The 72,089-nt window shown below is 37.6% G+C and overlaps 2 protein-coding genes and 1 non-coding gene across 3 annotated transcripts in view; all 3 read left to right on the top strand.

The window, feature by feature from the left end:
* CEP126 (centrosomal protein 126) overlaps positions 1-446 on the top strand; it is a 124,271-nt gene extending 123,825 nt beyond the window's left edge. Inside the window, exon 10 of the mRNA XM_036861077.1 lies at positions 391-446. Coding sequence (XP_036716972.1) covers positions 391-392 — 2 coding nt within the window. The 3' untranslated portion in view covers positions 393-446. The remainder of the gene's footprint in view (positions 1-390) is intronic.
* Positions 447-4,053: 3,607 nt separating this feature from the next.
* LOC118900358 lies at positions 4,054-4,172 on the top strand. The gene has a single exon (XR_005021132.1). It is a non-coding gene; the product is annotated as a small nucleolar RNA SNORA57 (small nucleolar RNA).
* Positions 4,173-42,304: 38,132 nt separating this feature from the next.
* CFAP300 (cilia and flagella associated protein 300) lies at positions 42,305-69,010 on the top strand. Its single transcript, XM_036859317.1, has 7 exons — positions 42,305-42,417; positions 42,627-42,708; positions 53,006-53,081; positions 58,368-58,534; positions 61,716-61,888; positions 67,352-67,418; positions 68,320-69,010. Exons 1-7 carry the CDS (start codon positions 42,308-42,310, stop codon positions 68,446-68,448), a joined length of 804 nt encoding a protein of 267 aa, XP_036715212.1. The 5' UTR covers positions 42,305-42,307; the 3' UTR covers positions 68,449-69,010.
* Positions 69,011-72,089: the final 3,079 nt, after the last annotated feature.

The following is a 72,089-nucleotide window of genomic DNA, read 5'->3' as shown; positions in this document are numbered from 1 at the left end:
GTCTCTCTCCTACTATTCTTTAAGACTTGACTTCAGTGTCATCCCCTTTAGATGGGCTTATTCAGCCCAAACTTTGTCCTATCCAAAATTTAGAATTTCTTCTTTTTGGCAAACCATAGCAGCCTGATTTTCTTCTTTTTGTAAAAAAAGATGATTTTAAAAAGCACATCTTACCAAAGAGTAAAGATTATGAACTATTATGATTAGTATGATGCCTTATATAAAGTGGTAGTCACTATGTTGAGACTGATGTATATGTAGCATTTGAGAAATTGAATTATGAGTTTAGTCTTAAAGTCTGTAATCTGTAAGGAGAGCCACGTTACAGATTTTACCTTAAAAAAGTCTATGAATACTACAGTTAAAGAATATTCTGAAATTATGTTACAGAACAGCCAGCCAAGGACCAATCCATCCTGATGTTGGATCCGGATCACAGAGAAAACACTGATGATGTATAACAGTAACTATTAAAAGGAATCATTATTTTTGAGAATCTCCTGTAAATATATCATATATTTATGCATTTGTTAATTATTAAAACACTATAACCATAAGATAAAGGTAAATAATAACATGGGCAATGGAGATAAATTTACTAGTTTACATTTATGCTACAAATTATACTTTATTATGTTTTTGTTGATAAATACATTTTTAACAAATGAAAATACTTCATTGTTTTTAATGAGAATGCTACTGGAAATAAAGTCATTGTATTTAAATATAAAATAAGATATTTTATTATTCAAATTATGTATTAGCTATAGTACTGAAGCTTGTTTTTCTGAAATTCCTAATAAATTCTACAAAATTTTTGTACAGCGGTATAAAAAGTTTATTATTAATAATTCCTCTCATAAATAGTAATGTTATTTATCTAAGACTTTGAAGGATCTCAGTACTTTGGAGATGTTACCAAGGGGTCTTGTTCTGAATTCTGCAGGTTCAGAAATTAAAGTTATCACTTTATCCAGGGCTGATGGGTCTCTAAAAAACTGACTTTACTAGCAAAGCTCACAAGGTAAATGGTAAATATAAAAAATAAATTGCCATCGCAACTGGATTACTTGAATTGCCTGATCAGTAGGTTCTTTTCCCAATAAGAATGTCTGCTGGAGAAACCAGATATATATTAGAAGTTTGTTTTTTTCAGTATAGAAACAAAGCCAAAAGTTGTATGATCATAAAAAAATTTTTTCATAGAATTATGACAGTCTCATACATCCTTTTATTTTCCATCAACTATTTCTACTTCATGCTCTCATCACCTCTCATCTGGACTATTTCAAGATAAATTTCTTACCTCTGGCACCAATAAGGCTGCTAGAATGGCGTTTCTAAAGTGTGAGTGAAATAACCAGAATGAAAATTGTATCAATCCCATCTTAAATGTTTTTAGAGCTTCCTCTCTGGCTACTAGAGAAAATTTACACTCCTGAGCGTGGCATGTAAGGCTCTTCATATTCTGAGCCCTCCCTCCTTACCTACATCATCTTTAACACCTTTCTCACCACACCACTTATTCCAATATACTGAACTCTTTATAGACCCCCAAATACAACCTGCTATTTCATGCCTCTCTGCTTGTACATATACTACTATCTTGGAATGCCTTCCCTTTCACTCTACTTACATCTGCCTAATAAAATTTAATTCATTCTTTTAAATTCTGCTTAGGTTGAATTTTCTCCAGTTTTTCCTAATAATCATCTCTACTGCCTCCTGTACATAAATTATGTACTTTGTACCCTGAACTGTAATTATTTGTGTGTATAAATGTCTCTTCTTCTAAATCAAGAGCTCCTGGAAACTAAAGATTGTCATTCGTTTGTGCCCTTAGGGATTAAAATAGGGTACATAGTGGCAGATAAAAATAACAAATAAAGGAAAAAATATTCCATTGTTCAACTTATCGAGCCCCTACTCTGTGCTAGGTACTGCTCTGTGTGTTAGGGCTACAATAAAAGACAAAACTTATTATTTGCCATTATGGAACTTAAATTTTAGTGAGGATTACAGATTTTAAAACATAAAACTATAACATCAGATAGTTATACAGTATACCAAATGAAAACCAGAGCACGGTAAGGGACAGAGAATGATGGGAGTACTATTTTAGAGAGAGAGGTAGAGTGCTCAGAGAAGGGCTCTGAGAAGGTGACATTTGAGCAAATATCTGAGTGAGTAGGAGAGCTAACCTTGGTGGTAGTAGGAGAATAGAATTCTACATAGAGGGGACCTTCCACAGGAGTGTGCTTAACATGTTTAAGGAATAGAAAGGCTAGCATAGCTATTGAGCAGCGAGCAAGGCAGAACTACTGGGAAATAATGTAAGAGAGGTAGCCACAGGCAGGACCATGTAGGGCTTGTAGGCCATGGGATTTCAGTCTAGATTTATGTGAATGAATCCGTTGCAGCGTTTAGGGTAAGGGAGGAACATGATCCTTTTAAAGGATCACCCCGGTGTCTGGCACATATATTTTGGAGAGGGAAGAAGGTGGCAAGTATTTAAGGAGGGGACCAATTAAAGAACTTTTGCAATAGCCTAAGTGAGAGAAGTTTATGGCTTGGATCAGGTTAATAATGGTGGCAGTAATAAGTGGTCAGATAAAGAATATATTTTGAAATATTTTATGATGGAATGGATGTGAAATAAAGAAAAAAAGGAGAAATCAAGGATGATTCCAATGTTTTTGGGCCTGAGTACCTGTGTGAATGATGGAACCATTTCCTGAGATGAAGAATATAGAAGGAGAAGCAGGTTTTGGCTGAAAATCAGTTTTTAGGTTTAAGATGCTTATTATCTATCCAAGTGGTGATACTAAATAGGCAGTTAAATACACAAGTCTGGAATTTGGGTGTGTGGCCCTGAGTGAACATGTAACTTGGGAATTGCCAGTGTGCAGATGATATTTACAGCCGTGAAATTAGATGAAATCACCTGGAGAGAGGATGTAGCTAGAGAAGAGATCTGAGCAGCGAAGAAAGAAATTGTCTCAAGAAGGAGGGAGGAATCAACTGTGTCAAAGCTGGTAATAAGTTTGGGTTAAATTAAGACTGAAAAACTCCTGCTGGATTTGGTTACCTGGAGGTCACTGGTGGTTTTGACAAAAATGGTTCAGCAGAGTTTTGGGACAAAAATCTAATTGGAATGGGTTCAAGAGGGAGTAAAAAAAAAAAAAAAAAAGATAATAATAAGGTATTATCAGAAATTTTATAGTAATAAACTTAAAAGTTAGACAAAACGGAATTGGTTAGCAGAATTATGGTCCCCCAAGATGTCCACATCCTCCTCTTCAGGACTTGTGAAGATATGACCTTAGATGGCAAAAGGAACTTTGCAAATATGACTAAGTTAAGAATATTAAGATGGGGATGTTATCCTGGGTTATCTGGGTGGATTCAATGTAACCATAAGGGTCCAGATAAGTAAAAGAGGAAGGCAGGAGGGTCAGTGTCAAAGTCAGAGAGAGATATGCATATTATGCTAAACTGCAGGTTTTGAAGATGGAGGAGGGGACCACACCCTTAGGAATATAGGTCGCCTCTAAAAGCAAGAAAAGGTAAGGAAACAAATTCTGCCCTAGAGCCTACAGAAGTAACAGTCCTATCAACACCTTGATTCTAGGCCACAGAAACTCATTTTAGATTTCTGATCTTTATAACTACGTAACAAATTTATATTGTCTTAAGACACTAAGTTTGTGGTATTTTGTTACATCACAATAGGAAACTAACACACCATTTTACATAACATAGTCATGAGTTATGGGGATTAGAATGTGACTATTTTTGGTGAACCATTATTCTGTTACCATAATCCAGAGACAGTTAAAGCCACCCAAGGTCATGACCAACTGAAAGAAGAAGCATTTTGTACCATCTTATTTGGGGTGTATAAGAGCAGAATTTAGGAAGGCAAGGGAAAATTTAGAGCTCAGATTTTAAAAAATAGAAAGTTGCATGCCTCTACTAGTAAATATTTTGGGACATTTTTTTATGCCATCAATACAATTTTGTGAATTGTGATGTCATTTATTAAATGACATTCCTCTCAGTCCCGGTAATGTATGGAGGTTGAGGGAAAGGGCTCCGGCCTTCCCGGTGTCACATCTTCGGCACGGAAGGCTTCCAGTCCGTGGGTTCTAACCTCAAGTGCCCGGACACTGGGCTCCAAGGAGCAGGGCAAAACCAGGGTTCAGCAGGCTCCTTCCTGGGGTACTCACGCTTTCTTTGATTTCAGATCTGTGGAGCTGCCCTAGGAGCCAGAGTTGTGGTATCCCCTCCTCTTCCACATTGCATTGCAAACAATAAAGGCTGTTCTACAGTCAACAAACAAATAAATAAATAAAACAAAATGATATTCCAATGGGGTAAGCAGGCCAAATGGGTGTGCCATGATGTTTGTGAAGTATTCCAAACATCTCAAATGAAAATTTGTGGGTTTTTTTTTAAGACAAAGACTTGTATATATATGCTACTGTAGATGTATTCAACAGCATCCTACATGCCAAACCAACTCAACATTTAATAATCCCTAACTTTAATTCCTTTCATTTGTGCATCAAAGAATGCCTCTACAAACAAGGATAGTTAAAAATAGTTAAAATCCAAAGTCAGGCTAGGCCAAAACAGCCTCACTAGTAAGCTGGTAAAGCAGGATAAGATTTGTACTTTACTAATACATTATGACTTTGTCCTTTTATGAAACTGCAGTACAACTAGAATCACTGTGCAATACTGGCCATAACTCCCCCAAAAATAAATGTTAGAATTTTAGATCCAGAGTGGGTTCATTAGAAGTGAGAAGAGTAGAAGGACAAAGAGTAGAGGTTCCTTTTGAATTAAAGTGAAAGAGAATAACATTTTGCATGCTACAAAAGTGAAGACAGTGAGAATGTGATAGTATATATATTTTTAAATAATGTAAGAAAGAAAAATGCCTTATCACACTGAGTTTTAAGTTTTAGGGGAAAAGAATTCTCTTTCAAATTGAGAAAATAAATTTAGAAGAATCAAAGAAAGCATCACTGTCCTCAATGAATAAACTTATAAAACTCACTACAAGATATAGTAATCTCTTAGGCAAAGGATATCAAAAAATCAAAAGGGGACTTCCTTAGTGGTGCAGTGGTTAAGAATCCACCTGCCAGTGCAGGGGACACAGGTTTGATCCCTGGTCCAGGAAGATCCCACATTCCGTGGAGCAACTAAGCCCGTGCACCAAACTACTGAGCCTGCACTCTAAAGCCCACGAGCCACAACTACTGAGCCTGCATGCTGTAACTACTGAAGCCCGCATGTCTAGAGCCCATGCTCCACAGCAAGAGAAGCCACCACAATGAGAAGCCCACACACCGCAACGAAGAGTAGCCCCCACTCGCCACAAATAGAGAAAGCCTGCATGCAGCAAAGAAGATCCAATGCAGCCAAATAAATAAATAAATTTAAATAAATAAAGGGATTTGAAAAAATAATGAAAAGAAAATTTAGACACACTTGTAGGAGGCAGAGCTTCTAATAACTGATAAGGGAAATTTAGACAGGTTTATCTTTAAAATCACCATCAGAGAGGATCACTTGCTTACAAGAGCATGGAAACACATTTGGATATTTGAACTGTCCAAGCATGAGTCTGGAAATTTTCTAAGCAAATGTTTTAATTAAAATATAACACATATATAAAGGGGGAACAAATCATGTATATATCATATATATCTTGATAAAATTTTATGAAGTAACCACCACCTAGATTAAGATATGGGACATTATTAGCACCCCAGAAGTATTACACATTACACCCCAAACATAATTGCTATTCTGTCACCAGAGATTTAATTAGTCCATTTTGAGCATTTATATAAATAAAATCATACTGGGAAGTATATATATGTAATATTAAAATAATATTGGCATCAAAGAGGATTACCATAACCTCATTTTAAATCCATGTTGGCAAAGCACATTAAGAGATGCTCAACATCACTAATTATTAGAGAAATGCAAATCAAAACTACAATGAGGTATCACCTCACACTGGTCAGAATGGCCATATCAAAAAATCTACAAACAATAAATGCTGGAGAGGGTTTGGAGAAAAGGGAACCCTCCTACACTGTTGGTGAGAATGTAAATTGGTACAGCCATTATGGAGAACAGTATGGAGGTTCCTTAAAAAACTCAAAATACAACTACCAAATGATCCAGCAATCCCATTCCTGGAGAAAATCATAATCCAAAAAGATACATGCTTGACCACCTAGAGGGGTGGGGTAGGGAGGGTGGGAGGGAGACACAAGAGGGAGGAGATACGGGGATATATGTATATGTATAGCTGATTCACTTTGTTATAAAGCAGAAACTAACACACCATTGTAAAGCAATTATACTCCAATAAAGATGTTTTAAAAAAAAAAAAAGATACATTCACCCCAATGTTCATTTCAACACTACTTACAATAGCCAGGACATAAAAGCAAACTAAATGTCCATCAACAGAAGAATGGATAAAGAAGATGTGGTATATATGTGTGTATATATATATATATATATACACACACACACACACACACACACACACACACACACAATGGAATATTACTCAGCCATAAAAAAGAATGAAAATGCCATTTGCAGCAACATGGATGGACCTAGAGATTGTCATACTGAGCAAAGTTAAGTCAGACAGAGAAAGACAAATATCATATGATATCACTTATATGTGGAATCTAAAAAAAAATGGTACAAATGAACTTATTTACAAAACAGAAATAGTCACAGATGTAGAAGCAATCTTGTGGTTACCAGAGGGGAAAGGGGGGGAGGGATAAATTGGGAGATTGGGATTGACATATACATGCTATTATATATAAAATAGATAACTAATAAGGACCTACTGTGTAGCACAGGGAACTCTACTCAATACTCTGTGATGACCTATATGGGAAAAGAATCTAAAAAAGAATGATATATGTATATGTATAACTGCTTCGCTTTGCTGTACAGCAGAAACTAACACAACATTATAAATCAACTATACTCCAGTAAAAATTTTAAAAATAAATGAATCACCTTGGCAATAAAATGCACCAACACCACTCAATACAAGAAACATAGAGGTAAATTTTTGTTTCCAATAAGAACAAAATCTCATTAGTTTGAGTCAGAATGGCAATGCCTGTGTTCCTACAAATGTTGATGCTTTTAGAGAAAACAACATTGTATACATACATAAATACACACACACTTGCATATATTTTAATAGCTTGTAACATGTACCAGATTTTCTCAATTTCATGTAATTTTATCTCTTTCAATTAAAAAAATTCTTTAAATGTGTAACTAAATATGATTTAGTTTTTATATCTCTATAAACATTTTATATAAAAATTCCAAAAATGTTTATTATTTTATTTATTCAAAAATGTTTATTTCTTTCTTCTTTCTTTGGCATTAAGAAACCTGGCTCTCATTATCCACAATGAGTGCATTAATTTGTTTAACCCTGGTACACAATGAAAAGTAGTTTCATAACTGCTAACCCATATACCTATGAGAAACAAATTTACCAACTAAAGTACAGTGTTTATACCATTCTCTTTGTCTTTAGTCTTACTGATTCACTCAATATACTGTTTTCCAAAGTTATGTGGGTCAGCTCCTTTCTTCCCCATCAGTGTGGTTATGTCGTTAATTTTAATAGTTAGATCTATTCATCACGATCTGCATTCCATGTTGAGTTCTTCCAATGTTCTGGCTAAAGTTTTTTCTAATTTGCACACAGTAAAATTCACTCTTTGTGGTATACAATTCTATGAGTGTTGACAAATGCAAAGAGTTGTGCATCTATCACCACTGTACCATGAAGATTTGTCAAGCCAAAATTTCCCTTGTGCAGCCCTGAGCAACCACTGACCCATTTTTTTGTTCTTATAGTTTTGCCTTTTCCAGAAAAGGGGAAAGCTAGAATAAAACCTGTGGTGCTGGATGGGAGTCAGAGTCAGCATGAATTCATGCTGTTTTAAAATATATATACAGATAGATGGATACAAAAATATAGATATGTATATGTACATCGGTCAGCACACATATGCATATTTCCTTGCTCTGTCTGCTGAGAGAACCTGACACTCAGATCCTGGTTTCTAAAAACTATTCTCTAATAGAAGGAACCAGGGCTTTGGGGGAAGTAAGTGATTCTAGAACTGGTACAGGGAAAATACAAGATAGGCCTGGAGTAAATAAAAATGGAAATATTTTAAAAGGACACAGGAACTAACCTAAAAGTGTTTCCAATAGCCAAAACTGGAACAATTTGATGAAAAAAAATAAATAATGATAATATTGTATTATAACCCAAAGAATAAGACAAATATCCGTTAAGTCCATACTGACATAAGTGATTGAATAAATAGATGAGAGGGAAGAAACAACTCTTCTTTACAAAAGAATTCCAATTAATAAATGTAGGAGAAATGAGGGAAATAGAAAAATCACCGTTAGAAAATTGTTACAAGCACGATCCACAAATGAATGCTAAAATCAGATGGAAAGTTTAAGGAGAAGCAGAATATTTACATAGCCCCAAAGTATCTCACCCAAAGTATTTATTCATCTCAAAGGGAAAAAAGTAATCTTATAGGAAAGAGGACCCTGGCTGCTGTCACTTGAACCAAGTGATAAAGGTTAAAATTACTAGTAAGAGAATATGTCAATATGTTGTACCCCCTAATATATCACACTGAGAAGGGTACATTATTTCTGTGGCACCCTTCCCCAAAATCTATAAACTCAATAATCCGGAGAAACACATCACACAAACTTAGACAAATTGAGGACATTCTGGAAAATGCCTGACCAGTACTTTACAAAATTATCAAGGTCGTGAAAGGAAAGGAAAAAAACAAAGGAACTGTGACAGATTAGAAGAGACTAAAGGACAGAACAAAATGTAACATGATTATCTTGGGTTGGACCCTGAAACAGAATAAGGACTTTAACAGAAAAAACTGTTGAAATCCTAATAAAATCTGTGGTTTAGTTAATAGTATTGTACAAATGTTTGTTTCTAAGTTTTAACAACTCTACCATGGTGATATGAGATGTTAACATTAGGGAAAGCTGAGTAATGGGTATGTAGGAACTCTCTGTACTGTCATGACCTGTAAGCCTAAAATGATATCAAAATTAAAAGTTAAAATGTTTTAAATTCTTAAAATGTTTAAAAATTTTTGTTGTACCATACATCCCAATTTTTGGTTCAGAACAAATGTCACTCTAATTATATAAAACATTAAAACATATGTTTAATAGTTTGCTTAAAAACATATTAATCACTTATGTATGTATGCCATTTTGATATGGATTATACAGAGTAACATTCCTACCCATAGGAACTGATCATATAGATAATCTGCTTGAAAGCCATATTACAAGCCCAACATCAGTGACACTGTAGAAGAAAAATCTCACTCTTGCCAAAGTAGTATAAGACCCTCAAGGTGTTTAATAACAAGGCTGTATTCCCCACTGCATCTGCAGGGGCAGCAAAGGTAAGAACTCTTTGGATGGGAAATACTGTGAGAGACTTTTTGAGGCCCGTGGAGTCTGATCCCCACCAGCCCAGGCTATCGCATCCCACATCAGGGGCTTCACTTTACCTTCACCAAGGTCCTCGTGCTCTCAAGCCCCCATTTGCTTATGCCATATGTCTTATCAAAATGGCAAGAATAAACTTCTTACAGCCATAGTGGGGGAAAAAAATCCATTAAGCGCTGGTTATTTGAAAGAAAAAGAAAAGTCTACACACCAAGAAAAAAATGCTTTTATCTTTCAGTAAAGATCTTTATCTTGTAATAATAGCTAACATTTATTGAAAGCTCACAATATGCCAAATCTTGTGCAAAGCTCTTTACACGCAGGACCTCATCTAATCCTCCTAGCAACCCAGTGAGGGAAGTACTGTTGCTGTGTCCATATTTCAAACGAGGGAACTGAAGTGGTGAGGTTGAGTAATGTGCCCAAGGTCACAAAGCTAGAAAAACATACCCAGGACTCAAACCAAAGTCTATTTGATTTTAGACCTCACTTAACCCTTTTTAATGTACAACCAGGTCTCTTTACTGAGCAGAATTTCCTAGATGATTATGAGTATGAGCATATCTATAAGATTTAAAACAAGCTAAAAATATTTTTTAATCTTTTTGCAAGCATATCTAAAGTGAACATATAACAAAAACTTTTATAAAAAAATACATATACCACTTGGATGGAGAATTGTTTAATTTGCCACATGAGTACTTGGGGCATGTTGAAACTTGACTCTAATTCCTTTAGCTTTTGTACATCACAATGGAATGTACTAGGCACCCTTGTCTTCTTAATGCTAAAGGTGTCAAGGTTGTTAACTGCTAGCCAAATGACAAACATAACCACTTTGCCTACTTGGCTATTGTAAGATAGGGACAGAAGAACAAAGATTATTTAGTCTCAGCTGTGTATTGCTAAAGTGAAGATCATTCCCCAAGGTGTCATGGGGGAAATATCAGGGAAAACTAAATTATCCTCCAAAATTCATCTCCCTTTCCTTTTCTTATTTGGCAAAGCCTAACTCTACCTCACCATCAGTAAGTCAAAGCAGCCTGTCTTTCATTTGCTATGGAGACTGAATAGATGCTTTTTAGTGACATGTACAGAAGGAGAGCGTAGAAGGATCAATGGAGAGATTATGGAGGAAATTATCTCATTACAGCATCTATTCATAGCACTTTTATTTGCTCATTTATTAAATATGCATTTTAAGCACTGTCTATGTGATAGGCACAACCACAGCAAGAGAAACAAAAATGAACAACACATCCCTTGCCTTCCAGCAGCTCAGTTTCCTAGCGAAAAGAGACATAAGTCATCAACTCTAAGAGGACTAAACTTGGTTCCAAAGGAGTGGAATGGAGAAAGCACACGCTTGCACTTAACTTTGCCTGGGAAAGTCAGGATTTTGGAGCTTGAGGTGTAAATTGGGGTTCAACAGGCAGAGAGAAGCACAAACAATATTCCAGGAAGAGAGAACAGCGTGTGCGAGACAATTAGGAGTAGTCAGCATGACCGCAGCTCAGCTTGCAAGCTGGGGAGTGGCAGGATATGAGGCTGGAAAGGCAGACACAAGCCGAACCGAAGTGAATAACTAACTGCCTTGTGTTATCACGCTTGTCTTCTTACTAAATTATAGAACATGTCTTATTCATCAGTATATCCCTAACTCAATGTATGCCATGTGGTAGGTCCTCACATACCATTAAACTAACAGTCCAACATAAAATTACGTGTAATTTTATGTTTCTCATAATCAGTTGTAAAACTAGGTCGAGCTGTATTAAGTTGTATTGTCTGGGATTTTTTTTTTTAAACTAATGTAATATACTGCCCTCTAGTGGTTAGGAGACAATGGGCTTTCTATCACAGTGAATGCCAGTAGCTTTTACCCTTTAAAATCGGGTGTTGGTCGTTTCCATGTCTTGGCTATTGTAAATAATGCTGCAGTGAACATGCGGGTGCAGATATTCTTTTGAGATAGTGATTTCATTTCCTTCACATAAATACCCAGAAGTAGAATTGCCGGATTGTTTGGTAGTTCTACTTTTTATTTTTTGAGGAATTTAACAGTTGCTTGGAAGTTAACTAAATTTATTGTGGCAATCATTTTGCAATATATACATTATTTTGTATACTTAAAATGAATACAATGTTATATGTCAATTATATCTCAATTAAAAGAACAAAACAGTGCTGGTTACAACCAATAAAATATCTTCACTCACTGATATCTTGCAACCTAGTTTGAAGATCAGTGGTATCTGACAACACTTGTTTTATGTTAATATATTGTTTTATATAGAGAAAGAAAAAACAGGAAATCTATGCAACAGAATATTAACAGTGGTGGTTTCTCAGTAGTATATTTTTCACACTATATTTTTCACACTATCTACTTTGTACATTTATTTTTTTATCAGATAAGCCAAAAAATTAAGAGCAAATGAGAATGTCTTCTTTGATAAAAGTGTACACATGAGAGGCTAAAGAATGCCCCTTAAAGTCTGCCTTTCCAGAGTTCCGATGAAGCTGAATTATAGATCCTATAACAGTTTTTCCACATTGGAGACTAAGTTTGCTTGTCACAAAAGCAACTTCCAGGGCATTCTTTAAACAAATATTCCTGAAAGGGGCTCCTGTAGCTTCAGAATCAGAAGAGGAGTAACTAATCATAAACTTGCTTTATTTCTTCCTGTATATGAACATCAATGAAATAAACTCTCCAAGGACTTCCTTGAAAATGTTAGATTAGAATGACTTTTGTTCTGTGGTTGGTGCTTTTGAAAACAAAGTATAGTAAAGCACTATTAGTATTGTACTACAGAGTGGTAAACTATGTAAGCAAAAATACAATATTGAAGGGTTGCCTTAATGATTGTTATTGCTTATATTTCCTAAAAGTTGGGTTATGAGCCAAAAAATACTTATTAAACACTTAAAATATTTTTTAAATCTCTTCTCCATTTTTAATATTTTATCCTCATACTTTATTGTTTATGTAGTAGTTGTCATAATGCCTTTCTACTAGAGATTTTTATAATGCCTAGATACTAAAATTAGAAGTTTGAGTACTAAACATTTAAAGAACTTAAGAGAGAGAGAGAGAGAACTTTACACATCATCTACTCCTAACCCATATTAGTGATAAACTCAAGTACTTTTAAAATGGCATTGGTTAAGACATTAACATCTATGAGTCTAATGACCGTCGAAATGAAACTAGTATTGCCTTTTTGGTTTCTAGAGTCCAGCAAATAAAGAAATGAAAAAATATTTATCTACAGAAAAGTGAGAGCTTTGTAAGTTACTGCATTTATTGGAAATCAACTCAAAGCTGTGTGATTTATTTATGTATCAATATATATTCACTCAGTATAACTCTGTTGAATACCTCTTAAATCACCTCTGTGCTTGGGACTGGGGACTCCAATAGAGATCAAATACAATCCCCATCAATAAATGTGTAGTCTATGAGATGTTAAAGGCTGGTAAACAAGGATTTAGCACAAAGTGTGATCAATGTTACAATAAGAGGAACAAAGTTTATACTGCAATCACATAGAAGGAGTATCTAACCCAGACTTGGGCTGTGAAAGCAGGCGTCCTGGAGAATGTGACTACTACTTTGAGGCCTGAAGGGTGGGTTAGGCAAACAAAGATGGAGAAGAAAGAAGGGGTAATTCGGGCCATGAGAAACAGCCTATGTCAAACTCCGCCCACTTTACCTTTGTTTCATAAATCTCCAAATCCAGATACTGAGAGAGCTTCCAGGCAAGAACAATTGAACACACAATTTACCTCTGCTCCTTCCTGAACCCAACTTAAATGACAATTAAGGGATAAAAAAGAGAGAGACCAGGGGAGAAGACAGCATCAGACCTTTGAAGGTCAGAAAGCAGGTAGTCAAGTGGTAACTGACTTGGATGACCAAAGAAAGCTAAAACCTATGCTGCAGTGGGAGAAGCCTAAGAGCAAGCCAGTCTGTCCTGCAGAACCACAAGAAAAGCTCAGGTTACCCGGGGTAAAGGTGAGGCCGATGCAGGACGAGTTGAAAGTCTGTTTAAGAAACAGTCATATATGGAATCTAAGGGAAACAAAAAAAAAAAGGTCATGAAGAACCTAGTGGCAAGATGGGAATAAAGACACAGACCTACTAGAGAATGGACTTGAGGATATGGGGAGGGGGAAGGGTAAGCTGTGACAAAGTGAGAGAGTGGCATGGACATATATACACTACCAAACGTAAAATAGATAGCTAGTGGGAAGCAGTCACATAGCACAGGGAGATCAGCTCGGTGCTTTGTGACCACCTAGAGGGGTGGGATAGGGAGGGTGGGAGGGAGGGGATGCAAGAGGGAAGAGATATGGGAACATATGTATATGTATAACTGATTCACTTTGTTATAAAGCAGAAACTAAGACACCATTATAAAGCAATTATACTCCAATAAAGATGTTAAAGAAAAAAAAAAAAAAAGAAGCAGTCAGGCCCCACATCCAATTCCCCACTCCGTACAGGTAGGCACCTCCTCTCCTTTTGCCAAAGCAGGAGCTAAATGCTAAGAATAAAAGAGAACTAAATGCAAAATGTTTTTGCAGGAGCAAAACTAAGAATAAAAGAGAACTCTTCAATCTGTTAAAGGACATTTAATAGTTGCTCTGATATTCGGCTGAGACTCCCCCTTCAGGCCTAAGTAGTATTTCCCAGCTGGTGGGAATGTCGACAGCTGGCAGCTCTCATTTGAGTCATTCTCCAGACAATGGCCTCAGGCCAAGAGTCTCCTCGCATAGGGTCACACCCAGTCCCTGAGGGCAGCCCTTAGCCAGTAACTGGTAGATGTGGGATATAAAGGCCAGGCCTCTTAGCCTCAAAGTAGGACAATTCTGAAAGGCATGACGATACTCCAGCAAGAAACAGAAAATATAATTTTTTGAAGAAAAGATGCCATTTACAACAATGACAAAAATTTAAAGTACCAATGATGAATCTTTAAAAAGATATGCAAGCCTTTTCTGGAAAAATATATATATATAATATTGAAAGACATTTAAAAAGAAATAAACAGAAGGATATACCATGTCATTGGATTTGAAGACACACTACTATACAGATGTCAGTTCTTCCCAATGATCTTAAATATTCAATGCAATTCCAGTCAAAACACTAAAGGGCTGTTTCTGGAACTTGACAAGCTGATCGGAAAATTTATGTGAATGAGGAAAGAAACAAGAATAGTTCAGATACACCTGTATAAGTAGAAAAACATGGAGATACTTGCTTTACAAATAACAAGACTTAATAGAAAGTTCTTATAATTAAGACAATATGGTATTGGCACAGGGATACATATCAAATCAGTGTAACAGAATAGAGAACCCCAAAATAAACCCATGCAAACAAAAAGACCTGATTTATGACAAAGCAGGCATTGCAGATCAGTGGGGGAAGGATAGAAGTGACAGTCATGGGTGTGCACTGTTTAGATTTCCCTTTGTAAGTAAAAAGAACAAAGACTGTCACTCATCATCATACAAAGGGTTAAGATGCAACACAGCAACAGTGTACCCTGAGGGGAATTCAGGATGGGAAAATCAAGATGAAAGTTCTGTGTTTTGGATATTTGGACCCCTAGATAGTTAAGGTGCATATCTAAGGGAGAATTTCAACGACCCCAGATTCTTGCATCTTCCTACAGCAGAAAAGCACTAAAATCATTAACTTGAGATGTCTGTATTTGTGAATAGCAGTAATGTTTTATCAAGATGTATGCATGACTACATGTATTTTCCAGCCAAAAAATTCATGCGTATACTAACTGTCTCCTCCCCTACCTCTTTGGAGCAGTCCCCTCAGACCTACTGAGAGGCTGTTTCCCGGGCTATAGTTCTCAGTAAGATCCCTGAATAAAACTTAACTCACAACTTCGTTTTTCTTTAAGTCGACACCTTTGACTCAGGGAAGATATTGGCTGAAGCCTCTACCTGGGGTCCCTTCAGCATCCCCAGTGTTCAAACCAATGCCTCACTCCCCCAGGCTCTTCCCTGTGACTGAGTAGTGAGTGAACTAGAAGAGGACTGTTCTGGCCCAATGGGGACTCGTCCAGTGGGCAGTCTTTGCTGACAAGTGACTCATTAGCCTGGGCAAGACTTTCTTAAAGCTGCTTCTTCCTTCCTTCTTTTCACATCATAATATCAAAACTTTCCCAACTACCCCACATTAGCCTTCACAGGTGTTTCCTCCTAATAAATCTCATACGTCTCCAATTCCATCATGGTATCTGCTTCTCAGAGGAACTGAACTGAATAGTTGGTACTGGGAAATGGTCCAAGAAAGCAGCCTGTAGAGGGAAGGCCAGACCACTCACTGGCTGGCAAGGAAAACCCCAACTTGAGTGGAATGTTGACCGCAGATCGTCCCTGGCACAAGATGGTGGCTTAACTGCTGAATATTTCACAGATAATGGCCTGGGGAAACATACCCAGTGGAGAAAAACAGGCTTACCAGTGCAATAATTCAGGCCTTTAAAAGACACAGGAGGGACCTTACCTGCAAGGATGGTGACTAGTTTTTACTAAGTGAATGGAAGCCCTTCAGAGGGTTAATGAGAAACTGAGGGCAGCTGGCAAACAGTTAAAGGCTAAACGTGAGAACCAACGTGGGCTTGTTGTGGTACTTCTTACAAAGAGGTCCTTCTCTCCCTGCAGTGGAAGAGAACACAGCTAAGGAGCAATCACAGGACTTAATATGTAGAACGGGGAGCTGCAGAGGTGATTAAATGCGATGTTACACTACGGTATCAGAGCATTTAGTGAAACATGGGATGGGAGACATCTGGGTGGATATCCCCCAATATTGAAGCTCAACAGACCCCCAGCTCTGTGCCCATTCTCTTACCATCAGCCCCAGACTACAGAGGGGAACCAGCACTGAAGTTCTTAGTGATGCTGGTCCCTCTCTCACCAGACAGATTGATTCTTCTGGCAGATCCTTCAGGCCTAGCACTTCCCTAGCGATATTGTGCTGGGATTTCATACTAGTTATCTGTCTGGCAGACAGACGAGGAAGTGGGGACAACTCTGAGGCATACTCACTGCTTTGTGGTGGAGAGGCCTCAGTAGGGTCTTACAAGGGGTAAGCGCTAGCTCTTACAGAGGCAGGTGCTATCACTAAGAACTTCAGCACCAGTTCTCCTCTGTAGTCCAGGCCTAAATGTAGAAGAGGATGTCACAGAGCCGGGCTCATTAATAGTGATGGACATGATGAGTCCCCAAAGTAAGAGAAACCAGGTAGCAGCACTTAACTGCCAGAAGTCAGGGGACCACAGTTACCATAAAACCAGCAAGGTTAAAGAGGCAGCTGAGAGAACTTAACTGGCAGAGAGAGAATTAATAGAAATTTGGAGTTTCTAAGGACAAAATACCCAGACACCCTTCAAGGGTACTACTTAACATCTCCAATTAGTGGTAAGAATGGAGGAGCGGAAGGCTGAGGACAGTGGTCCCAATAAAAACTCACAATGCCTTGCTCAGTTCCCAGACCTGAGCCAATTTTCAGATCTGGAACCATTGAGTGAAAAGATGGCCAGGTCCCCAGGAAGAAGGACCCTGCAATACATCCAACAAATATACTGTAAAGATTCCCTTGGTCCTTGCCTAAAGGGACCATTTCAGTGAATACACACTGAGAAAAGGGGAATCAACCAAATATTAAGGAATATTGCACAGGATATGAGTGTACCATGATCTTAAGCTACTAGAGGATGTGATCTACTAAAACAAAGGAGTAAACTAAAGAAAAAAAGATATGAAATCTAAGAAACAGGTGGCTATGGTGGCCATGAGAATGTACCTGACAGCCCTCCAACTATAGGAGGATATTGACCAAGGGCCTTAGGTGCTGTGCTCGGAAATCCAGCCCAGCCCACACTTTCCATGCAGTGGCCCCAGTGAATGACTCCATTACTAAGGCAGGCTTATTCCTGGGAGACACAGGACTCTTCTGATGGGCCACTTGAAGGCTGGTTTAACCTTCCTTCCATCTAACCATCCTTCCCTGAGGGTCAGACTTGTCTTCTGTTTTGATGAATTCCCTCAGCCTCTCCCAGTTCCCTCTCTGTTTTTGCTCACAGGCATTTCATTAATAAATTATTGCTCATTTAACCCCATCTTGGCATTTAGTTCTTGGAAGACCCAGTGCCAATACAGGAAAAGTCTTAAAAAAAAATACCCTAGGATGATGGTAAAGGAAGATTCCAGCTGTGCACCAAGCATAGAAAGCAACCATTAAGACAAATGCAGAAGAGATGGCTACAAAAACATAAAAAGAATAGAAAATCTACTATGTTTGATGTTATTTATTACTCTGCACTCTGGCAGAGTTAGAATTAGCAATAAATTACATAAAAAACTGAACAGAAAGTCATGATTTTTTAATAACAACCCAAACAAAAAGTTGAATAAGGAATAAATATGTTCATCGTATGCTACATAACAACAGCAAAATATTATATTTACAGAGTAATTTATTAAATATTAATGTAACAAATTATAATATATTGGTAAGTACTTTACAGGCTGAAAGGAAAGGTGGTATAGGGAGAAGGGTAGAGAATGCTATAAGAACTACCGTAGGAGGTGAATATATCACATATAAAACTGAAATATCAAGAATGACAGTATAAGCATGTTGCTTAGAAATATTGAGGTAAATACTGAAAGAAAGAACTAAAAGAATTAAAAGTGATTATCACTGGGAAGAAAGAATGGAGATGGGTGCTGGTAATTATTTCATAATAACACTTGTAGATTTTTAAGCTATGTGTAGCTTTGGGAAAGTTTAAATTAAAAATAATTATTAAAAATCAACAATTTGACAATTATATGTGGAATATATAAAGAGTTATTAGAAATCAACAAAAGGCAAGCACCACAATGTGAATAAACAAGTGATTCATAAAAAAACTGAAAATGTGAATTAAATGTAAAAACATTTTATTTCAGAATTAATTTAATTAACTAAAATTTAACAAAGGTTATGAAATGACTTCTAGATTTATACCCAAGAGAATGTAAAGCATATGTCCACATAAAAACATGTACACAAATATTTGTATCAGCCTTATTCATAATAGCTAAAAAAAAAAGTTGATGGACCCAAATGTCCATCAGCTGATGGATAAATCATATGTGATATATCCATATAACAGACTATTATTTTGCAATTAAAAAAGAATGAAGTACTGACACAAGCTACAACACGGATTATGCTAAGTGAAAGAAGCCAGTCAAAAAAGGTCACATATCATATGATTCCATTTATATGAAATGTCCAAAATAGGCAAATCCACAGAAGCAGAAAATAGTTTAGTGGTTGCCAGAGACTAGTGGAGGGGGAAATAGGGATCTTCTGCTAATGGGTATGGAGTGTTTTTATGGGATTGCGAAAATATTCTAAAATTAGATAGTGGTGATGATTGCACAACTCTATTAAAAACCACTGAATTGTATACTTTATAAGGGAAAATGTTATGGTATGAGAATATATCTCAATAAAGCTGTTGTAAAATTAAAATCACAAACCCCCCCCGAAGAAAACAAAGAGAAATGCACAGCAGAAAATAGTAAGATTGAAAGAGAAAGAAACAGAAGAAAAGCTGAAAGCCACAATTCAAGCGAATGTGTTTCATGGTTAAATAGTGAGTGATAAATTATAGAGATCCTCACTCATGGAATCACACATGGAAATTTATGTCTCAAATTTAGACACAATAAATAATATTCTTTCGGATGTGTCATTTCTGTATACAAAATATTTTATTTTACATACTGATTACCACAAATAAATGTTCAAATAGCTCAAGATATTTTTTTAAACGTCTTGATGGGCTAAGGATTAGAATAAAAACCTATGACAGAATCTATTTCATCAACAAAGAGAAGTAAGAGTGTTTTCTCTTGGCCTGAGAAGAAAAACAAAGAATAAATGGATTTTTTAAATAAACTGTTAAAGCCACAGGTTTAGCAAGGAGATACCGCATTTCTAGGGGAATCTAGTTGAACTACCCCAATGCAAAATATTCCATTGTGTTTACTTATGTTGCTTTCCAAGTGTGCATGTTGCCTGAAGTGGGTAAGGTTTTCAAATGGCTTTTTGCCAAATGAATTGGGAAGGCAAAAATATCATCAAAGACCCAGAGATTCTATCAGAGTATTACAAGAAAAGACCTGGAAGGAGTGCCTGACCAGGAAGCCAAGAATTCATTCATCCAAATGAATCATAAGCCAAAAGCATCATTTTCAATGGGAAAGCTTCTTCCATAAAACCATCTCCTCACTTCCCAGTTTATTTTCATGACAAACAAGCTAGAAATACATGGGATTTAGTTGGCAAGGTTAGTTTTTTAATCGTTTGAGACATATTTATAAGTTTAATATAAACAAAAGGTAATCTCCTCCCAGAAACATCTGCTAGAGTATTTCTCATACACGGAGCTTCAGTGACACATATTCTCCACCAGTCAAATCAATTCTTAAATAATTCATGTAACTTAATCTTTCATCTTGGGTACCTAAATAAACATCAAATAAAACACAAACACTTTGGATTTTTTTAAAGAAAATATAACAAAAAAAGAATCATTTTAAGGAATACGGTATTCAAGCACAGCATTTCCTGCCTTTGGAAGGCAGGAGTGTATGTAAGCCTTCTGAATAAGCCTAGCTAATATATCTTTCAAGATCATGGGTCTATTTTTTATTCCTATGAATTAGAAATGCTATAGCAATATTAAAATCTATGCATTATGACCACACTACTATTAAAATCTTAAAATAATGTTAAATATTTATATTCAGGTATGCTATTTTGAGACTTCCTCATTTTCAAAAATACTGATTGTTTTCGTGTCCCACAATTTCCAGGATATATTTAATTTTAAGGTAAAATTCAAACTTTCTATTATTGAAATATTTTGATATGCCTTCTTTTAAGATTAAAGGAATCAAATAAAAATAATTCAAGTGCCAGTTGATTTAACATATATGACCCGACAATAGATTCATATACCCCATAAATGGAAAGGCAAGAAAGCTCCAAATAAATTTTCGGTCAGCTTTTATTGAGGACCCACTTTATGTCAAGCCCTCATAAACTAAGGTACTCCAGATAATTTTTCAGGCGTAAACAGTGGTGTGCAGTCATGGGCAGCTTTTGGATGAGTTACTGTAATGATAATTTATTGACATTTACAACTGATGTCAATTGATATTGCCAATGATAATTTAAGGACAATTTATCATGCACTTACAATGTGCCAGGCATTTTGCTAGACACAGTACATGATCATTTCATTTAATACTCTCAAAATCTTATAATGTAGCTGGGACAGTTTTACCCCTTTAAACAAATGGAACTGTGAAGCATAGAGAAGTTAAGAAACTTTCCCAAAGCCACACAGGATGTGTGACAAGCTGGAATTCTAAACCACGTGATCTGACCCCAGAACCTACACTCTTAGCTACTATACTATCTCTTGAAATTCAGAATGAATTTTCCCTTGGAACTATATTGAAACTGTAATTAGTTTCACAAGCTAGTCTATAAAAGCCTAGAAACATATCTAGACAACAGACTATACACACATAACTGGACTGTTCTGACTGATGGGCCAATTCAGATGGAGAAGGAATTGATAGCAAAAGGGGTGTTTTAGCTCTATTTTTAGCAATAGTCATTACCTTGAAAAAAAAAAAAAAGGATTTTGAACATTTTAAAGCCAAAGAATCCTCTTTGCAAATGAGATCTTACCCAGCACTTCAGTTTCTAAAACAGATCAAAGTAGGGCTGCTCTAACTGAAGCAGGAAAGGAAAAACCATACTCTCCTTCCTCCACCCCCCAAAATAAACTTCAAGCACTTTCCCAAAATTTCAGGGCTCCAAGGAATACAGCCTGAAAAACCACTGAAGGAGATGAGATTGCCACAGACCCAATGGATTTTATTTTCCAGAAATCACTGGAGAAAGTATCATGATATTCTCATAGACAAAACAGATAAATGTAAATTGTAAAATAGCTATGGTTATATTAACAGTAGATCTGCCCATCTAATGGAAGGTTTTTCTTTAGTGTCACGCCAGAGGATTTTGTATCTGGTCCTATTCCCGTTCAACATTTTTCGTCAATAACTTGGATGAAGTCACAAAAGGTATGCCTATGAAACAAAATAGAAAACAGTTGTAAATTATCACCAAACATAATCAAAGAGAGTGTAAGCTGCAAGCAGCTCAGGAATACACATTTTAAAACGCTGAATATTTTACACAGAATTCTTTTTACGAGAGACCTAGTGTAGGAGCAGACCCTTGAAGGAGTCAAGGCATTCAAGACTCCATCTTAAACCTAAACCCCAAGGTGAACTCACCTCCTTGCACAGTTAACTTTCCAGCTGTATGAATTCCTGCCCTCTTCCCCAGGCTACAGGAATGGATTGTTCACAAGAACACAGGCAATGCCAAAATCAAAGAACAGAAAACTAAACTTCAAGGAGACAGAGTGATGTATAAATTAATTGATCCAGAAACAGATTCTAAAACCAGTGTAAGGAGCCAAGAATACAAAAACCAGGGAGACAAGCAATAACTGATCCATGGATCACAAGGAGTGGTCTGGGTCAAACGTTTTCCTCTTTTTTGCTTACGTAAACTAGCCAGGGTGTGGAGCAGGGGCTGACAGCCAAGTTTAAAGGTCCAGAGTCGAAACAGACACAATTCTCTCCAAGGTAGGGTGGAAAAAGTATTTTCCTGGTTAACCCAATGGGAAGTTATGATAAGTTCCAGGTTATCCTTGAGGTGAATGCACATACACGTGACCTCTTGCAACCCCAAAGCACTCTTACAGATATACTAAGTAGTTGAACTGAGTTGGTCTCAAAAGTAATCTAATGCTTTTCCACTCTGTATTTAGTTCCCTGTCTCAGATAACAGAGTGTGGGGTAGAGGACAGCATTTCAGCTCGCCAGGTGAAGCAAGGAAGTGGTGGAAGATGGGGTAGATAACCATGGGACAGTGTAATGACTGTGGGAATATCATAGCATTAGTGAATTCCACAAAGATGAAAAGCCCAGTTTCTGGTCATTTGCTGTCTTTGTCACTGTTTTATAGGAAGGCAATGCATGTATGTTGGAAAGAGAGATAAACAGTGTCTCCCTTATTGCCCAGTAAAAATAGGTCTATGCTTTGTACTACTATAATACCCACATAACAGTGTTTCTGAGAGAATTAAAGGAAAACCCATAGAGAATGCTTAGAACAATGCCTGATAAAACAGTACATGCTTAAAAATATTAGCTATTCTTTTACTATTATATTACTCATCACTATGATTATCATCTTGGCATCTATCAGTCCTCTTCAACAGCCTATAAATCCCCCAGGTATTGACCAGCTGCTTCAGGTAGCGGTATAGAGACATCATGAAATTGGGAGTGTTTTAGCCCAAATCTGCGATAAGGGCAAGGCTAATTCTAGCCGTGTTTCAACAGCCTCCAGTGTATCTTCTGTTAATTGCCCTCTCTGGACCAGATGAGTGATGATGCTTCCTGTAGGCTAGGCTCTGGGAGTTTGCCTAGGTTGGAAATCAGAAAAAGTAAGAACAGATAATGATCTAGAGCACTCATTAAACTAGTGCTCAGTAATGGTGACGCAAAAAGAGCACTAAGGAGGTAGAGAGTCTGATGAAATCTCTACAAGTTGGCAACTACATAAGTGTGGAGAAAGTTTTGTTTTGGACTTGAATAGGGAATATACGACTTGGACCCCAGCCAAAAACTCTGTTTTGAGATGACATCAATTTAGGGGATCCCTTCCACTCCCAGGCAAAGTCTGAAAATAACCTCTGGGAGGTAACCTTTGATGAGGATGCAAGACCCATGTGGGACAGGAAGCTGGGATGGAGGGAGGTTTTGTATGGAAGGACTTTGTGGAGGTCATAGATAACGGTATGACAGAATTCAGAGGTAAAGGAAGTTGCAGAGTGTGGGTTTCCAGGCAAAAGAGACTGAGAGCTAGAGAGAGACACATGTAACACATGAGCAAAACTATCGGTCCTCAGAATCCAACCTCAGGTGTAATTCATGGGACAGTTTTACAGATCAGCATGACGCCTAGTAGAAAGTGTCCACCACAAAGTCTACCTCTTCCAGAGAAGATTTTGATTTGATGAGCAGTTGGACCAAGACTTGAAGTATATTCTAAGCTTTTTTTCCTATGTATGTATATGTTTTGTAAATAATGGGCTCATCATTACACAGCTTTTCTTAGCTGCTCTTTTTTGCCTAAAAATATAACAAGAAGCTCTTTTCAAATAATGTTTTATCAACTCTTTCATTCAGCAAACGTTTACTGAGCACATACTACGTGTCAGGTGCTGTCCTTGGCACCGAGGATACAGTGGTGACTATGACAGATTAAGTCCTCAGTCTCAGGAGATTTCAACCTGGTGGAGGAGAAAATAAATAAATGATAAACGGAGACTGAGAATGTCAGGGCTTGATAGGAACTACATAAAGAATTCAGCTGGGTGTTGTGACTGAGTGTCTGAGGCTACTTTCCATTGGATGGTTAGAGAAGGCCTCAGTGAAGAGGTCTTACACTGAGAATAACAAGAGCCAGCTATGCAAAATGAGGGTAAGGAATCACAGACAAATGGAAAGCTAATGCAAAGGCTTAAGGCATAAAGAAGCTCAGCCCATGTAAGAAACAGCGAGAAGGCCAGTGACTGAGTGTAGTGGGGAAGAGAGGCGAGGTTACAGCAGTTAGGAAGGCCTAGATCTCCCAACGGAAGTGAGAGCGGTTTGGAGTTCTATTCCAAATGTGAAGGGAAGCCATTGGAGGTTATTTTATATAAAATGTGTGTGTGTGTGTATCAGCTTTTCTGAGGTATAATTTACTTACAATAGAATTTCCCAAGTTTAAACCTACAACTTGACTACTTTTCGTAAACATATACAGTTGTATAATCAATACCACAATCTACTGGGTTGGCCAAAATTTCGTTTGGGTTTTCCCGTAACATATTACTGAAAAACCCGAATGAAATTTTTCGTCAACCCAATATGATATAAAACCTTTTCAACACTCCAAAATGTTTCTTCTGTCTCTTTGCAGTCAATCCCCTCTCTCCTAACAACCACTGATCTGCTGTCACCAGAATTTTAACTTCCCTAGAATCTCATATCAAAGGAATCATGCAGTGAATACAATTACATAATTTGCAGGGCCCTCATTAAAAAAATTATTAAGAATTTCAAGGCAGCAAAAACAGAGCATTAAACCAAGCACAGGACCCTTCTGAGCATGGAACCCATGTGACTACACAGGTCAAACACCCCTGAAGCCGGCCCTACATTCACTATGTAATTTTTTGTGTGCCTGGCTCCTTTCACTTAGCACTGAGATTAATTCATGTTGTTGCATGGGCCTGTGGTTTGTCCCTTTCTGTTGCTGAGTAGTATTCCATTGCTTGAGCATGCCACAATTTATTTATCTACCAATGAAAGAACATTTGTACTGTTTCCAGTTTAAAATGCTATAAACATTTAAATACAAGTATTTATGTGAAGTCTTTTGAAGAGAAATTTTTAATTTTAATGAAGTCCAAATTATGAACCTTTTTCTTTTATGATTCATACATTTTATCACCAATCTAAGAAGTATTTACCTAACCCAAGATAACAAAGATGCTCTCCCAACTTCTTTCAGAAGTTTCACAATTTTAGATTTTAAATTTAGGTCTATGCTCCATTTTGAGTTAGTTTTGTATGTGGTGCAAAGTATGATTCAGTCTTTTTTTTTTTAATTTAATTGATTTATTGGCTAACTATGAGAAAGGAACTAACAATTTGCAAATATCCTGGGAGTTCTAAATTTGGTTAGCTGTTTTTTCTTTTTTTTTTTCTTTTTTTTTTTCAATTTATTTAAACTAAAACAAAACAAAACAAAAACAGTTCACCCATTTATCCCACCCCTTTCATCCCCCACCTCTTGTCAACTGTCCTCTGCATCTATGAGCTTGGGTTTTTTTGTTGTTTTTTTTTTTAAGATTCCACATACATGAGATCATACAGCATTTGTCTTTCTCTGTCTAACTTATTTCACTTAGCATAATGCCCTTGCATTGTCATTTCTCATTTTTTGAGAAACATCTATACTGTTTTCCATAGTGACTGCAACAGTTTACACCCTCACCAACAGGGCACAAGTGTTTCCTTTTCTCCACATCCTTGCCAACACTTCTTCTTTCTTATCTTTTTTATACTCACCATTTTAACAGGTGTGAGGTGATAGCTCATTGCTGTTTTGATTTGCATTTTCCTGATGATTAGTGATGCTGAGCATCTTTTCATGTACCTGTTAGATATCTGCATGTCTTCTTTGGAAAAATCTCCATTCAGATCTATTGCCCATTTTTTAACAGGATTGTTTGTTTTTTGATATTGAGTTGTGTAAGTTATCTATATATTTTGCTGAAGGTTGAGGTGGCTGTAGCAATTTCTTAAAATAAGACAGAAATAAAGTTTGCCACATAGACTGATTCTTTCTTTCACAAATAATTTCTCTGTGAAATGCAATGCTGTTAGATAGCGTCTTACCCACAGTAAAACTTCTTTCAAGATTGGATTCAATCCTCTCAAACCCTGCCACTGCTTTAGCAACTAGGTGAGTGTAGTATTCTCAGTGCTTTGTTGTCATTTCAACAATCGTCATAGCATCTTCCCTAGGAGTAGATTCCATCTTAAGAAACCACTTTCTTTGCTCATCCATAAGAAGCAACTACTCACCCACTAAAGTTTTATCATGAGCTTGCAGCAATTCAGTTACATCTTCAGTCTCCACCTCTAATTCTAGTTCTTTTGCTATTTCCACCACGTCTGCAGTTACTTCCTCCACTGAAGTCCTGAACCCCTCAAAGTCATCCATGAGGGTTGGACTCAACTTCTTCCAAACTCCTGTTAATGTTGCTATTTTGACCTCTTCCCATGAATCATGAATGTTCTTAATGGTATCTAGAATGGTGAAGCCTTTCCAGATGGTTTTCAGTTTACCTTGCCCAGATGCATCAGAGAAATCACTGTCTGTGGTGGCTGTAGCCTGATGAAATGTATTTTTTAAATAACAAGACTTGAAATTCAAAATTACTTCTTGATCTATGAGCTGCAGAATGGATGTTGTGTTAGCAGGCATGAAAACAACATTCATCTCATTGTACAAGTCCACAAATCCATCAAAGCTCTTGGATGACCAAGTACATTGTCAATGAGCAGTAATTTTTTTTTTTTTTTTGAGCTGTAGGTCTCAACAGTGGGCTTAAAATATCCAGTAAACCATGTTGTAAATAGATGTTCTGACACCCAGGCTTTGTTGTTCCATTTCTAGAGCACAAGCAGAGTAGATTTAGCATAATTCTTAAGGACCCTAGGATTTTCAGAATGGTAAATGGGGATTGGTTTCAACTTTAAGTCACCAGCTGCACTAGACCCTAACAAGAGAGTCAGCCTGTCCTTCAAAGGTTTTGAAGCCAGGCATTGCCTTCTCCTCTCTAGCTATGAAAGTCCAAGATGGCATCTTCTTCCAATAGAAGGCTGTTATGTCTACATTGAAAATCTGTTGTTTAGTGGAACCACCTTCATTAATTATTTTAGCTAGATCTTCTCGATAACTTGCTGCAGCTTCTCTATCAGCACTTGCTGCTTCACCTTGCACTTTTAGGTTATAGAGATGGCTTCTTTCCTTAAAACTCATGAACCAACCTCTGGTAGCTTCAATCTTTTCTTCTGTAGCTTCCTCACCTCTCTCAGCCTTCAGAGAATTGAAGGGAGTTAGAACCTTGGTGTGGATTAGGCTTGCCTTAAAGGAATGTTGTGTTTGGTTTGATCTTTTATCCAGACCACTAAAACTTTTTCCATATCAGCAATAAGGCTATTTGGCTTTCTTATCATTCCTGTGTTCACTGGAGTAGCACTTTTAATTTCCTTCAGGAACTTTTCCTTTGTATTCACAACTTGGCTAGAGGCCTAGCTTTGGGCCTATCTCAGCTTTTGACATGCCTTCCTCACTAAGCTTAATCATTTCTAGCTTTTGATTTAAAGTGAGAGTTCCTATCACTTGAACTCTTGGACGTCGTTGTAGGGTTATTAATTGGCCTAATTTCAATATTGTTGTGTCTCAGGAAATAAGGAGGCCCAAGGAGAGGGAGAGAGATGGGGGAATGGCTGGTCCCTGGAGCAGTCAGAACACACACAACATTTATCAGTTAAGTTTGAAGTCTTATGTGGGTGTGGTTTATGGTTCTACAAAATAATTACAATAGTAACATCAAAGATCACTGATAACAGATCACCACAACAAATACAAGAATAATGAAAACGGCTGAAATATTGTAAGAATTACCAAAATGAGACACAGAGTCATGAAGTGAGCAAATGCTGTTGGAAAAATGGCACCGATAGACTTACTTGATGCAGGGCGACCACAAACCTTCAATTTGTAAAAAATGCAGTATCTGTGAAGTGCAATAAAATGAAGCGAAATAAAACAAGGTACACTTGTATAACGGAAGCAAAAGTGGAAGCAGAGAGATCAGCTGGAAGACTATTTATAGTACAAGTGAGAAATGATGGAAGCTGGGACTGGTTTTGAGCAGTGGAATGACAAGATCTCACTCTGGTTTTGGTTGTCATTTCCCTAATGGCTAATGATACTGAGCATTTTTCATGGGCTTATTTGCCATTTATTAATCATCTTTGGTGAAGTGTCCATTTAAACCATTTGCCATCTTGTTTTTGTTGTTGTTTTACATTTAGGTCCAATACTCACTACAGGGTTTTAAGCAGAGGAGTGACAAGATCTCATTGTAGTTTTAGTTGGCATTTCCCTAATATCTAATGATGTCGAGCATTTCTTTGCCATCCATTTAACATCTTTGGTGAAGTGCCCATTCAAATCTTTTGTCTATTTTGCTTTTACATTTAGTTCTATGATCCATTGGAGGATTTTATTTATTTATTTATTTTTAGTATTTATTTATTTTGGCTGTGCTGGGTCTTAGTTGTGGCACGTGGGATCTTCGTTGCAGAATGTGGGATCTTTTAGCTGCGGCATGCAGACTTCTTAGTCACAACATTGGAGGATTTTAAAGCAGAGGAGTGACAAGATCTTTTTACAAGATCATTTAGCTACTATGAGCATGGATTATAATGAAGCAAATGTAGAATCAGAAAGATCAATTAGGAAGCTATTGTCCAAGGGAGAAAAAATGGAGATTTGTACTGGCCTAGGAATAGGAGACAAGAAGAGAAATGGACAGATTTGGAAAGTTTTAGGAGTAGAATTGATAGAAATTGCTGGTACATTGGCTGTGGAAGATGGGAGAAAGACAGGAATTCTTATATTTGGGGTTTGAACTACAAAGAAGATGGAGAGGCTATTGACTAGGATGGAAAAAACTAGAAAGTGGTGGAAGAAGCAGGAGAGGGAGGGGGCCTGTTTTGGCCATGTTAAATGTAGGTGCTTTTAGATATCCATGCAAGATGTTAAGGAGGCATTTGGAGATAAAAGTCTGGAATTTCAGAGAGAGGTCAGAGTCAGGGAATTTTTTTTTTTAAGGGCCTCTAGATGGTATTTAAAGCTAAAATAACTCTTATGTACAAAATTGTGTGTCTCACTCCAAATTTCATAGGTTGAAGCCCTAACCCACAATGAGATTGTAATTGGAGATAGAGCCTTTAAGGAAGTAATTAAGGTTAAATGAGGTCATAAGTGTGGAACTCTAACCCACAGGACTGGTGTACTTATAAGGAAAGGAAGAGACACCAGGAATACACAGCTACTAAAAGATCAAGTAAAGAATAAAAAAGAAACAGTAAGATTTAGAAACACTGGCAGTCACTAATAACCTTGACAAGACAGTCTTAATGGATTAGTGCAGACCCAAGATTAACTAGAGCAGCTGGAGGAGAAAATGTGAAGTAAAACAGTGACTAAGACAAGTTTTCAAGATACTTTGCTGTGAAGGGGAGCTAAGAAATGGGGTGGTAGCCAGAAGGTCATATGGAGTCCAAAGAAGTTTTTATGGGTTTGTTTTTGTGTTGTTTTTAGGATGGGAGATAATGGTGTACATTTGTGTGGATGATCAAGTAGAGAATCAAGTAGAAAAAAAAAAAGAATCAAGTAGAATGAAAGAGCTAATGCAGGAGAGAAGGAAACAAATGCAGGAGGTAAGTCCTTGAGGAAGTCAAAGGGGTAGAATCCAAGTGAAGGGTTTGAAGTTTGAAATTTGATGGGGGACAAGGCTATGTTGCTTCTATTAGGTTGACAGAGTTGATGGTGTGAAAATGAAGAGATTCTCTCTGATTGCTTCTTTTTTTCTCATTCAAATACAAGGCAAGGTCACCAGCTCAGGTGGGAATGCAAATGTAGAATTTAGGGGCTATCAGAGAAGGTGTGGTATAATTGTCTTAGAAAGTGGGAAAGTGAACATACTGGAGAAATTTCATAGGAATGCTCAGCAATGTTGAAAGTCCAGGGAGGAGTTTTTCCTGGAAGTCTTCTAGCTGACTTACCCTTCTATTTCAACAGCCTAAATAGACCTCAGATTTACCCTTGAACTAGGGACTGGAAGTGCCTTAATTGAAAATGTTAAACCTCTACCCAATTTGAAAACATAGCTATGATTCTGTTAGCAAGTAAGAAGGCTGGGTGGTGACTTTGGGGTAAGCAACCAACAGTATCTGCCATACATTGCCAGGTTGATACGTGAAAAAAAAGGACATCATTGTTTTAATTTATACTTATTTCTTTGATTATTAGAATTTTTTTTAAATTTCGGTTGGTCATTTAATATTTTTTCTTTTGTGAATTAGTTGTTCATATAATTTACTCAATTTTTCTATATTTAAGTTGATTTTTATGAGCATTTTATGTATTTTTTAAAACATTTTTTTATGTGGACCATTTTTTTCAAGTCTTTATTGAATTTTTTATGATATTGCTTCATTTTATGCTTTGGTTTTTTGGCCACAAGGCATGTGGGATCTTAGCTCCCCGACCAGGGATCGAACCCGCACCCCCTGCGTTGGAAGGTGAAGTCTTAACCACTGGACCACCAGGGAAGTCCCATGAGCCTTTTATGTATTCAGGATAGTAATCCATAATCTATTTTATTTATTTCAAAATATATTTTCCAATTATCATTTGGCTTTCTTTCTTACATGTACAGACGTTTCTAATTTTTCATATAAATCTGTCAATCTTTTTCTTTCTTTCTTGAGTATCATACTTAAAAAGAAGGTCCCCACATTGGTTCAACATGGCAGAGTAGAAGGACGTGTGATAACTCCCTCTTGTGAGAGCACCAGAATCACAACTAACTGCTGAACAGTCATCGACAGGAAGACATTGGAAATCATCAAAAAAGATACCCCACATCCAAAGACAGAGGAGAAGCCACAGTGAGATGGGAGGAGGGGCGCAATCACAATAAAATCAAATCCCATAACCGCTGGGTGGATGACTCACGAACTAGAGAACAATTATATCACAGAAGTCCAACAACTGGAGTGAAGGTTCTGAGCCCCACATCAGGCTTCCCAACCTGGGTGTCTGGCAAGGGGAGGAGGAATTCCCAGAGAATCAGACTTTGAAGGCTAGCGGGATTTGACTGCAGGACTTTGACAGGTCTGGGAGAAACAGAGACTCCACTCTTGAAGGGCACACACAAAGTAGTGTGCACATCAGGACCTGGGGGAAGGAGCAGTGACCCCATAGGAGAGTGAACCAGACCTACGTGCTAGTGTTGGAGGGTTTCCTAAAGAGGTGGGAGGCAGCTGTGCCTCACCCCAGGGCCAAGGACACAGGCAGCAGAAGTTCCGGGAAGTACTCCTTGGTGTGGGCCATCACAGAGTCAACCATTAGCTCCACCAAATGGCCTGTAGGCTCCAGTGCTGTGTTGCCTCAGGCCAAACAACCAACAAGGAGGGAACTCAGCCCCACCCATCAGCAGACAAGTGGATTAAAGTTTTACTGAGCTCTGCCCACCAGATCAACACCCAGCTCTACCCACCACCAGCCCCTCCCATCAGGAAGCTTGCACAATCCTCTTAGATAGCCTCACCTACCAGAGGGCAGACAACAGAAGCAAGAAAAACTACAATCCTACATCCTGTGGAATGAAAACCACATTCACAGAAACATAGACAAGATGAAAAGGCAGAGGACTGTGTACCAGATAAAGGAACAAGATAAAACCCAAGAAAAACAACTAAAGGAAGTGGAGTTAGGCAACCATCCAGAAAAAGAATTCAGAATAATGATAGTGAAGATGATCCAGAACTTTGGAAAAAGAATGGAGGCAAAGATGGATAAGATGCAAGAAATGTTTAACAAAGACCTAGAAGAATTAAAGAACAAACAACACCTAGAAGAATTAAAGAACAAACAACAGAGATGAACAATACAATAACTGAAATGAAAAACACACTAGAAGGAATCAACAGCAGAATAACTGAGGCAGAAGAACGGATAAGTGACCTGGAAGACAGAATGGTGGAATTCACTGCCATGAAACAGAATAAAGAAAAAAGAATGAAAAGAAATTAAGACAGCCTAAGAGACCTCCGGGACAACATTAAACACACTAACATTCACATTGCAGGGATCCCAGAAGGAGAACAGAAAGAGAAAGGACCAGAGAAAATATTTGAAAAGATTATAGCCAAAAATTTCCCTAACATGGGAAAGGAAATAGCCACCCAAGTCCAGGAAGTGCAGAGAGTCCCAGGCAGGATGAACCCAAGGAGAAACACACCAAGACACATAGTAATCAAATTGACAAAAATTAAAGACAAAGAAAAATTATTAAAAACAACAAGGGAAAAATGATAAATAACATACAAGGGAACTCCCATAAGGTTAACAGCTGATTTCTCAGCAGAAACTCTACAAGCCAGAAGGGAGTGCCATGACATATTTACAGTGATGAAAGGGAAGAACCGACAACCAAGATTACTCTACCCTGCAAAGGTCTCATTCAGATTCGATGGAGAAATCAAAAGCTTTACAGACAAGCAAAAGCTAAGAGAATTCAGCACCACCAAACCAGCTCTACAACAAGTGCTAAAGGAACTTCTCTAAGTGGGAAACACAAGAGAAGAAAAGGACCTACAAAAACAAACCTAAAACAATTAAGAAAATGGTAATAGGAACATACATATTGATAATTACCTTAAATGTAAATGGATTAAATGCTCCAACCAAAAGTCAAAGGCTCTCTGAATGGATACAAAAACAGGACCCATATATATGCTGTCTACAAGAGACCCACTTCAGACCGAGGGACACATACAGACTGAAAGTGAGAGGATGGAAAAAGATATTCCATGCAAATGGAAATCAAAAGAAAGCTGGACAAGCAATACTCATATAAGATAAAATGGACTTTAAAATAAAGACTGTTGCAAGAGACAAGGAAGGACACTACATAATGATCAAGGAATCAATCCAAGAAGAAGATAGAACAATTATAAACATATATGCACCCAACATAGGAGCACCTCAGTACATAAGGCAAATGCTAACAGCTATAAGAGAGGAAATTGACGGTAACACAATAATAGTGGGGGACTTTAAAACCTCACTTACACCAAAGGACAGATCATCCAGACAGAAAATTAATAAGGAAACACAAGCTTTAAATGACACATTAAACCAGATGAAATTAATTGATATTTATAAGACATTCCATCCAAAAACAGCAGATTACACTTTCTCCTCAAGTACACACAGAACATTCTCCAGGATAGATCACATCTTGGGTCACAAGTCAAGCCTTGGTAAATTTAAGAAAGTTGAAATCATATCAAGCATCTTTTCCAACCATACGCTATGAGATTAAAAATAAATTACAGGGAAAAAATGTAAAAAAGACAAACACATGGAGGCTAAACAATATGTTACTAAATAACTAAGAGGATATAGAGAGGAGAGAAGATGGCGGAAGAGTAAGACGCGGAGATCACCTTCCCACAGATACAGTAGAAATACATCTACACGTGGAACTGCTCCTACAGAACACCCACTGAACGCTGGCAGAAAACGTCAGACCTCCCAAAAGGCAAGAAACTCCCCCCGTACTTGGGTAGGGCAAAAGAAAAAAGAAATAACAGAGACAAAAGAATAGGGACGGCACCTGCACCAGTGGGAGGGAGCTGTGAAGGAGGAAAGATTTCCACGCAGTAGGAAGCCCCTTCGCGGGCAGAGACTGCGGGTGGCAGAGGGGGGAAGCTTCGGAGCCACGGAGGAGAGCGCAGCCACAGGGGTGTGGAGGGCAAAGCGGAGAGATTCCTGCACTTCCCGCACGGAGGCTCGGCGCTGACCAGCACTCACCAGCCCGAGAGGCTTGTCTGCTCAGCCGCCGGGGCGGGCGGGGCTGGGAGCTGAGGCTTGGGCTTCGGTCGGATCGCAGGGAGAGGACTGGGGCTGGCGGCGTGAACACAGCCTGAAGGGGTTAGCGCACCACAGCTGGCTGGGAGGGAGACCGGGAAAAAGTCTGCAGCTGCCGAAGAGGCAAGAGACTTTTTCTTGCCTCTTTGTTTCGCGGCGCGCAAGGAGAGGGGATTCAGAGCGCCGCCTAAACGAACTCCAGAGACTGGTGCGAGCCGCGGCTATCAGCGCGGACCCCAGAGACGGGCGTGAGACGCTGGGGCTGCTGCTGCCGCCTCCAAAAAGCCTGTGTGTGAGCACAGGTCACTCTCCACACCGCCCCTCCCGGGAGCCCGTGCAGCCCGCCACTGCCAGCGTCCCGTGATCCAGGGACAACTTCCCCGGGAGAACGCACTGCGCACCTCAGGCTGGTGCAACGTCACGCCGGCCTCTGACGCCGCAGGCTCGCCCCGCCTCCTCCGTACCCCTCCCTCCCCGCGGCCTGGGTGAGCCAGAGCCCCCGAAGCAGCTGCTCCTTTAACCCCGTCCTGTCTGGGCGGGGAACAGACACCCTCAGGCGACCTACACGCATAGGCAGGTCCAAATCCAAAGCTGATCCCCAGGAGCTGTGCGAACAGAGACGAGGAGGGGAAATCTCTCCCAGCAGCCTCAGAAGCAGCGGATTAAAACTCCACAAACAACTTGATGTGCCTGCATCTGTTGAATACCTGAATAGACAACGAATCATCCCAAATTCAGGAGGTGGACTTTGGGAGCAGGATATATTAATTTTTCCCCTTTTCCTTTTTTTTTGTGAGTGTATATGTATATGCTTCTGGGGGAGATTTTGTCTGTATAGCTTTGCTTTATAATAGCTTTATTTTACTTCACTATATTATAGCCTCTTTCTTTCTTTCTTTCTTTCTATTTTTTCTCCCTTTTACTCTGAGCCGTGTGGATGAAAGGCTCTTGGTGCTTCAGCCAGGCATCAGGGCCGTACCTCAGAGGTGGGAGAGCCAACTTCAGGACACTGGTCCAAAAGAGACCTCCCAGCTCCACTTAATACCAAACGGCAAAAATCTCTCAGAGATCTCCATCTCAACATCAAGACCCAGCATCACTCAATGACCAGCAAGCTACAGTGCTGAACACCCTATGCCAAACAACTAGCAAGACAGGAACACAGCCCCATCCATTAGCAGAGAGGCTGCCTAAAATCATAATAAGGCCACAGACACCCCAAAATACACCACCAGACGTGGACGTGCCCACCAGAAAGACAAGATCCAGCCTCATCCACCAGAGCTCAGGCACTAGTTCCCTCCACCAGGAAGCCTACACAACCCACTGAACCAACCTTAGCCACTGGGGACAGATACCAAAAACAACGGGAACTACAAACCTGCAACCTGTGATAAGGAGACCCCAAACACAGTAAGATAAGCAAAATGAGACGACAGAAAAACACACAGCAGATGAAGGAGCTGGGTCAAAACACACTAGACTTAACAAATGAAGAGGAAATAGGTAGTCTACCTGAAAAAGAATTCAGAATAATGATAGTAAGGATGATCCAAAATCTTGGAAATAGAATAGACAAAATGCAAGAAACATTTAACAAGGACATAGAAGAACTAAAGAGGAACCAAGCAATGATGAAAAACACAATAAATGAAATTAAAAATACTCTAGATGGGATCAATAGCAGAATAACTGAGGCAGAAGAAAGGATAAGTGACCTGGAAGATAAAATGGTGGAAATAACTACTGCAGAGCAGGATAAAGAAAAAAGAATGAAAAGAACTGAGGACAGTCTCAGAGACCTCTGGGACAACATTAAACGTACCAACATTCGAATTATAGGGGTCCCAGAAGAAGAAGAGAAAAAGAAAGGGACTGAGAAAATATTTGAAGAGATTATAGTTGAAAACTTCCCTAATATGGGATAGGAAATAGTTAATCAAGTCCTGGAAGCACAGAGAGTCCCATACAGGATAAACCCAAGGAGAAACACGCCAAGACACATATTAATCAAACTGTCAAAAATTAAATACAAGGAAAACATATTAAAGGCAGCAAGGGAAAAAAAACAAATAACACACAAGGGAATCCCCATAAGGTTAACAGCTGATCTTTCAGCAGAAACTATGCAAGCCAGAAGGGAGTGGCAGGATATACTTAAAGTGATGAAGGAGAAAAACCTACAACCAAGATTACTCTACCCAGCAAGGATCTCATTCAGATGTGATGGAGAAATTAAAACCTTTACAGACAAGCAAAAGCTGAGAGAGTTCAGCACCACCAAACCAGCTTTACAACAAATGCTAAAGGAACTTCTCTAGGCAAGAAACACAAGAGAAGGAAAACACCTACAATAACAAACCCAAAACATTTAAGAAAATGGGAATAGGAACATACATATCGATAATTACCTTGAATGTAAATGGATTAAATGCTCCCACCAAAAGACACAGGCTGGCTGAATGGATACAAAAACAAGACCCATATATATGCTGTCTACAAGAGACCCACTTCAGACCTAGAGACACATACAGACTGAAAGTGAGGGGATGGAAAAAGATATTCCATGCAAATGGAAATCAAAAGAAAGCTGGAGTAGCAATTCTCATATCAGACAAAATAGACTTTAAAATAAAGACTATAACAAGAGACAAAGAAGGACACTATATAATGATCAAGGGATCGATCCAAGAGGAAGGTATAACAATTGTAAATATTTATGCACCCAACATAGGAGCACCTCAATACATAAGGCAAATACTAACAGCCATAAAAGGGGAAATCGACAGCAACACAATCATAGTAGGGGACTTTAACACCCCACTTTCACCAATGGACAGATCATCCAAAATGAAAATAAATAAGGAAACACAAGCTTTAAATGATACATTAAACAAGATGGACTTAATTGATATTTATAGGACATTCCACCCAAAAACAACAGAATACACATTTTTCTCAAGTGCTCATGGAACATTCTCCAGGATAGATCATATCTTGGGTCACAAATCAAGCCTTGGTAAATTTAAGAAAATTGAAATTGTATCAAGTATCTTTTCCGACCACAACGCTATGAGACTAGATATCAATTACAGGAAAAGATGTGTAAAAAATACAAACACATGGAGGCTACACAATACACTACTTAATAACGAAGTGATCACTGAAGAAATCAAAGGGGAAATCAAAAAATACCTAGAAACAAATGACAATGGAGATACGACGACCCAAAACCTATGGGATGCAGCAAAAGCAGTGCTAAGAGGGAAGTTTATAGCAATACAAGCCTACCTCAAGAAACAGGAAACATCTCGAATAAACAACCTAACCTTGCACCTAAAGAAATTAGAGAAAGAAGAACAAAAAAACCCCAAAGCTAGCAGAAGGAAAGAAATTATAAAGATCAGGTCAGAAATAAATGAAAAAGAAATGAAGGAAACAATAGCAAAAATCAATGAAACTAAAAGCTGGTTCTTTGAGAAGATAAACAAAATTGATAAACCATTAGCCAGACTCATCAAGAGAAAAAGGGAGAAGACTCAAATCAATAGAATTAGAAATGAAAAAGGAGAAGTAACCACTGACACTGCAGAAATACAAAAGATAATGAGAGATTACTACAAGCAACTCTATGCCAATAAAATGGACAACCTGGAAGAAATGGAGAGATTCTTAGAAATGCACAAACTGCCGAGACTGAACCAGGAAGAAATAGAAAATATGAACAGACCAATCACAAGCACTGAAATTGAAACTGTGATTAAAAACCTTCCAACAAACAAAAGCCCAGGACCAGATGGCTTCACAGGTGAATTCTATCAAACATTTAGAGAAGAGCTAACACCTATCCTTCTCAAACTCTTCCAAAATATTGCAGAGGGAGGAACACTCCCAAACTCATTCTACGAGGCCACCATCACCCCGATACCAAAACCAGACAAAGATGTCACAAAGAAAGAAGACTACAGGCCAATATCACTGATGAACATAGATGCAAAAATCCTCAACAAAATACTCGCAAACAGAATCCAACAGCACATTAAAAGGATCATACACCATGATCAAGTGGGGTTTATCCCAGGAATGCAAGGATTCTTCAATATACGCAAATCAATCAATGTGATACACCATATTAACAAATTGAAGGAGAAAAACCATATGATCATCTCAATAGATGCAGAGAAAGCTTTCGACAAAATTCAACACCCATTTATGATAAAAGCCCTGCAGAAAGTAGGCATAGAGGGAACTTTCCTCAACATAATAAAGGCCATATATGACAAACCCACAGCCAACATTGTCCTCAATGGTGAAAAACTGAAACCATTTCCACTAAGATCAGGAACAAGACAAGGTTGCCCACTCTCACCACTATTATTCAACATAGTTTTGGAAGTGTTAGCCACAGCAATCAGAGAAGACAAAGAAATAAAAGGAATCCAAATCGGAAAAGAAGAAGTAAAGCTGTCACTATTTGCAGATGACATGATACTATACATAGAGAATCCTAAAGATGCTACCAGAAAACTCCTAGAGCTAATCAGTGAATTTGGTAAAGTAGCAGGATACAAAATTAATGCACAGAAATCTCTTGCATTTCTATACACTAATGATGAAAAATCTGAAAGTGAAATTAAGAAAACACTCCCGTTTACCATTGCAACAAAAAGAATAAAATATCTAGGAATAAACCTACGTAAGGAGACAAAAGACCTGTATGCAGAAAATTATAAGACACTGATGAAAGAAATTAAAGATGATACAAATAGATGGAGAGATATACCATGTTCCTGGATTGGAAGAATCAACATTGTGAAAATGACTCTACTACCCAAAGCAATCTACAGATTCAATGCAATCCCTATCAAACTACCACTGGCATTTTTCACAGAACTAGAACAAAAAATTTCACAATTTGTATGGAAACACAAAAGACCCCGAATAGCCAAAGCAATCTTGAGAACGAAAAATGGAGCTGGGGGAATCAGGCTCCCTGACTTCAGACTATATTACAAAGCTTCAGTAATCAAGACAGTTTGGTACTGGCACAAAAACAGAAATATAGATCAATGGAACAGGATAGAAAGCCCAGAGATAAACCCACACACATATGGTCACCTTATCTTTGATAAAGGAGGCAAGCATATACAGTGGAGAAAAGACAGCCTCTTCAATAAGTGGTGCTGGGAAAATTGGACAGGTACATGTAAAAGTATGAAATTAGAACACTCCCTGACACCATGCACAAAAATAAACTCAAAATGGATTAAAGACCTAAGTGTAAGGGCAGACACTGTCAAACTCTTAGAGGAAAACATAGGCAGAACACTCTATGACATAAATCACAGCAAGATCCTTTTTGACCCAGCTCCCAGAGATATGGAAATAAGAACACAAATAAACAAATGGGACCTAATGAAACTTAAAAGCTTTTGCACAGCAAAGGAAACCATAAACAAGACCAAAAGACAACCATCAGAATGGCAGAAAATATTTGCAAATGAAGCAACTGACAAAGGATTAATCTCCAAGATTTACAAGCAGCTCATGCAGCTCAATAACAAAAAAACAAACAACCCAATCCAAAAATGGGCAGAAGACCTAAATAGACATTTCTCCAAAGAAGATATACAGATGGCCTACAGACACATGAAAGAATGCTCAACATCATTAATCATTAGAGAAATGCAAATCAAAACTACAATGAGATATCATCTCACACCGGTCAGAATGGCCATCATCAAAAAATCTAGAAACAATAAATGCTGGAGAGGGTGTGGAGGAAAGGGAACACTCTTGCACTGTTGGTGGGAATGTAAATTGATACAGCCACTATGGAGAACAGTATGGAGGTTCCTTAAAAAACTACAAATAGAACTACCATACGACCCAGCAATGCCACTACTGGGCATATACCCTGAGAAAACCATAGGTCAAAAAGAGTCATGTACCAAAATGTTCATTGCAGCTCTATTTACAATAGCCAGGACATGGAAGCAACCTAAATGTCCATCGACAGATGAATGGATAAAGAAGATGTGGCACATATATACAATGGAATATTACTCAGCCATAAAAAGAAATGAAATGGAGGTATTTGTAATGAGGTGGATGGAGTTAGAGTCTGTCATACAGAGTGAAGTAAGTCAGAAAGAGAAAAACAAATACAGTATGCTAACACATATATACGGAATCTAAGGATAAAAAAAGCCATGAAGAACCTAGTGGCAAGACGGGAATAAAGACACAGACCTACTAGAGAATGGACTTGAGGATATGGGGAGGGGGTGGGGTGAGATGTGACAGGGTGAGAGAGTGTCATGGACATATATACACTACCAAATGTAAAATAGATAGCTAGTGGGAAGCAGCCTCATAGCACAGGGAGATCAGCTCGGTGCTTTGTGACCACCTAGAGGGGTGGGATGGGGAGGGTGGGAGGGAGGGAGATGCAAGAGGGAAGAGAAATGGGAACATATTGTATATGTATAACTGATTAACTTTGTTATAAAGCAGAAGCTAACACACCATTGTAAGGCAATTATACTTCAATAAAGATGTTTAAAAAAAAAAAATTTTAAGCAGGAAGAGAAAAAAAAAAGACATATGACTGAACGGAGCAACACTAAAACTAATGTTTGACCTTTCAACAAAAATTTGGAATTCAGAAGACAACAGAATACATTTTTAAAGTGCTGGAAAAAAGTTGTCAACTTACAATTCTGTACAGTCTGTTGTAAGATATCATTTAAAAATGACGATAAGGACATTTTCAGACAACAAACTCTGAGAAACTTACTCATCAGAAGACCTGAATTACAGGAAATACCAACACAAGATGTTCAAACTCAATGAAAATAATCCCAGATTACAAATTCAGAACTGCTGGAAGGAATAAGAAAAATGTAAAGGGTAAATATACTAGTAAATATGAAATATTACTGGCTGTTTAAAATAACAGTAACAAAATAATGTATTTTGGACCTATGTAGAAGTAAAATATTAACCAAAAAAACCCAAAACGTGAAAAGTGAATAAATAGATTTTACCTGTTGTAAGGTTCTTGTTTGAAACATAGTGTAAGTGATGGGTTAAGGTGCTATGTAATAAATCAAGGAGTCATATTTTATCTTGAGTAACCATTAAAAATTATACTGAAATGTATAACTAAAAAGCTTAAAAGGAGAAAAATGGAATAATAAAAATACTCTATTATTCCTTCTTTCTTGCCTACTTTTGGATTAAAGGAAAAAAGAACAGAATTAGAAAACAACAAACGAGATGGTAAGCTTAAACCCAACCATATCCATAACATAAAAGGACTAATCTACTTAGAAGACAAAGGCTTGATGAAAAAATAAAATCAACAACGAAAACGAATATTCTGTGTGTGTGCGTTTCCCTCCCTCTCTCTCCTACTGCTGTTGGCTGAATATGGAATAATCAAGATCAGTTTTTGGAGGACTAGGGGAAAAGGAAAGGGAGTTAGCAAGGAGATGGAAAAGAACAACATTCCTCTCTCCCCCTTCTGAAGCTCAGATACACAGCTATTAGACAAAACAAAACGACAACAAAACTATAGATACGAAAGGTAATTTTCAATAGGAAATAAGAAATATGTGTTTCTATTAAACAGCACGTTGTCCTGTAGTGTATATGGAGAAATATTTTTAGCCTTCAGATGTAACTTTTAAAGAAAAAAAAAAAGCCGGATGGTAAAAGAATAGTTTCCCAAGTAGTCGTAATAGATAAACCTAATTAATTAACCTAATTAATTCAGAATAACTTTTTATTCAGAAATGTTTGAGTCACTAAACTTAGATAGCTATAAATCTAAGATTACAGCGTTTGAGACTAAGAAATTAACCCACGCGGCGTAATTATTATCGAGTTAATTTCAACAAGTATGTACTGGCAATTTTTCTCCGCCCCCGACCCCTAGTTTCCAGCACCGCTAAGACGGCGTGAAACAGCGAGAGTGACGGTACACGCGGGAGGAGCTGCGGTGGCGGCTCCCCGAAACCCCAAAGGGGATTCTTCCTCCGCCAGCTGCCGCCGGGCAGGGAGGCGGATCTTCTTGGCCTAGGTAGACCCGTGACCCCGCCCCACTCTGGCCCCACCCCCGCAGCGTCTGGCCCACCCAACGGCCGCCGCGTTGCTATGGAAACGGCCCCCGCGTTGCTATGGAAACGGCCCTCGCTCTGCGCAGCCAAGACAGAGATGGCGGCTGGGGAGCTGGGGCATTCGGGCGGCTACTACTTCAGATTCCTGCCTCAGAAAACCTTCCAGTCTCTGAGCACCCCGGAGATCACCAGCCGGCTCCGCCAGTGGTGAGAGGCCGAGGGGCAGGAAGAGAAGAGTCTTTCGGTCTTCGCGGCTGTGGAGACGCGGGTCGGGCGGCGAGGCGGCCCCTTCCTGAGTGAAACCGGGAGGCAGCAGTAACAGGGGCGAGGGGCGGACTCCGTGGGTGGGACGGGCTGAATGTGCTCCCCCAGAGGATGCTACCCCAAGTTGACTGTCTTTCTCTTCTCTGCCCCAGGTCCATGCTGGGTAGAATCAAGGCGCAGGCGTTCGGGTTTGACCAGACGTTTCAGGTTTATCGGAAGGATGATTTCGTTATGGTTGGTATGGGGGTTGGAGAGTTCCTTGGACCACTGCTGGTTTTACATTTTTTCCCACTTCGGCATAAATTCTTGTGAAGACGCCATTACTTAGTGACATCGTTTTCTTGGAGTTTGAGAATAATAAAAAGGTTCAAATGATCAGTTTTAAGAGGAACTTTTACATTTCATATCACCATAAATTAGCTCATCTTCAGTATCCTGCCATATAGAACTTTTCCATTTTGAAAAGTCAGTCTCTCGCTAGAAAATTGGTCTCTCTTTTAGTAGGTACACCTCATTTTTAAATATTATCCAGCTTTATCACCAGCTTTATTTACTAGGGTTAGCTTCAAATTACTTTTGGTTGTTTCTCGAAATCAAGTCTACCCTGTGAGTACAGGCTCTGTTAGCAGTTCCAGTGAAGAATTCAAGAAAAAGTCTTAAGCAGTGGCAGAGTTATTGGAATAAGTCTTTAGCTGGTAGAGGTAGCTGCTTTGAAAAGGGAAAAACTCATTTGAAGGTGCAAATTCTGGTGTGTTTGTTAAATTTCATTCACCTTATTTAAAATCCTGAAGTTTTTTAATCCTCAATTAAATGGAATATAGTGTTATGGTTTGTGATATTATCTTTGCCATTCATGCCCTTCAGGCATTGACTGTAGCATAGTTGGCATAGTTTATTTACTCATTCACAAACACTTCCCGAGAGATACCATGTACTAGGAATTCTGTCAAGTGGTGGGGTTGCTAGAAGGAACAAGACAGAAGGGAGTCTGGCTTTCAAGGATCTTACAGACCCATGGCAAGACTGCCAGCAAATAGAAAAATCAGATCATCTCATACAGAATGATAGTGCAGTGAAGAAAATATTAGCCTAATTAACAAACCAAAATATTTACTGTGAGGGAAATTAGTTTCCCAGGGCTGCTGTAGCAAAGTACCACAAACTGCGTGGCTTAAAACAACAGAAATGTATTGTCTTACAGTTTTGGAGTTTAGAAGTCCAAAATCAGGGTGTCAGCAGGGTTATGCTCTCTCTGAAATCTATAGGGGCAAATCCTTCCTTACCTCTTCCTAGCTTCTCGTGGTTGCCAGCAGTCCTTGGCACTGCTTGGCTTGCAGCTGCAGAACTTGAATCTCTACCTCTGTCAAAGTCACGTAGCTCTCTCTCATCATGTGTCCATCATGTGTCCATGTGTTCTTCTCTTCTTCTAACAACACCAGTCATATCGAATTAAGGGCCCACCCTACTCCAGTATAACCTCATTTTAACTAATTATATCTGCAACAACCCTGTTTCCAACTAAGGTCACTTTCTGAGGTTCCAAGAAGGACATGAATTTTGGGCAGAGGGTTGAGGGTGGAATACTCTTCAACCCTGAACAGAGGGTAAATTGGTTAAATGTCTATTTCCCTTTACCTAAGTTAGTGTTATAATGTTAATATAATATGCCACTGATGATGGCATTAATGACATTTCTTAAATATTCATGGTTAAATTTGTATAGTTTTTAATATTTTTCATTTATGCCAGTACTGGCTCTCAAATTAATATTTTTTTAAAAGGGGATGATCAGGATTTTAATTTGCTGAATTTTAGAGTGCTGTAAAATTTTTAATATAAGTCATTTACTCAATAAATATTTGTTGGATACTTACTGTATCCCTGCTGGGAGGTATTAAAAAGATGAAGAGACCTGATCCCAGCTTGTAAGTGATGTGTACAGTTTTGGAAGCTAGAAATGTAAAGAATTCTCTACAAGACAAAATAATTGCTATACTGGAGGATATATAAGGTACCCTAGGCACAAGGGAAAAAAAAGATCACTCAATTGGAGGGTCATTGGTATCAGAAAAATTTCATAGAGAAGGGTGTAGAATTAATTTGGGTTGTTCAATAGACACAGAGTTCTTCAACAAAAACAAAATTCATCCATAAAGCACAACAAACTTCCATAATAGCAGGCAATTTTTTTCAAACTAATTTTCAATATCTTCATGTTTATTTATCCTAATTTTTTCCTGTGAGGTAGACAGTATTATTCCCATATTTCAATTTAAAGAACTGTATTCATACAATCATTATTTTTACTCATGTAACTAATTTGGAGGAAATAAAGCACTGTGGCTAAGAGCATGGCCCAGAAGGAGATTTACCTTGAAGCTAATGAATCTTTAGGGCCCCTCACTAGCTAAAGCTCCTCACTTAGAGAATCCCCTTCCAAGGAACTCTGAGATACTCCAGCAGTATGTTCACATGTTTTTGGAGTTTTTCAAAAGTAGATGTTTTGTATTCTTAGAGTCCCTAAAATCATTTATGCTTAGAGCCCTACACAACCTGGATCCCCCGCTCATTTGGCCTCAAGTTAGCTGTCTCTGTTCAAATTCCAACTCTTGCCACTTACTGGCTCTATGACATTGGGCAAGTTACTTAACCTTCTTCAGCCTCTGTTTACTTTTCTGCAAAATGGTCACAGTGCTTGTCTTTTTCAAAATGAAAATAATGCTGAATATCTGATAGGATTAATATGAAGATTAAATGAATTATATAAAATATTTAGCAAAATGCTTGTCTCATAATAAGTGCTGTTATTGTTATTAACATTTGTATACTACTTTACAAAGTGTTTTCCCAAAGCAGTAGTGACTCCTGTGTGGCAGATTTAGCTTTCAGCACTTTTTATCCATCTATCACTAATATTTACAACAATCTGGTAAATTTGATGTTTTGACCCCCGTTTTACAGCTGAGGAAACTGAAGCTCAGAATGGTTAAATTTGTGCAAGTTTGCCCAGCAAATGGCAAAACCCAGGCCTTTGACTCCAACTTCCATGTCATTTCTACTACAAAAACTATAACTGAACAAAGGGTACTGCTTAAACTAGGATTCCAGATTATGAATTTTCCCTTTCAATTTAAAAACAAATTATGTTCCAAAAGTGTATTTGTGAGGTAGTAAGTGGATGGAAGGAAGGAAGGAAATATTCATCCAACAAATATTTCTTTAGTTCCTAAGTCTGTACAGATGAACAATACACAGTTAAAGAGAAGGAAACAGACCAAAAATTGCATTGCAGAATGAGAGGTGATATAAAACATAACATGCACAAGGTACTGTAGTGGCACAAAAGAGAAAGTGGTCATTTTTGACTGAGGTGGTTAAAGGAGGGTTTCCAAAAGACGGGGCACTTGAGCTAGGGCCTGAAAGATGAGTAGGAGTTTGTCAGGTAGACAAAGTGGGATTATTTTAGACAGATAGGTGGGACGATATTGTATAAGACTTTATGTGCCATGCAAAGGAGTTTAGACTTTATCTAGCTGCTGAGGAGTTGCTGAAAGGTTTTCAGCAAGACAGTAAAATTTAAAGTACTGAGATCACCTGGCAGAAGTATGGAAGGTAGATTGTTAGGACTGAGTCTGGAAGCAGTGAGAACAAATTGGAAACTGTTATCCTCCAGACAGTATATGGTGATACCCTGAATTAAGACAGGGGCACCGGGATGGCCTGGAGAGACGTTTATGAGAAACGTAGTACTCAAGGACTGGTAAGATAATTGAGAGTTAGGCAAAGGGCAACATGTAGGATGACCAAGTTTTTGATTTGGTTGATTAGAGTGGCAGATTTAAATACACAGAAAGTGGAAAAGAATATATAGTGAAAATGAGTTCAGTTTCAGGCATGCTAAATTTGAGGTGCATACAAATGGCAATATCGTAGATAGTTCAATATATTATCTCACTTTGAGTCTCAAGAGAGAGCTCTGGGCTTAGTATATAGTGTTGGCATCCTCATCATGGACTAGGGATAATGACAGGAATCTTCCATATGTCCTGCAAGGGAGCTCCTTAATTTACAGAGTTTTCTGAAGTTCCGCACAACTCATTATATCTCATGACCAGACTCTGCTTACATCTCAGGACCACATACGACAGAGACTGCTAGGAACTGCAAACGTTTAGCTGAGCACATTGCTGTCCCAAATAAAATTGGGATTCCTTAAGGAAGAAGGAGAGATTTGATATTGGATCAGAAATCAGCAGTCTGCCAGATAGATGATAAAGTCAAACATCTACTTATATTTCATATGTGTGACATATAATAAACATACATTTAAACTGTGTTATATAAAATATTAATTTAGAAATATGTTTCTACTCTCACATTTTATGAAACAAGTTTATGCAAATCTTCACATGCATTTGACATCAGTATCTTTGTTATCACTGGAACTAGTTTGTGAATCAAATATTTTTCCAAAGGATATCAGCTTTCCTAAAGCTATCTGAGATTCAGAGAATCCCTTCTAATGTCTCACTGGAAATTCTATAACCCAAAATACAATTTGTACACATTAGGGCAGGGTTTTTTGTTTTCTTTTAAAAAATTCATTCTTCAGGTACATAATTGTGATTTCAATAGAACAACTGTTGCTTTGAGGAGCCCTTATGAAGACTTATTTGCATTGGCTCCAGGCCAATTCACTGCAGGCCACTTAACCTACTTCCTTTCATTATGACATTTAAAATGTAATTGTAAGTGGATACCCCCCAGGGATGATTACTAAATCTGAATTAAATTCCCCCTTTTGCCGATTCTTCAGAAGACCTCTAAAAAGCATTCAAAACGAGTATTAATTGGGGTTAATTCCAGCATATGTGTATCTTTTCAAGATGTGTATTATATGAATTAAAATAATTGCACAAACACTATTTGACTTTTTAAAGTTATAAGGCAACTTCCCTTTTTTCTGAAGAATAATTTTGGGGAAGACTTTTGTAATTGGGCATATATACCTGTAAATTGTTTACCTTTAACCTCCACCATTAGAATGTAAACAACATGAGAACAGAGACTTTGTCTTGCTTGGCATAATGTAAACATTCACAAATACTTGTTGAATGTACTAATTTTCACCCACATACCTGGTCCGCTCCACATTTGCCTCTCATTAAACGACATTCATTCTGCCTTATTATTCATGCAAAAATTCTAAGAGTCATCTTTGATTCCTCCTTCTCCCTTTGTCCCTTTCTTCTAAATATTCATTGAATCTATCCACTTCTCTCCCTCCCACTTGCTATCATTTTGACATGATAGCATTCTCATGTGAACATCAGACCTTTCTGGATTACAGTAGCACCATCCCTCCTATTCAGTCTCTTTACAGCCCCTCAATTCATCTCCACACTGCAGCAGGAATGAGCTTTTAAAAATATGACTCTAATCACATCTTTCCTCTGTTTACATCTCTTCAGGGTCTTCCAACTGCCCTTAAGCTCAAAATACTGATCAATCTAGATCAATATTAGATTAAGATAAAAATTTTTGACTTGACCTACAAGGTCCTATTTAACTCCCCAACCTCATCAGACCATCGGCCCATCAACTCTGGTCACACTGAACCTCATTACTTTTCTTCAATGGGAAGTCCCCTCCGTTCTCACCTTGCAGACTTGACATTGTCTCCATCTTGAAAAATAGTCTTTCCAGTGTCATGCTGGAACCAGCTCAGGACAGCCTAACTGCTAAATTTTCAGGAAGCTTTGCTCGTTGTTAAGCTTTTGGCAACTTGAAATCCACCCTGGAAATCAGCAAATGCTACAAATCAGGGCTTTTGGCAGGGAGGAAGTGGTATCTATTGTTAAGAATTTACCAGTATACCTTTTGCCCAGCTGACTCCTACTCACCTTTTAGATCTAAATCTAAATGTTCTTTCTGCATTAACCTTTCTTCCCAAAACCATTAGAGTAGATCTGCCTATTACGTACTTGCATTATAGCACCCTGCATTTCTTCATAACACTCATGGCGTGTTACTTAATATCTTCCCTTTTAGTCTGTAAACTCTATGAGAGCAGGGACTGCGTCCATTTTATTTTTGGAATTGTGATGTCGAGTGTACTTTCAGTTGAGTGATGGCAGCAGGAGCCAGATACAGAAGAATAACTGGTAGACAAAAAAGTGAAACAAGATAGACTCCTCTTTCAGGAAGCTATTTAGGAAAAGAGAGTGATAGCTTAAAGGGAGTGTCAGAATAAGATAAATATTTACTGCAACAATCTAAACAAAGAACAAAGAGTCAACAATCTTTCTGTATCAAATCCAACCCTCTCAACCCCTCTCTTCCCACAAGCCTACACAACCACCACTTCTTAGGTGACTTGTTAATGTTTGGTATATATTCTTCCATACTTTTGTTTATGTTCATATAAATAGAGGTTTTATTTTGTTTTGTTTTTTCGAACATATTACTTTTAAACTACTCTTTTTACTCAAAATACTTATGGCTTTCCTTCAAATTCAATACGGTAAATGTTTATTGAATAACTGCTAAATGCCAGGCCCTGGGGATATAGCAGTGAATAAGAAAAAAAGCATATGGAGCTTACATTCTATTCTAATACTTTCTTTTCAATAACTGCATACCATCTAGTATAGATATACTGTGTTCAACCTCTTTTATTATTATTCAGCCATTTTATTCAATCATTCTACTGATGGGCAGTGAAGTTTCCAGGTTTTGACACCACAAACAATACTATTAAAAACATTCCTTGCACATAAATCTTAACTATTGGTGATTTCATTTTTATATGACACATACCTAAAAGTGGAATTTCTTGGCTCATAAGCTATACATGTTTTTAAAGTTCAAGATAGTATCCAATACTTCCCCAAAGGTGGTAAAAATTCACATTCCACCAGCAGTATGTAAGAGTGCGTATTTTCTGGTACTCTGACCAAAAGTCTTTTTATTTTTTTTTATCTTTCTGGCCGTACTGTGCAGCATGTGGGATCTTAGTTCCCCAACCAGGGATCAAACCCGTGTCCCCTGCAGTGGAAGCACGGAGTCTTAACCACTGGACCACCAGGGAAGTCTGTTACTAGTCTTTTAAAATCTTGCCAATATAATGAGAAAAATGATATCTTCTGGATTTTATTTTCATTTCTCTCACTGCTCTTGAAGTTGAGCATCTTTTCATAAGTTTATTGGCTATTTGTAATTTTTACATGACTTTTTGTATCCTTTGGCTATGTTTAAATCAGGCTGTCAGTTTTTCTTATAAGTATTGGGTTTTTTTTTTTTTTATAGGTTTTTTTTTTTTAAGACAATCAGATGGGTTTTTTTATTTATTTATTTATTTTATTTATGTATTTATTTATGGCTGTGTTGGGTCTTCGTTTCTGTTCGAGGGCTTTCTCTAGTTGTGGCAAGTGGGGGCCACTCTTCATCGCGGTGCGCGGGCCTCTCACTATCGCGGCCTCTGTTGTTGCGGAGCACAGGCTCCAGACGCGCAGGCTCAGTAATTGTGGCTCAGGGGCCCAGTTGCTCCATGGCATGTGGGATCTTCCCAGACCAGGGCTCGAACCCATGTCCCCTGCATTGGCAGGCAGATTCTCAACCACTGCACCACCAGGGAAGCCCAAGTATTGGGCTTTTTATAAGCCATTGATATCATCCTCCCCCACCTTTTTTTTTTTTAATTAATTTATTTATTTTTGGCTGCGTTGGGTCTTCGTTGCTGCGTGGGCTTTCTCTAGTTGTGGCAAGTGGGGGCTGCTCTTTGTTGTGGTGCGCGGGCTTCTCATTGCGGTGGTTTCTCTTGTTGCAGAGCATGGGCTCTAGGCACGCGGGCTTCAGTAGTTGTGGCACGTAGGCTCAGTAGTTGTGGCTCGCAGGCTCTAGAGCGCAGGCTCAGTAGTTGCGGCGTACGGGCTGAGTTGCTTCACGGCATGTGGGATCTTCCCGGACCAGGGATCGAACCCGTGTCCCCTGCATTGGCAGGCGGATTCTTAACCACTGCACCACCAGGGAAGCCCCCTCCCTCACCTTTTAAATCATATTTGTTGCAAATATTTCCTCCCAGTCTATTGTTTTTTTTTTTCTTTACTGCTCATCATGGACATCATTATGTTTTCTGACTGCCCAACACTTCTTGAACATACATGTGATTTGGAGTGATTTCCACCTTTCATATTTTAGGAAGTCCAAAGTGGAATCCAAAACACTTGCCTGTTTTTAGATATAATTGACATTATATTGTATTAGTTTCAGGTGTACAGCATAATGATTTGATATTAGTATGTACTGCGAAGTGATCACCACAGTAAGTCTAGTTATCATCTGTCACCATACAGAGTTACAAAATTTCTTGTGATGAGAACTTTTAAATTTTATTCTCTTAGCAACTTTCAAATATGCAGTGTAGTATTATTAATTATAGTCACTGTGCTGTCCATTACATACCTATAACTTATTTATTTTTTAACTGGAAGTTTGTACCTCTTCAACCCCTTCACCCGTTTCATTCACCTCCCAGCCCTTTTCTCTGGCAACAACCAGTGTGCTTTCTGTATCTATTTGTTTGGTTTGGTTTGTTCTGTTTTTTTAGATTCCACATATTAAGTGAAACGATAGAATATTTGTCTTTCTCTGTCTGACATTTCATTTAACATAATACCCTCAAGGTCCACCTATGTTGTTACAAATAGCAAGATTTCATTCTTTTTTATGACTGAGTAGTATTCCAGTGTGTGTGTGTGTGTGTGTGTGTGTGTGTGTGTGTGTGTGTGTACAACACAACTTCTTTATCCATTCATTCATCTATGGACATTTAGGTCATTTAGGTTGTTTCCATATCTTGGCTATTGTAAATAATGCTGCAATGAAATAGGGATGCATATAGCTTTTTTGATGTGGACCATTTTTAAAGTCTTTATTGAACTTGTTACTGTATTGCTTCTGTTTTATGTTTTGGTTTTTTGGCCCCGAGGCATGTGGTATCTTAGTTCCCTGACCAGGGATGGAACCCACACCCCCTGCATTGGAAGGTGAAGTCTTAACCACTAGACCGCCAGGGCAGTCCCTATAGCTTTTTGAATTAGAGTTTTTGTATTCTTTGGATAAATATTCAGAAGTGGAGTTGCTGGATAATATGGTAACTCTATTTTTTTTATTTTTTGAGGAACCTCCATACTGTTTTCCATAGTAGCTGCACAAATTCACGTTCCCACCAACAGTGCACGAGGGTTCCCTTTTCTTCACATCCTTGCCAACACTTGTTATTTCTTGTCTTTTTGTTGATAGCTATTCTAACAAGTGTGAAGTGATACCTCATTGTGGTTTTGATTTGCATTTCCCTGATGATTAGTGTTGAGCATCTTTTCATGTGCCTGCTCACCATCTGTTTGTCTTCTTTGGAAAAATGTCCACTCAGATTCTCTGCCCATTTTTTAAACAGATTTTTAGGGGTTTTGTTGTTGTTGTTATTGAGCTGTATGAGTTCCTTATGTACTTTGGATATTAACCCCTTATCAGATATATGCTTTGCAAATATTTTCCCTGTTCAGTAGGTTGCCTTTTCATTTTGTTGATGGTTTCCTTCACTGTGTAATACTTGCCTCTTTTGCACTCAGAGCACAAACCTGGGATCTAGGGCTACCAACCAGATTTATCAGTGCAAAACCAGTTTTTGAAAAGTGAGCAACTTAAGGAAAGAGGTACACACAGAATCCTGAATTTTTATGGCAAAGGTGGTGGCAAAGGCATCCAGCTTTCAGTTAGGGCAATCCTGGCACAGCAGTAGCCTTGGTAAGGAAAGGATCATGGTATCTCTTTTTAGTGCTTGATGGGGCTATAGCAAGGATGACTGTTTCCTCATCAGGGCAGTTCTACATATGATTTTGTGTTATTCTGAGGGCCCAGCACTTAGCCTGATTCTCTACATCTCCTGATAATTATGTAGACTACCTAAGATACTTTTAATACGTTTCTCTTCAGATCTTTTCAGCCAGAGTCAACTGCTGGTGCCTGGAAATAAAACTCTTGGCTACTTTTCTTTCTTTCGCCATACAGAAAGTTTTCATTTTTTAAGAAGTGAAATTTATCACTTTTCTATGTGCCCCTTGGATAGAATTAAATTGACAATTACATTTAGATTTAGATTTAGTTGGGGAGAGTGGAAGCAGTGATTACTTACATCAGTTAATTGGGAGAACAAGGTTGAAAGAAAACAAAATTTTCAAACATTATATAACCTCTTACTTTTCACTGTAAATCATTACTTTCTATTTATTAAATTAGTCCCAAAGGTATCTACTTGGACATAACAGTATTGTTCATACTGTTCCAACTTGAAGGTAACAGAACTTCATTTCTTTATGAAACATTTATTGCTTAAGACATTTTAGCAATTTAAAATTATCCTTCCCCAATTTAAATTAAATGAGATTTTACTATAGTTATTTAAGAAGTTAATTCTTATTACTGTTTATAATAATATATCTAACTTGTTCCCCTCAAATTTGTATTTTAGGCTTTTTTTAAAGATCCAAATGTTATTCCCAATTTGAAGTTACTTTCAGATTCTTCTGGACAGTGGATTACCTTAGGTAAACAAAATTTATTTTCATCTCTTCAGATTACTATTTTACTATTATAACAAAATTTTACCTCAGGAATTTTCATTATTAAAATATAAATTGTGAATAATGACTCATTTGCTTGACAACATCAAAGTCAAATATTATCAACTGTGCCAGGCCTGCCCTGCATCTTTCTCCTGGTAGTCCACTGCTGCTATCCTGGCTTAACACCTAAGAGCAATTTTTCACTCTTTACATTTGTTTGGAAAGTATTTATTGTGCACCTTTCATGGACTCTGACAGACGCAGGTAACATAAAGGTGAGTAAGAGAAAACGTGTACTCAAGGAACTCACTGATATATTTTAAAATATGTGCAATAATGTATCACAGGTGCTAACATAGCAATGGGAGCAAAAGGAGGGGAGTGGTCAATTCTACCCAGTGGGAAAGGGTCAGGTAAGATTCCACGGATGTGCGGATGTGTGGGCAAAATCTCAGTTGGGTCAGGGGAATGGATTTCTGGCAGCCACCATGGAACAGTCTTTAAAAATAATGTATTAAATCACAGAGGAGAGAGAGTCTTAAATTCTCAAAAGGAGAACTTCATATAGATAATGTTTTCATAGTACGTTGAAACACAGCTAGAAATCTTTAAAGAAAATTGCCCAAACATTTAAACACTTAATAACACTCAAATCTCTTAAATAACTCTCAGGTCAAGAAAGAAATTAGAGAGTTAACAGAAGACTATTTTGAAAACAGAAACGTGAACACTGTATTTGAAAATTTAGGTTGAGCCCTCTTAACAATAGAATAAATTATCATTCCAATTAGAAGGAGAATCTGGTTGGTAACGTGAATATGTGCTCCAGAAAATGTAAGTTGATTTTAAATTAGATGGGGTTGTTTTGGTAAATTCTTACAACATATTTTCATGGAACTCTAGTGGCCTTACACAAAAATAACTTTTCATAAAGTATTAGTCAAGCACAAGTTTACAAACAGTTCATGATGTTGGACTTAGTAGGTCAAATTTTATTGCTTTTGGCTAAAGACCACCGCAAAATTTATAGAACAAAAAGTTAGTACAGTGTGATCTTCAGACTACTTACAAAGTTAAGCTGAGTATCTAAGAAAATATATTTACCATTTCCAAATCTTCAAAAGGAAATTATCAGAGTCACGTATCATGGTGTTTACAAACCATGTTTACGGTAACTTCAGTAAACTCATTTACAAAAGATAACGTTCATTGAAATAGGCATTCTACCTTCCCCCGTTTTGGTACGTACTTCACAAAACAGCACTGACTTTTTTCTAATTTTTGTAAAAGGCATTGCAAAAAGAAAGGTTCTAAAATTCCACATGTACTTGACAGAATCAATTAGAAGTACTTTGAAAAATAGAAGAAGAGATAGCACTCCATTTCAGAAACAGAAGTTTCTAGTGGATTGCTTGTACTCTTCCATTAATTTGTTTTTATCTCCTCCTATTTGCTTTTCTTCTTCTTTTTCTCATATATCGGCCATCTTCTCTCTAATTTTACTCTGAGGGCCTTTATAAGCATAAGAAATAGCTTTTGTTTAATGAGAGAAGAGACATTTTTCAAGCAAGTGAACCAGGTTTAAAGAGAGTGATGATGGAATCTCCTTCACTACTGGCTACACTGCCTACGTTGCCAATTGTTGGTGCTGATTTATCCTCTCAGCCAACTGCCACGGCCCCCTTCTTTTAGACATACTTTGCCCTTCTTTGGCTGACGTGTAATGGGTGCTTCCTATGTGCTCAGCTAAGGGCATTATGCACATTTACCTCCTTTAATTCTCAAAACAACTCTCAGAGAGGTATTACTGTATATCCCTATTTCAGAAATGAGGGGTCAGAGGCATGAGCTAAGTAACTTGTGCAGTTCTACATAGCTGGCCAGGTGGAGTTGAGATTCAAATCCAGGCTCTAGAACTGATCTTGCCTCTGTCACTTCCACATTAATGGGGTTTCCAGAAAAGCACCAACTTGGACACTAAATAAAAAGGAGCTATCCAGTGTATTGTAATGCTAGTATTGAGGGGGGAAAAAACAATACATGCTTAACTTTCTGTGTGATCTTAGTGATGCATGTAAAACTTATAAATGCTGGAGACATAATTTAACCAAATTTCTACATAACAGAGAGTGTGTGCTATGCACTGGATTGTGTCCCCTCCCAAATTCTTATATTGAAGCCTTAACTCCTGATGTGACAGCATTTAGAGGTGAGGTCTTCGGGAGATTTTAGGTTTAGATAAGGTCTTGAGAGGCCCTCATGATGGGATTAGTGTTCTTATAAGAGTCTGTCACATGTGGACACAGCTAGAAGACAGCCGTTTGCAAGCCAGGAAGAGAGTCCTCACCAGGAACTAAATCAGCTGACATCTTGATTTTAGACTTCCCACCCTATAGAACTGTGGAAAAATAAATGTCTGTTGTTTAACTACCCAGTCTACAGTATTTTGTGATAGCAGCCCAAGCAGACTAATACAGATTTTGGTACCAAGTGGAGTGCTTCTGTAAAAATACCTAAAAATGTGGAAGTAGCATTGAAATTGTGTAATGGTTATAGTCTGTAAGAGTCTTGAGGTGCATGCTAGAATATGGATGTTAAGGTTGATTCTGGTGAGGTCTCAGACAGAAATGAGGAACATGGCATTAGAAACTGGAAGGAAGGCAGTCCTTGTTATAAAATGGCAGAGAACTTGGCTGAACTGTGTTCTAGTGTTTTTGTGGAAAATAGAACTTGTAAGTGATAAAATTAATATTTGCTGAGGAGATTTCTAAGCAAAGTATTGATGGAGTGGCTTGTTTCCTCCTGAATGGTTATAGTAAAATATGGAAGGAGAGAGATGAATTGAAGAAGGAATTGTTAAGCGAAACGGAACCAGAACTTGAAGATTTGGAAAATTCTCAGCATATCCATATTGCAGAAAATGAGAAAGCTTGTTCTGAAGAGCACACTAAGTGTGTCCTTGAGCAACCATTTGATAAAGAGATCATGGGTGCAACTCATGGGCTTAATCAGCCATTTCAGCAGAAGCCAGAAATAGAGATGGGATTGTACCAGCAAAGACACTGCCAGCTTGAACTAAAGGGGACAGAAAAAAATGAGACGAAATGAAGGCTTTTTAGATCCTACAGGGCCAGACCATGGAGCCACTCAGCTGTAAGCATGTGCTATTCTTCAAGAAAAGAGAAGAAGGACTGAGAAGGCAATTCAGAGATCGTCAGGGTCACCCCCTCAGTTTCAACAACACACTTCCTTGGAGGAAGAACCGCCCCAGTAGGTATGGAAAGCAGAACATTGAACCAAAGAGGATTATTCTTGAGGCTTAAAGTCGAATGGAATTTGCCTTGCCAAGTTCTAGGCTTGCTTGGGACCATCACTCCTTTCTTCTTTCCTATTTCTCCCTTTTGGAATGTAAATGTCTATCCTATGCCTATCTCACCACTGTATTTTGGAAGCATGTAACTTGTCTTGTTTTGCAGGTTCTTAGCTGGAGAGGAATTTTGCCTCAGGATGAATTGTACCTCAAGTCTCACCCATATCTGATTTAGATGATATTTAGATAAGACTTTGGACTTTAGACTTTAGGGTTGATGCTGGAATGAGTTAAGACTTTTGGGGCTGTTGGGATAGAATCAATGTATTTTTCATGTGAGAAGGACATGAATTTGGGGGGCCAGGGGCAGAAGGCTATGGACTGGATTGTGTCCCTTCAAAATTCATATGTTGAGGTCCTCCTGACCCCACCCATGACCTCATCTAACCCTAATTACTTCCCCAAAGACTCCATCTCAAAATACAATCACTTTGGGGGTTAGGGCTTTAACATATGAATTTTGGAGGGACACAATTCAGTCCATAGCAAGTTCTGTTTCTATGTTTCAGATTAAGTGGTTTAAATTCAATTACCTTCTCTCACCATCCACACCCTCCTGCCACTCCCCAAATCAGACATAGGGTAGATTTATTAAAATGGCATGTTGCCCAATGTCAGTCCCTCACCCTATGACCACCAACCCATCTTTGAAAATTGTCTGGCTTTATACTGCTCTTGTTCTTTGGTCTTCCAATATTACTCAGACCTACTCTGTCGTTTTCTACGGTCTTCTTTTTACTTTAATCCCCCGAAGGATTTTGCTTCTAGAACAAAAGGAGCTTTTCTTAGCAGCATATCTTTTGAAATAACTGAGGCATGCACAGTTCTTGGCTCCAGGCATTCTTCTTGCCTCCACACTAGCCCAGCTTAGGATCAGAATGAGAGCAACAGGTCCTAGCAAGACTCTGGGTGGGCAGCCAGAGGGAGGAAGTGCAAATAATCACCATTATTCTTCTCAAGCTCAAATTGCTTCTCAGGTCAGAGATCCAGCAAATATATTGGGGAGAGGACACACCATATCTAAGTCTGCAATCGTCCTAGAACTTTGAACAAGGAGAGCTCCACCCCTTTATATCTGAATGAGTGCGTGTGCGTATGTAGGTGCATAAAAGAGAGAAACCGATTGAGTGACTCACTGAGGCAATAATAAAAGTATTCACCTTAATCTTTATGTCTTTTTGCAATTTAATAGAACCTCTAGTAACAGAAAATCCATTCCTGAAAGACACATTCAGGAAATAAATGGGGGGGGGGGGTGTTGGTGTGGAAATGGGAAGAACTAGAGCTACAAGAGAAAAATAGACAGAACACCATGATTTCAAATTTCTCTAACACTTGTAATAACTTGATTAGGGCCTGGTTTGAAATTTACCTTGATTTGGAAAACCATTTTTTTGTAATAAACACTGTAAGTGAGATCACAAGGGAGAAATTTTTAAATGGAGAGAAACATTTTCAAAATACCCTCAGTGACTTTAGAAATATCCTTACTTAAGTTAATTAAAATTTTTGTAATATGAATTATAAAGCATTAAGCATAATACAAATCCAAAATCATATGAAGCAATTTCTGTGTTTTATAGGCAATTCTGATATATACATTAAAACTGATCTAAGAACCTCCTACTACACAATAAATATTTCATTTTCAAGTATTTTCTAATTTACATATCCTTCATCTAGGCCTGAAATGGTGAAATTTTGTTATAAACTTTTAATAATTAATAAAAATAAACAACCTGCAAAATAAGAATTTAATAAAATCCCTAAACTAATGTGTCTTTTAAATATATCAAAACATATGTTGTATTTGGTTACTTCTTAGAATCTCTGCAGAGTGATATTTGTTTTGGAAATAATTGAGAGTACTAAATTAATTTTTATATCTTTTTATTCAGGAACTGAAGTGAAAAAAATTGAAGCTATAAACGTTCCTTGCACACAGCTTTCAATGTCATTTTTTAATCCATTATATGATGAAGATATTGTACGAGAGAATGGACATATTGTTAAATGTTTAGATTCTTTTTGTGATCCCTTCCTTATTTCTGATGAATTACGAAAAGTAAGTACAGAATTTTAAATTTCCACAATAGAATTTCATTTCAGGAAATGCTTAATGTCAAAAACTTTTGCCTGCCTAAAACCCGTAAAATACCTCTTATCAATGAATAATGATCAGTAATAATCATTATCCGGGTAGGTTTCTTCTTGGATGGCACTTTTCTTATAAGCTTGATTATGTGTGTATTTCATTAGTTCTCAGTGGGCTTCTACTGACATCTAATGGGTAGAGGCCAGGGGTGGTGCTAAACATCATGCAATGCACAGGACAGTCCCTACAACAAAGTTATCTGGCCCAAAATGTCAGTAGTGCTGAGGTCAAGAAACTCTGGCCTATTTAATTGATGATTATTTTTCTTCAATATTTTCTCTTAACATATCAAATGAATATTTAAAAACATCCCTGGAGGGAAATAATCTTTTAATCTCATTGCTGAGATCAAAAAGGCATTTGATTAACTAAGTTAATTTTTGTTTTAATGAGAGGCATACTGAACTTGGCATCAGAAGACATGGATTATTTTCCTAATTCCTGATTTATTATTTACAAGATAATAATAACCTTAGGCAAGTCATTCAATATCTTGAGCCTCAAGATCTTACCTGTACAATATGGAAATTAAAATGCCCGTTCTACCTTCTTCCTAAAATTGTTGAGAAAGCATTTTATGAAATGCTGTTAAAATGAAATATCATCATCATTATTATTTTAATTGATGAGAAAGAGTATTTACAAAGCGGTCAAAAATTAGGGCTATCAAATAGACGTAGGTTCAAATCTAGGCTCTGTCACTTTAATAACTGTCATCCTTAACCTCTCTAAGCTTCAGTTTCTTCATATATGAGATAGGAATAATGTAAGAATTATGTGACATAATGCATTTAAAGTGCTTTACACAATGCTCAGCACTTAGTAAGATTTCAATAATATTAACTACTGCTAATTACTATTATTATTATTATACATTAAGAGAGAAGGAAGATGTACAAGTCTAATGTATTACAAATGCAGATAGAAATGAAATAGGGAGACTACTGATATATCGTTCTGGACACAGGAATCTTGTCCGTAGGAGACGAGGGACCATCCAGCCAGTCCACACATTGATCTTCGCTAGAACAATACCTAAAAGGACTCACTCCTACACCATCACTTCTACAGAGAGAGCCTCAGCAATGACTTTTTAAAAGGAGGATTTGTGGGACTTCCCTGGCTGTCCAGTGGTTGAGACTCCGTGCTTCCAATGCAGGGGGCACGGCTTCGATTCCTGGCTGGGGAACTAGGATGCAGCGCGGCCAAAAAATAAAAAATAAAAGGAGGGTTTGCTCTTCAACAGAATACCCTGCAAAACTGCCTCCTGCTTATTTATCGCCATGAGTAGCACCTCTATTCAGGAAGTGCTGGGGCTCGGTGTTTTTTGCCGATTGCCTGTATGTTTTGCTCTTGTGTTCTTTGCCACTCTGTGACAACGGAGCGGGCTTTAACTTGGTTGCTTTCTGGCTGAAAAAAATCTAAATAACTTTTAGCTTTAGCCTGAACTAGAAAGGGCCCTCCCATTGTGTAGCAACACAGATTCTGTTGGCACACTGTGTAATTAAATTCTGATAATAGCCTCCTTCCTGACCACGGCTCAGAAGTTGGACTCATTAACCATTCATTGCATATCTCCTCTCGGAGGGCTACACAACTAGACAGATCTGTATGTGAATAGAGAGGGAGATCAGACATAAAATGTTATTGTTTTAACATTCACTCCAAAAATGTTTTTAATTATAATTTTTTAATTGCACAGCCTAATCAATTCAATATATGAGTCCTTGTGTAAGGAAAGTGTAAACTATTCATCCCTAAGGGCTTTTGTCACGCTTGTATTAAGCCAAATCTTTAGGTGGCTGCAAACTTGAGTTTTAATATTACATTATTTCCTTGTAGAGAGAGAGGGAGGGAGGGAGAGGAGATGTACAGGTGTTATATGTGGCACACAGAGAGCAGTAAACTGGGGACCACTTCCTCTTACCTTTTACTACATACAACTTCAGCTTTCATCAAGTCATTATAAGTAAACTACATATAGACTACACCAGAGAGTTTATTGTTTTTTAATGCCTCTTATATAATGACCTTGTAATGATTTTCATTTGAGATTGAGGTAAATAAAATGTTAAGTTTAATCAATTTTCCTAATAAAAAGTGTACTTCTTACTGCTAGACAGTGATTGTTATATGACTCATATATCCTTCCTTTACCTATGTGGTAGCATTAAGTGTTATGCACAATTTTTATAGCTCTTCTCCATGTAGAGTTCCTTATGTGTTTTTATTTTCTCTTCCCACTTTATATCTTGGTTACATTCTTTTGTCTTTTATTATTTTTATCTTACTGTATCCATATTTTATTATTAGCTATTTCACATTCTTTTTCAAGTAAATGGGCTATAAGCAATTCAATAAAAGGAATATATTTTGTAGTATACATTCATCACCTGTTCATGTCCACTACAGTCAACAAATTAAGCGATTGTCTGTAATGCCCAATGGTGTAAGGAAATCCCCCACATCAGACCTAGTCAAACTATTTTCTGAAACAGGTAGCAAGGTCTCAAGAGAGCAAGCATCCATGTAGCTTGGTGACGTGTAAGGTGATATTATTAGAGGAGAACAGAAGAAGAGATGATTATGAGGCTCCAGCTACCGGAATAGTTCAAAATGGTGTAACTGTGGGCATAAGGAAAATAGTAATCCAAACACTATGAGAGAGCTTAGAAAATGAACATTTGTGTTTAGCCTCTTGGTGGAAGCAAAGACTATGGACCTTATGGGATGGAGAAGTTTCTCCATTTATTTATACTCCCATTGTTTCCGAATGAGATTCACAGTGACTCAAGTCTAAAATTTCAGTAGCGCTAAAACGATTACTAAAGATATAAACTAGAACAAAGAAAGCAGAAGAAGAGAAGGCTTAGGTTTAGATTTATTCCTTTCACTGTCTGTACCTGGTAAAATGATAGAATGGAGGGACAATAAGCACAGATCTTGCAGATCATTTTCTCCATTGCTTCAGGATTGGTTCTTAAAATAGGCCTAAAATTACTTTTAAACATATAAACTGAACCTTTTGAAAACATAAAAATTAGAACCTCAAATTATGTTACATTGAGATGAATTTTATCATCTTACATAGGTTTTACTAGTGGAAGACTCAGAAAAATATGAAGTATTCAGCCAACCAGATAGAGAAGAGTTCCTGTTTTGTCTTTTCAAACATCTTTGCCTTGGTGGAGCCCTTTGTCAATATGAAGATGTGCTTAATCCATATCTGGAAACAGCAAAGCTTGTCTATAAGGATCTAGTGAGGTAATGTTGCTCGATTACAATCTGTGAATCTCTGGTTAATAGAGCAAATTATTTGTTTAACGCTGGTAGGATTACCCAGCAACTATTTGTGGGTCTATTAACAACCAAAGTGAGTAAAAATAGCACCACCCTGACCCCCTCCTCAGAGCCTCCTTATTCTCTTCCAGGCTACAAAATTTCTCGATTTCCCTGACCCTATTTTAGGCCTCAGTCCTCTCAGCTGCCTCTTGTCCTTGTTTTCTCATCCAGACCTGTCACCCACTCCATCCCTTACTAGCAGCTGCCTTCTTCCAGGTCTCCCTTTTGTCCCTAGGCCTTCTTTTAAATCTCAAGGGGACACGAGCTCCCTCAGGGTGTTTGAACTTGCTTGACTAATACTAATAAATATAATAGTAAAAAAAATTATTACCTTTGTTCTAAAGAGGTAGAAGAATTTTCACCTAAGTGTTAATCTTTATCGTTTCAAAATTAATCCTAAACTTGTTTTAGGTGTTCCACTAGGGCTTTTTTTTTTTTTCTTTTTGAAGACCAAGTGAGGATAAAGACTTTACAGATCTTTTATTTATGCTTTTATTTTAACTGGAGTGAACATTCTTTAGTTGGGTTTTTCAGTGATGAAGATATTGGATCATCTTTATAGGCAAATGGGATAGGAACAAGTAAAAGCAAAGATTCCCAGAGTTTGGTTACACAATTTTACTTTTTTTAAAAAAATTATTTATTTATTTTATTCTTGGCTGCATTGAGTCTTCGTTGCTGCGTGCGGGCTTTCTCTAGTTGTGGTGAGTGGGGGCTACTCTTCGTTGCAGTGCACGGGCTTCTCATTGCGGTGTCTTCTCTTGCTGCGGAGCATGGGCTCCAGGCGCGTGGGCTTCAGTAGTTGCGGCACGCAGGCTCAGTAGTTGTGGCTCACGGGCTCTAGAGCGCAGGCTCAGTAGTTGTGGCCCACGGGCTTAGTTGCTCCATGGCATGTGGGATCTTCCTAGACCAGGGCTTGAACCTGTGTCCCCTGCATTGGCAGGCGGATTCTTAACCGCTGTGCCATCAGGGAAGCCCCACAATTTTACTTTAATAGGAAAACAACAGAATTAGATTCTCATCAAACTCTTGATTGTTAACTTTACTTATCCTCAACACCTCAATTCTCATATCCATTACATGTGTCATACAGCTATACAACAAACTGCATGATTCCATTATTCTACTGAGTTTATTTTTGATATAGTTTTAAAAACAGAAAAATATTTCTATAATCTGTCTCTGATTTTTATGAAAAAGTTATTGTGTCAATACATAAAGATTGTTGGAAGAGAAATTATAGAAACAGAATTTCAGAAATAACATGCACATACCTACATCAAACATATTCTGTTCTTATCATTTGCAGCTCATGAAAACTTACAAGACTGCTTCTAGCACTCCCGCTAGATACTCCTCGATGTACCCTAAACACACACACACACACACATACACACAAACACACACACCACAGCCACCACAGTGTGTTGTGCCTCATCAGCCACATGAACCTGTGGAATTCCTCACTACCATGTGCTGTGGAGGAAGAGATTCTATTAGAGATATTTGAAATAGAAATAACTTTAGAACCAAAGCATTGAAGAAACTGCTATTTTTTCCAACATTCCCTTCCCTGAATTCTCACTTGTGATACTCTTCTATACTTTTTGGGTGCTAAGAAAAAGTATGACTCAAAGAGTAATGACCACTCATAAAATGAGTATCCAAAATTCATGACATCTTACAGAAAGGATAAGAATTGTGTCCGTGGAATCACTTAATCAGGCAACCAGCAAGTGTTAATATTAGGCACTGAACTCGACCAAGCGCTAAAGAGTGCAAGAGGAGGCATCAGGCAGTCTCTGACCTTAAGGGAATTACAAGTTAACATAGTAAATAATAGTAAAGTAATTGTTTAAAATCTTTTATAAGTAAATGTTTTTTATATAATCAAATATTCAGTTATTTATAGGCAAATGTTTACAGCTCTTTATACTGTAATAAAAACCCCAGAAGTTCAAAAGAAGAAATTGTCAGTGTGGGTGTGAGCAGTCAGGGACGTCTTGATGGAGTCAAGTCCACAAGGGCCAGCAAAGAGGAGGGCAGTCTGTTCCCAATTCAGGGGTGATGCATCACAAGTCTGTCATTCTAGGGGAGACTGGGAAGGAGACCAGCCCAGTTACAGCATTACTTTTCTCTGAGACCCATTAAATATTTCTCTCGATGATCCAAGTTAAGCATGTTTATGAATTTCTTTGCTGAATGAGGGGAGGATATGAAATTGTCTTCCCAAAGCAACTTCAGTAGAAAATTATGATTATAATAAATATTTGCTTGAGATGGCTTAGGTGCCAACACAAAGCAACCGAATGCGTTAAATGACCTCAAAATCCCTTAGGAGCTATGTTGGTTTGCTTATCATATGCACTACATGGGGCTTTTCTAATATTAGTCGTGCTGATTTGGGTCAGATGCTGTGTCAGTTGGTTAAGGTAAAGATACAGGTTGGTTCAACATAGCATTTATCAAGGGATGTATAAGTAGAGGAAGCACAAGTGGAACTTGAAGTATCATCAGTAATTTCTCAGAATTCTGAGCCATGTATCTAATCAAGTCATTTGTACAACCTACCTTAACCAAGACAGATGTTTTTTCCTGTTCCTTTACTTGAGTTTTGGGTGTTTTTACATGCTTTAGAAAAATGTTTGCTACCTTTCTAATTATACGTGCAGTAGCTACCTTACATTATCTAACCTGCACTTGCAGATAAACATTGTCCCTGATTCATTCTAGCAAAGAAGTCCATCCCTTATGTTTGTAGATATTGAGGGCACATTACAGAGCCTGATTTTAAGGGTCTCTGACTAAAACAAAAAGGTAAAAACATTCTAAAGATATTTTCTCCCTCATCCATTATTACAAGTCCTATAAAAGACATCTTTTAAATGTTTTGGAAAATGCCTTATTTTCAAGGATTATGGTCCCTTTAAGTCACATAGGCAATACTTTAGAACCATTTTCTTGGAGAGCAAATGATCAATTGTTTCATTGCATTTCAAAAATAATTCTATAGTTACTAATGGTGCCTGTGTCTTTCCTACTTTAGACATTAAACACATGCTCTTGTCAAAGTTTTAGGAGACGTTCTCCAAAATACATATCTGCCCCAGATTTTATGATTTGAACTGAGAGGCTTAGATTATGACCTTCAGATGCTAATTAAGCGGTGGGATCCTTGTGTCTTAAAATGAGCAGAGTTAGCTAGAATGGTCTGCACACCATAACGTTTAGAGTCAATATGGGACTGATCCTCAGAAATTAGCACAGATGATATTGATAAGAAACCAATTATTACACTATTTCTAAACCATTAATACAATCATACTTTTTAAAAGCACTACATGGAAATTATGTTCCAGCATCCTTAAAAACTATGGTTACCTGGAGAGTGAATTAGTGACTGCCAAAAATCTGATATAATGCAATTATTAGTAGAACACCCTAGGGCACAAATGAATATCACTTTACATTTCCTTTTCTTTTTTTCTTATGAGATATAGGACAGGTGATCATATACTTTGCTTGACCTATAAAAAATTAGACGAATTGTCTTAGAGATATTTTAAAGTAACAGTAATACAGGATCAGCGGTAATAAAATGGAATAATATGATTTATTTCCATTAGGAACCAACTCCTAATAATGTACAAATGTAGTTTCTTTTTAAAAATAATACACCTATGGTATGTGTTTGTATGTGTTAAGTGATTATTATGTGAAGTATCAAATACTAAATTTCCTCTAAGTTTATTTGATAAGCACAAACTTTTATAGGGGCTCATTTTTTTAAAACTGAGGAGTAATTTACATACAGTAAACTGAATAAATCGTAGTATACATAAGTTCAGTGAATTTTTATATATGTTTACACCCATATAACCACCTCCAGATCAGTATTTAAAATTAGATATAACCATAGATATGTTCTGTATTTTGATCTGGGTGGTCATATAGGTGTATGCAAACGTTTTATATGTAGTGGTGATAGTCTTCTCTCAGATAAGCATGAAATTTTAAATGTAGTCTCCAACCTTCAAGCAGTGTATCTTACGCATTAGAGAAATAAAAGAAAATGACCTCAACTTATGTTATAGAAATATATGGAAATCAATTTAATTGCATGATTCCTGGGTTTAAATCTGAATGAAATGTTTTAAAGATGAAAACTGCCTAAGAATCTTGAACCCTGAACCCTGAAATGGCTTGCATCTGGTCATCTCTAACAGGTGCACAAGCTCAAACACACATGCATGCACACCCTCCCACAGAGTTCCCCCTTCTTCCTCCTCTCTCTTTCTCCCCATTTCTTTACATATGTAGTGAAGGGAAAGAAGTACTTTCACCTGATAAAGTGAAAAAGAGGGATATCTTCCTTTAAATTTAACCTACTCATGTAACACATGGACAATACCTTTGATGTATATGAATTTAGAGTAGGTATAAGATAAACAGGTGAGGTGTAGGGAAAGAAAACTGGACTCTATATCACCTAAATTCTATTCCCAGAAATACCACTTTTAGTTGGAATGTCTGAAATGTATCATTTAACTGCTCTACTTCTATTGTCTGTAAAATTGGCAAAATCATGCCTACCTCACTGAGTTGTGTGATCTTTACATGAGGTAAAGTATATAAAAGTATTTTGCAAATTGTAAAGCATTATAAATATGTGTACATATTTATATATGAATTAATATATAAATATATATCTGTAGCTTATTTCCTCAATCCTCAGTTTGCTGCCTCACTATATATTGCCACAGATTATCTTTTGTGGGGAGAGTAACTGAAAGAGAGCTATGAGAGAAAGTGATTTTAATAGAATATAATTTAGTAATAAATAATTTAATAAATAGTTTTCATATACATTACTCCACCTAATTCTCATATAATCCTAAAGGGAACCATATCATACCCAGTCTGCATATGAGAAAGTTGGGGTTCAGAAAGGTTAATCTTGCCTAAAGTGAAATAACAAATCAGTGTCAGAACTGTCATTTATGTTCAGCCTGTTTAGTTCTTTAAGTTTAGTATGTTTTTATCGACCCCTTACGGCTGTTTACACTTCAGTCTGACTTTAACGAATTCTTGTTTTTCCAGTAATTGTCTCTGGCCTAGGAGTCTTTTCATCATCTGAGTCTCAAACTGACCTCAAACCCTCTAACTGTAAAATTCAATTTTCTGCAATTTCAATTCAGTTAACGTTGCCCCATCCTTTGATGAAACCACAGATGCCATTCTTTTCAAACTACTTAATTGGATATTCTATATTTCCATGTTATATATGGATAAGAACACCTGAATACTAAAAGGGATCAGCATCTTAAATGTATTATGCCAGTGCTTGTTATATTTTAAAATGTTCCCTTTTCCTCCCTATTTTAGTGTTCGAAAGAATCCTCAAACCAAGAAAATACAAATTACCTCTTCTGTCTTTAAAGTTACAGCATATGTAAGTGTTGAGGGGAAATGTGCAACCAACCAATCTAATTATTTGTTATTAAGAGGATTGTAATAGCTGGAGATAGCAACTAGGACGATGTTATGCCTCAGAGAGGCATAGCTAACAGAACATATACCTGTATATACAGAACATAGTTAACATAAACTAAATAGTTTTCTGTTAAAATTAAAAGTTGATAAGGTATGCTTTTATTTGGAGAACAGTATGAACTTTTTTCCCTGGCTTCTTTTCTGTTATCCATGTCTAATAATAGTTCTTTCTTATTTTAGAGCTAAATCTGTGGCTCAGATGAGGTAGAACACCGTTCTTTAGACTGTCAAACGATAATTTTTGGGCAAATAAGTAAGAGTGACATAAATGTCTTTACATCACAGAATCTGATACTTGAATTTTAGTATCACACAAAAGATTGTTAATACACATGAAGCAGTTTCTAAGTATCTGTATTCAATCATTTAACAATTATTTTTTTGAATATCTACTGTGTATCAGCTACTGTGCTGGACTAGAGCCCAGTGATAAACAAACGAAACATAGTCCCAGCCCGCATAGTATGTATAGACCATGTTCTGAAAAAAGCAAAGATAGAGGAAAAATGCAAAATAAATTTTTGCAATATTAGGACTTTTTTCAAAGATAGAATTTACTTTGGACTATAAATTCCTTAAGGTCAAGAATTATGCATGTTTGCATAGTACATGTGTATTGTTAGCTTAGTAAGTAGACTGTGCTGCCCACAAATATTTTAAAATAGTAGTTAACTGCCAACTTATTGTCAAAGATTTGATATGTTTCATGACATTTTACCACAAAATATATAATAGCTAAATATGTTGATTATTATTTAAATGTAGTTGTATACTAAATAATTCAGGTTTATCTTTTTCAGGATTCTGTTGGTATGTGCTACCCTTCAACAAAGAGTCACGAACAAACATTTTCTTACTTTATTGTGGATCCGATCATTCGTCATGTTCATGTTTTATACCACTGTTATGGCGTGGGGGAAATGTCATAATGTTTTTTCAGATTATCTATATTTAGATAATTTGTTATTACCAATTTTTTATTTACCAGTTTTTAATTTTAGTACTGATTTATGGATAAACATTTACTTTGCAAGTTAATTCAAGTAAAATGTAAAGAACCTGCTTAGAGCAAAAGAAAACAAATACCAAGATGCCTTTCTTTAAATTTATCTGGAATACTAACACTGGAACCAAATTTCATTCCTAGCATAATCTACACCAATACAGTTACGGAATTTTTACAGAAGGTTACAAAGAACTAAAAATCTAGTTCATATTTGTTGCGTTAAGATTCGAGTGAGTCCTCAATTTTCCATTTATTTTATTTTAGAACCAAATTAATTCTGGATTGAAATTGTGACAGAAAACTAAACATCTCTAACCACTGATCATTAATATGAATAGTTAGCTTTTAAAATTCGAGTTTCATTTAATTACGTTTCTTCACTGCATAAAGATTTACATCTCTGGAGCTGTGGAAAACATGACAATTCCTTTAATTCATTTGTCCCACTTAAAATCCTCAATAAAAAAATAATGTTCTGAACATAATTGTAAACTCTTTTATCACATAATAAATTAAAACTGAGCTGCCCCCATAGCTAATACAAGAACTACATGTAAACAAAGAGGGTTGTCCTGATGGTATTATTAAGCTGGCAAGAGAGTAACGCACAGGGTGTCTTAGTACTGTCTCCTCGTTACCTTAGTAAAATGAATATATAACATATTTTTTTAATGGAAAAAGTGATTGACATGTATGCCCAAAATGATGATGGAGACCCTAAAAGAAATGTTGAAACCTTGAGGAAGGGGCAAGTTTGGAATATGTGTTTCTGAGTTGCAGGGGTAAGGATGATGATCTTGGATTTGAACCTGTGATTGTATCTGGAAGGCGGCTGGAAATTTAGGTATACAGCTCAGGAGAGAGAGTTTGTTTTACTTCTAATACTTAGCACAATGCTTTGGCACATTAATTGTTTATTGAATGAATATTTTCCAGACATGGTCATAACATAGATTTTTTGTTAAATCATGTAAAAAACATAAAATCAAAAACTAAAATGTCCATTTGCTACCAGTTTGGCCGCCTACCACACAGACCCCTACAAGCTGGGGACCCTCTCTTAATCAATAATTCTTTCTGAGTACCAGTTCTGTGCAAGGCACTGTGCGATTTACTTTGGGGAAACATACACTCCCTATAAACCTAGTAGAGAACGTAATCTGTAAGAGTTTTTATAGACAGTGATTGTTACATGAATTCAGAGATGGAAGTGATCACTGTGAACTAGGCCTAGGAAGGGTTTCATCTGGCTTCTATAGAAGAACTAGTGGGGTTTCAACAACTAAGAAGGAGAGCAGTCCAGCCGAGTGGAGAAGCATGATGTGGCAGAGTGCTCTGAGCCTGGCCCTGGCAAGAACGTTCAGAGGCAAAAGATGGGAATGCACCTTTGAAGAAAGATTATGCAATTCTCTGTATTGAGAGGTATAATAGCATAGTAACAAAGACTTTGGGTTGCAGTCAGATTGCCTGGATTTTTAATTCTGCCATTACTTTCTGTGTGACTTTGATCTAGTTATAGTCTTTCTGTGCCTTAGTTGCCTCATCTGTGAAATGGGGAAAATAATAGGACTCCTTCATAGGTTATTGTGAAAATTATATAAATTAATATGTATATTGGGCTTAGAATGGTGTCAAGCACACAGTTTAAGTGTTCATGCATTTTGGCTCTTTTCATTCTCTGTGGAGGAAATACAAAAAAAAAAACCTAGGAGCTAAACTGTCTGCATAATAATACAAAATGCTGTCTTCCTAAAGGTCAAAATTGCTTTTCTACAGATTATACCATTATTAATGTGGTTAGATATCTGTAAGAGATGGGAACACTGTTTTTCCTCCCTCTCCCTGGGCCACAGAGAACGTAGAGGACCTAAAATTGTACTCCAGGTATTTCTTTGGCAGCATTTTGCATACTTAGAATTATTTTCTCAACTATTTGTAGTAATTTATTTTATGTCTCTCTTGAAAACAGGAACTGTGTGTATTTGGTTCATCCCCAGTGCCTAGCACACTGCCTGGTACTTAATTGACACTCAGTATCTGTTCCCTGACTGACTGAGCCCACTTGCTGGAAAAAAGCCGGCCCTTGAAGTGTGACTGCAGGTGTGGAGAAAGAGAGAGAGAGAGAGTGGGGAAGGGTGGGCGACTAAGGTCCAAGAGTATCAGTAGTGCAGTAGTTTCTCTAGCTATCCCTAAGCCTTGTGTAAAATTTTGCAAACTATTATACTGTAATCTGAATTTAGCTGTACTGTGTGGGATTAGATTTGCAGCCTGGGAACATGCCTGGGACAAAATTGTCTCTGGAGAGCAGCAGCAGCCTGTGAATCCAACTTTGAAAGAGCAAACTGTGATCAAATGAGGGTGAGGATTTTTCTGGGGTGAAAAATCAACCATGGTGACAAGTGACAACAGAATGGTTTTCTGGAATTTGAGAGCATTCTTCAGAAATTCTGATAGTTACTTAAGGAGAGAAGGCTCACTGAATTATAATTTGGACATCCAAAAAAGGGACTTAGGCTGAAGACCAGAGAACTTGAAACTTTTAGGACCCATGAGCAAGAAAATAAATACAGAGGCATAGAAACACAAGGTGGTTTGGGGAAGACATAAGTACACCTGACTAGTTGGAACTGAGGAGTTCTGTCCAAGAGTTCTGGGTAATAACACAGGGAAGACAGATGAATGGGGTCCTGGTCACCGAGGGCTACAGGTACAAAGCTAAGAAATTTAAATCTTTTAAGTAGATGATGTATAGGAGTCAAAAACTTTTGAGCAGGGTAGTAGCATCTTAAAAGTGATATTCTGGAAAGATTAGACTGGCAGTGATAAATTGGGGTGAAGAACGACCAACATCCAGAGATTAAATAGAAGATTAGAGTAATCGTCAAAGCACAAAACTGAGTGATCTGAGTTAATAGCAATGGAAACCTTTCTGGGCATCATGAAGTATATGACAATGGAGTACTCATTAGGAAAAAATCAAATATGGCCCCCCAAATAGTTAGCTACTGGGTAAATTATGAAGTGTTGGCTATTTGAGGTACTAAGAACTGGGAAGTGGGAACTGTGGTAGGAAGCTGTGGTGAGAGAGGGGAAATCCCTCGTTCTGCCTTTCATTCCTATCCCAGCCCATGCTCACCCAACTTTGATCCTTACAACTTTGAAAACCTAGGTCTGAAGTTTCTGAAAACTGACTGAAGGCTTCTCAGTCATCCAATTAATCAGCAAGTATTGCTAAGAACTAATATCCTTCATTTTTCCACAAATATTTATTGATTACCTACTATGTATGTGCTGGGTGGGCACTTCCTAGGTACTGCAGATACAGTGATGAACATAAAAGACAAAAATGTCTATATTGGGGAGTTTATATTCTAGAGCCCATAACACTTATTAGGTGCAGTGAGAGAGAGAAAGAAATACCCAATTACTCTTAAGAAACTTGAAGTTTTGTTGGAGAATGAAACACTCATAATTTTTAATTTTTTTCAGTCTGACGGGCGTGAAATAATATTTGTTATTTTAATTGTTCTGACTTTTTTATGAGGTAGAACATTATTTTGCATA

The sequence above is a fragment of the Balaenoptera musculus genome, chromosome 8 (genome assembly GCF_009873245.2).
Source record: "Balaenoptera musculus isolate JJ_BM4_2016_0621 chromosome 8, mBalMus1.pri.v3, whole genome shotgun sequence".
Taxonomy (NCBI): domain Eukaryota; kingdom Metazoa; phylum Chordata; class Mammalia; order Artiodactyla; family Balaenopteridae; genus Balaenoptera; species Balaenoptera musculus.
Note: the sequence above shows the minus strand (reverse complement) of the source record. Positions and strands in the feature narration are given on the sequence as shown.

Coding starts and splice junctions, on each gene's coding strand:
- CFAP300 (XM_036859317.1), top strand. CDS start 42,308: ATGGCGGCTGGGGAGCTGGGGCATTCGGGCGGCTACTACTTCAGATTC. Junction 42,709..53,005: donor GGAAGGATGATTTCGTTATG/GTTGGTATGGGG, acceptor TTTGTATTTTAG/GCTTTTTTTAAAGATCCAAA. Junction 67,419..68,319: donor TCTTTAAAGTTACAGCATAT/GTAAGTGTTGAG, acceptor TATCTTTTTCAG/GATTCTGTTGGTATGTGCTA.